Source organism: Odocoileus virginianus, chromosome 18 (assembly GCF_023699985.2).
Source record: "Odocoileus virginianus isolate 20LAN1187 ecotype Illinois chromosome 18, Ovbor_1.2, whole genome shotgun sequence".
Classification (NCBI taxonomy): Eukaryota; Metazoa; Chordata; class Mammalia; order Artiodactyla; family Cervidae; genus Odocoileus; species Odocoileus virginianus.
In genome coordinates, this window is record NC_069691.1 from 14347692 (window position 1) to 14419780 (window position 72089).

A 72089-nucleotide genomic window follows, 5' to 3' on the forward strand; every position below is an offset into this window, starting at 1 on the left:
AACCATAGCCTTGACTAGATGGACCTTTGTAGACAAAGTAATGTCTTTTCTTTTTAATATGCTGTCTAGGTTGGTCATAAATTGCCATCCAAGGAGTAAGCATCTTTTAATTTCATGGCTGCAGTCACCATCTGCAGTGATTTTGGAACTCCCCAAAATAAAGACAGCCACTGTTTCCACTGTTTCCCCATCTATTTGTCATGAAGTGATGGGACCAGATGCCACGATCTTAGGTTTCTGAATGTTGAGTTTTAAGCCAACTTTTTGACTCTCCTCTTTCACTTTCATCAAGAGGCTCTTTAGTTCTTCTTCACTTTCTGCCATAAGGGTGGTGTCATCTGCATATCTGAGGTTATTGATATTTCCCCCGGCAATCTTGATTCCAGCTTGTGCTTCATCCAACCCAGCATCTCATGATGTACTCTGCATATAAGTTGAATAAGCAGGGTGACAAAAGACAGCCTTGCCATACTCCTTTCCCTATTTGGAACCAGTCTGTAGTTTCATGTCCAGTTCTAACTGTTGCTTCCTGACCTGCATACAGATTTCTCAAGAGGCAGGTCAGGTGGTCCAGTATTCCCATCTCTTTCAGAATTTTCCACAGTTTGTTGTGATCTGCACAGTCAAAGGCTTTGGCATAGTCAAAACAGAAGTAGATGTTTTTCTGAAACTCTCTTGCTTTTTCAGTGATCCAGAGGATGTTGGCAATTTGATCTCTGGTTCTTCTGCCTTTTCTAAAACCAGCTTGAACATCTGGAAGTTCACGGTTCACATATTGCTGAAGCCTGGCTTGGAGAATTTTGAGCATTACTTTACTAGCATGTGAGATGAGTGCAATTATGCGGTAGTTTGAGCATTCTTTGGCATTTCCTTTCTTTGGGATTGGAATGAAAACTGACCTTTTCCAGTACTGTGGCCACTGCTGAGTTTTCCACATTTGCTGGCATATTGAGTGCAGCACTTTCACAGCATCGTCTTTCAGGATTTGAAATAGCTCAACTGGAATTCCATCATCTCCACTAGCTTTGTTCGTAGTGATGGTTCCCAAGGCCCACTTGACTTTACATTCCAGGATGTCTGTCTTTAGGTGAGTGATCACACCATCGTGATTATCTGGGTCATGAAGATCTTTTTTGTACAGTTCTTCTGTGTATTCTTGCCACCTCTTCTTAATATCTTCTGCTTCTGTTAGGTCCATATCATTTCTGTCCTTTATTGTGCCCATCTTTGCTTGAAATGTTCCCTTGGTATCTCTGATTTTCTTGAAGAGATCTCTAGTCTTTCCCATTCTATTGTTTTCCTCTGTTTCTTTGCCCTGATCACTGAGGAAGGCTTTCTTATCTCTCCTTGCTATTCTTTGGAACTCTGCATTCAAATGGGAATATCTTTCCTTTTCTCCTTTGCTTTTCACTTCTTTTCTTTTTACAGCTATTTGTAAGACCTCCTCAGACAGCCATTTTGCCTTTTTGCATTTCTTTTTCTTGGGGATGGTCTTGCTCTCTATCTCCTGTACAATGTCTCAAACCTCCATCCATAGTTCATCGGGCACTCTGTCTATCAGATCTAGTCCCTTAAATCTGTTTCTCATTTCCATTGTATAATCATAAGGTATGACTTAGGTCATTCCTGAGTGGTCTAGTGGTTTTCCCCACTTTCTTCGGGTTAAGTCTGAATTTGGCAATAAGGAGTTCATGTTCTCAGCCCCAGTCAGCTCCTCGTCTTGTTTTTGCTGACTGGATAGAGCCTGTCTGTCTTTGGCTGCAGAGAATATAATCAGTCTGATTTCGGTGTTGGTCATCTGGTGATGTCCATGTGTAGAGTCTTCTCTTGTGTAGTTGGAAGACGGTGTTTCAATGACCAGTGTGTTCTCTTGGCAAAACTCTATTAGCCTTTGCCCTGCTTGATTCTGTACTCCAAGGCCAAATTTACCTGAAGTGGAAAAGAAGGAGGAGGAAAGGAAATTTACTGGAAAGATACGGAATTGTCTACCATTTGGCCTCATAGAGGAGTAGTCCTTCATATAGAAATGCACAGGGAATGAAAACATTTATTTACTTGTTGCTATTTTCCCTCTCTCTGGACCCTCTCTACTTTTTTTTGTATGTATTTCTACTTTATCTTTATTGCTTCTCTTTATAGTCTGATTTTCTCCATTTGCTCATCATACTCATATCTTAAGCAAGACCACTTCAGCCCTGACTTTACATGTCTTACATATCCAACACTTAAATTTCAGAGAAAGAGAATCTGATTGGCCTAGGTTCGGTCCCATTTCCACTCTCGTCCAACTAGCAGTGCTCAAAGAAGCTTGCTATCTATTCAGCAAGAAGTGGGTTAACCAATGATCTGAGAGGATGATGTGGGCATTCTCTTAACAGTGAAGTGGGCAAAAAAGAAGAAATTACTGATTCGTATATATATTAATCTGGATAAAGGTGGTCATAATACTTATGCTCCAGACCTAGTTTATATACCATGGAGTTTGAACTGTAAAATTTCTCAGAATTCTGTTTCTACTTTTCTCTGATGTCAGTGTTTTAGTTACAGCTTTTAATGCTTGTAAAGGCCTCACTATGTATTTTTTTTTTGGTACCCAGAAGATATATATGGTTAACTCCCACATTAGTGTAAGGGCATGTTGTCTGGAGCCAGAAGAACCTTAGAAGCACATTAGCCACTCTGTAGTTGAGTGACTTGAGCCATAATTTCCTTATCAATAAAATTGGGATAATAGTGCATGTTCCACTTATCTTACAGGGTGTTTATAAAAATTGAATGAGATATTGGGAGTAAAACTGATAATACAGTTTCAAAGAAATGGTAACTAGAGCTGTGGTTTTCAACCCCAGTGTAGATATCTTGGAATCACAACATCATTTGTGAGGGATAAGTGATTTTTTTGCCTGTCATTTATTATTAATCATAAGGATCCAGTGTTTATGAAGCCCTTTTAAAATTTAAGAATATATTCAAAGTTATATTTATAATGATGTCACTCCTCTTCATTCATATTTCAACATTTTCCTTAGTGGCAGAGAATAGGTGGGGTTTGGGATAGCATAGTGAGAACTGCCCATCAATTTGAACCCATTTATGGCAGCGTGTCACGTGTGAGCTTCATCTACCACCTGTTATCATGGCAGAATGTGGTTGAGGGATTGAGAAATCATTAGATTATAACTGTGTAAGGTGGGATGTGCGTTTTCTCATTCACTGTATGCCCAGCATTAAGCACAGTTCTGTCACATAGTTTCTCAGTAAATATTGAAACAGCCGGAAGCTGACATTCTAAGGAACTATAGGTAGTTTTTCTATAGTAGGTAATAGAATTTCATTGTTGTACCAAGTGGGAAGGCATATGTCTTCCTTTCTCCTTCACATAGGAGAAAAGTATGATGTTCAGAGTATTTGTGGCTGATTTAAGTTAGTTCCTAAGTTGCTCCTTTTAGGTTCTAGAAGGAGTTGTGAACAGAACATTAACTTATGAGGCATTTTCTGATGGGTGCATCCTAAGCCATGAGGGATTTGTTGATGCATTAATGAAAATAGTTGAATGAAGTAATATAAAACCTTTGAGTAGAAGGTGATTCTGAGGGACAGAAGTTTAAATGGGTGCCCCCTCTTTGTTTTTTGGAAGGAAAATAAAATTACGTAAAATCTTCATCCTGTATGGGGGAGACTCTAGATAGGGAAGAAATTTGAACTTCCCTAAGAAAGAGTTATAGAAGATGCTGATAACCAGGAGATTAAGAAATGAGATAGAGGGCTACAATTGACGACTTTAGTCTTTAGATATTATTTCACTTTTAAAAAGTCAGTAACAAGTTGTTAAGTGATTTCCCATGGTGTTGGCAGAGTAGGTGTTGGGGAATAGAACAATTGCTCCTTTGAGGGAGCTTGTTGGGTGTTTGCCTCCTGTAGTTAGATTTTTCTATTTAAGAGAGCCATCTGCTTCATTAAACTTTCCAAGATCAGGCACTATCTGTAGGGAGTTCCACAATACCTTAAAACTGAGAGCTGCAGCAAAGTTTTAAGTTGCTGCCAGAAAACCAGATGTTAACCAGATTGTCAAGTTCTTTTTTCTTTCCAGAACCAAAGATTTCACGTGAGACTGAGTGAATGCAAATGTTGGACAATCCTTAGTTAGAATTGGGAGCCAGCACTGGCCTCCTTTGGCCTCTGTTCATGAAGCACCTCCAGACTCAGTCAAAGGGAACTCTATTTATGGTGGTTAAAAAAAGAGAGAGTGTAAAGGGAGAAATTCTGGCCTTTCACATTCTCTAATGCACATTCCTTACTGAGAAATTACACGTGCTAAATGCTGGGGAATTCAATAGATATTCCCAGGGCTGTTTCCTTAATCCAACATGCATTTCTCCAAGTTTTGGTTGGGTTTTCATTTCTAATTGTACCCTACAGACTGCCTACTGATCTCAAAAAGATTCATTGGAGGAAAAATATGTAATGGAAACTGAAAATGAAAACTGCTTCTTTCACGTCCCCCAAGAACTGACATTTAAATATCTGAATTATTTGGACTGTGTCTCTCAGTAGAGATTTGCAGGCATGAAAATAGGTATATGATTTCTAGAAACAAATACTGAGGGAGGGCTGTGTGGTTAAATACTCTGGTGGGTAGGAAGGCATCCATTTTTGTTTTGACAAGTGCTAATATATTTCCTGGCACTAGGGAGTTCAGAGGTTCTCCCTATACCAACCAAACAAGGTAACGTTCATGTGTTTTTAGGGATCCAAAACTTATTTGTATTTTCTCCTTTTAACCTCTTTTCAAATTAAACTAAGTCAAACACCAAGCAACTGAACAACAGCAAAGCAAAACAAAAACAGTCCTTCCTTGTTTCTAATTGTGGGTCTTATATTTTCAAAATGGAAAGAATGTTTTAGGTGAATACATTCTAATATTAACTATTATTTTCTCATTTCATTAGACAGAATCAAGAAAGAAAAACCTCAGTTCTGTTGACAGGTTTGATTTATCTAGCATGGCTTTTTAATTTAATATTTTACTATTTAAATAGGTCTTTATAATTATTGTTATTGAAGTATAGTTGCTGTACAATATTAAGTTATAAGTATAGAATATAGTGGTTCACAATTTTTAAAGATTATACTCCATTTATGAAATGGTTAATATGAAATATTGTTTATATTCTCTGTGTTATACAGTATATCCTTACAGCTCATTTTATACCTAGTGGTTTGTACCTTTCAATCCTTACCCCTGTATTGCCCCTCATCCTTTCTCTCTAACCACTGATTTGCACTTTCTATCTGTGAGTCTACTTCTTTTGTGTAATACTCATCAGCTTGTTGTGTTTTTTAAATTCTGCATATGTGATATTATATAGTATTTGTCTTTCTCTGTCTGACTTTATTTAATTTAGCATAATGCCTTCCAGGTCCATCCATGTTGCTGCAAATGGCAAAATTTCGTTCTTCTATTCTATTAAAATAATTTGTTTTAATTATTATTTATTTAACTGAAGTTGGCCATATTTATTTAACTGAATCCATAGCTATTAATGGGCTTACAGGTAGCTTAATAGGTAAAGAACCTGCCTGCCAGTGCAGGAGATGTAGGAAGTGCAGGTTTGATCCCTGGGCTGGGAAGATTCCCTTGGAGGAGGGCATGACAACCCACTCCAGTATTCTTGTCTGGAGAATCCCCATGGACAGAGGAGCCTGGTGGGCTATAGTCCATGGTGTCACAAAGAGTTGGACATGACTGAGCAACTGACACATACACACACAATTATTAATACTTACGAGAATCTTTTAATAGCACTAGGAGAATAAAAATACGTTGAATTCCTGGCATGCCAGATGTAAAGATCTTCCATACATATACCTGAATGTCCTGATTCTGTTTTTGACACACTGATATGTCTTACAGTCATTGCAAACAAAAAGACATTCTCCTCTGTGATAGGAGCATGGTTTTCTGTCATAATGTGCTGTCACATGATGAAAATGTCTTTAGACACACATACACGTATGCTTCTGTTATTTAAAGGTATTTCAATTAAATTGATCATTTCTATCACTGGAGTCTGCAAATATTTGGACTCAAATAGTATTGTCATAGTTGATTTCAATAATAGAAGGAAAAACTGGCTTAACACATCTGATAAGATGTGTTGTTGTTGTTGTTTAGTCTCTTAAGTCATGTCCAACTTTGCAGCCCCGTGAACTGTAGCACGCCAGGCTCCTCTGTCTTCCACTGCCTGTCAGGGTTTGGGCAAATTCATATTCATTAAGTCCGTGATGCTGTCTCACCATCTCATCCTCTGCCACCACCTTCTCTTTTTTGCCTTCAGTCTTTCCCAGCATCATGGTCTTTTCTAATGAGTTGGCTCTTTGAATCGGGTGGCCAGTGTTGGAGCTTCAGCTTCAGCATCAGTCCTTCCAATGAATATTCAGGATTGATTTCTTTATTTCCTTTAGGGTTAACTGGTTTGATCTCCTTGCAGTTCAAGGAGATGTGTAGGGTCAGGGATATTCCATTTCTTAATGTCCTTCATTCTTCACCTACATCAGAGGCCTACTTCAATTCAGCTTCCTTGAGGACCCTCAGGGAGAGTTGAATGAAACAAACTGTTCCATTGCTAAGGAAGGAAAAGCCTACATTTCCTACATTTCTGCCTTTACAGATAGAATTTTTTTGTTCACAGAAAGAAGATTCTTACCAATTTCAAAAGATATAAATTGCTATATCAACATCACCTCTCAACTCTGTAGGATTTTCCATAGCTGCTTTTGTGATCATTTATGATATTTTAAATCTTTCTGTTTTTAGCACATACTATCCAATCAAACCAATGTAGCCTTCTGAAGCACTAGTTTGCAGCTACATGAGAAGCATCCTGTTCCCTGTAATAACAGTAGTTTAAGGTTGCTGGCATCAATTTTTTAATTTACCACTGGCAAGCAGAAAGCTCATCATCATGGGTGCACTGATTTTTTCCAACTGTATTTCTTTCTCTCCAAGTAACAATGTATTATACTGTCACTCCCTAGAAAACCTTGGGTTTCTGCTACTAAACCGTAGAGCTGCTATAGACAGAACAGCTTTCTTATCAAATGAGCCATGGATTTTAAAACTGCCAATTCAGTAAGAATTAACATCAAGTTTCACTTAAAACATGAGAATATCATTCAAAGAACATTTGAAACCAAAAAAGCAGTCACTTCTTTAAAAAAATTTAATCATCGTAATCCCTTTTCAAGAATTCTCTTCACTCCTAGAATCTACAAATAATATGCCCCAGATTTTCGTTGCAAATCTGAGTAGTCTGCCTTTCAGTTTTCCATGTATGAGAAACTTCTTGGCTATTTGCCTGGGTTGTGTAGCTCCTACACTACCAAACCAAGTTTGAATCAATATTAGACCAATACTGATATAAAAAAAAGAGAAAGCCCTGCAGAGATTTCAGCAGTAGAAACAACTAAATTAGCTTTTGACCATTCTAACATTAGAACTAAATTGTGAGTTCCTTTTTGGCAGAGGCCATATCTCTTTCTTTCCATCTTCCCAATTCTGCCTATCACAGAACTGAGCATGTAGTAGGTACTCAATAAATTCTCCAAACAATGGTCTCTTTTTTTCTCCAGTTCAAAATGCACACTCATTAGACAGCTTTAAGAAAATGTAAGAAGAAGAAAAAATTCACTGAATGTCTTGCAAGCCAAATTTCAGCATAGTTGATTTAGTAAATGCATAGTTCGAAGAAAGGCCTCTATTGACTGTGCCTGCTGTCAGGTCATTTCCCCAAGCCCACTCTTTCTCATTCCCTGTAATCCCCAAAATAGTTCTTAAATACCTTTGCATATGAAAAATTCACATCTGCCATGATTACAGCTTGCTGAATGAGACATCACATTCATACTACTATGCCCCTGTTGTTGGGTTTAAGGGAATCCAGAACTTTACATATTGATAATTGTATCAGAGCCCTTGTATCTATCCAGTCACTTATGTGGTGAGTGCTCACTATGAACTGGGTCATTCTATGCTCTAAGAAAACAATAGTGAACAAAATAGACCTGTCTCTTTCATCCTAGAGTGTAACACCTGGTGAGAGAGAACAGAAATAAAACAAGTAAACTTTAGAGTAAGCATAGAATTCTGAGGAAATCAGGAAGCCAAGAGGAATAGGAGTTGCTTTTAAAAAAATTTTACTGTGGTATAGTTGATTTAAAATATTGTGTTAGTTTCAGGGGGGTAAAGTGATTTAGTTATACATATACATATATTTGTTCTTTTTCAGATTCTTTGCCCATATAAGTCATTACAGAATACTGAATAGAGTTCTCTGTGCTATGAAGTAGATCTTTGTTGGTTATCTGTGTTACATATACTAGTGTGGGTTTGTTAATCCCAAGCTCCTGATTTATCCCTCCGTCCCCACACTACATTTCCCCTGTGGTAATTGTAAAGTTTGTTTTCACTATCTGTAAGTCTGTTTCTGTTTATAAATAAATTCACTTGTGTCATTTCTAAAATTAGATTCTACACTTGAGTGATAGCCTATAATATTTGTCTTTCTCTGTTTGACTTCACTTAGTGTGATAATCTCTAGGTCCATCCATGTTGCTGCAAATGGCATTGTCCATTCTTTTTATGACTGAGTAATACTCCGTTCTATATATGTACCATAACTCCTTTATCCCTTCATCTGTTGATAGGCATTTAGGTTTCTTCTATCTCGTGGCTGTTGTAAACAGTGCTGCAGTGAACACTGAAGTGTTTGTGTCCTTCTGAACTGGTTTTCTCTGGATATATGCCCAGGGGTAGAATTGCTGGATCATATGGTAGTTCTATTTTCAGCTTTTTAAAGAACCTCCATACTCTTCTCCATAGTGGCAATAACCAGTTTACATTCCCACCAACAAAGTAGGAGGGGGTTCCCTTTTTTCCACACCATCTCCAATATTTAATGTTCATTTTGTTGAGACATTTGTTTTTCTGTTTATCAGGGATATTGACTTGTTTCTTCTCTTGTACTGTCCTTATCTAGCTTTTGTATCAGAGTGATTCTGACCTTTTAAATGATTTTGAAAGTGTTCCTTTCTCTTCAGTTTTTTGGAAGTGTTTGAGAATTGGTGTTAAGTCTTCTTAAAATATTTAGTAGAATTGATCAGTGAAACCATCTGATTCTGGGCTTTTGTTGTTGCTGTTGGGAGATTTTAGATACTGGTTAAGTCTCCTTATTTGTTGTTGATCTGTTCAGATTTTCTTTTTATTCATAATTCAGTTTGGTTGTTTGCAGGTTTCTAGGAAAGTCTCCATTTCTTCTAGGTTGTCTAATTTGTCGAAGCATAATTGTTCACAGTATTTCATGATCATATTGTATCTGTGAGGTATTAATTGTAATGGCTCCTATTTTGAGCCTTCTCTCTTTTTTGTTTGGTTAGTCCACCTAAGATTTGTTGATTTTGTTTCTCTTTTCAAAGAACTGAGTTTTATATTTGTTAATCTTTTCTATTTTTCTCTATGCTCTATTCCATTAATTTCTGCTCTAATCCTTATTTCCTTCTTGCTGCCAATTCTGGGCTTACTTTGTTCTTTCTTTTTATTTCCTTGAAGTATAATGTCAGACTTTATTTGAGATCTTTCTTTTTTATTGGTGTAAGTGTTCATTGCTATGGAGTTTCATCTTAGATTTGTTTTTGCTATATCCTATAAATTTTGATATGCTGTGTTCCACTTTTATTTGTCTTGCTGTCAAGATTTTTAAAATTTCCCTTTTGATTTCTTCTTTGATCTTTGGTTGTTCAAGAGTGTTGTTTAATTTTTATGTCTCTGTGTATTTTCCAACTTTCTTTTTGTTATTGATTTTTAGTTTCATATCCTGTGTCAAAACAGATACCGGAAATAAATTTTATCTTCTTGAATTTGTTTTTGTGGCCTAACATACGATCTATCCTAGAAAATATTTCACATGCTTGATCAGAGTGTATATTCTGTTGCTGTTAGATGTTTTTTTGTATGTCTGTTAGGCCCACTTGATATAATGTTGGTCAGATCTGCTGTTCCCTTATTGATTCTGTCTGGATAATTTGTCCATAGTTGAGAATAGAGTATCAAAATCTCCAATTATTATTGTATTGCTGTTTATTTCTCTTCTTAGTTGTTAGTATTTGTTTTATATATTTAGGCACTCTGATGTTGAGTGCATGCATATTTACAATTTTTATACCTTCATAAATTGATCCTTTAATCATTATATTATGACCTTTTGTCTCTTGTGGCCATTATTAACTTAAAGTATTCTTTTTTTTTTTTTTTTTTGCTGTAAGCACAGCCACCCTCTGCTGTGTTTTGATTACCATTTGCTTGAAATTTTTCCATCCCTTTACTCTCAACCTATATGTGTCCTTAATGCTTTTGTAGGCAGGAAATCATTGGATTTTGCTTTTTATTTTTAAAATTAAAAAAATCTATTCAGCCATTTTGTCTTTGAATAGAAAATTTAATTGATTTACATCTAAGGTAATTATTGATAGTAGGAACTTCCTATTGGCATTTTTATTGTTTTCTGATCCCTTATTCCTTGCTGCTTCTCTTACTGTCTTCCTTTGTCATTTGAATACTAGGGGTAGTATGCTTTGATTTTTTTTTTTTTTTTGGTCATAATCTTTTATTTATTTATTACAGATTTTTCCCTTATGGTTATCATGAAACATAAAATATTTTATACTTACAATATGCTGTTTTGAGTTGATAACTTTGATAGCATAGAGAAACTATTTTTTTTCTTCTCTCCCCTCTTACATTTAAGGTTTTGGTGTTACAATATTTCTTTTATTTATATTGTGTATCCAATACATAATTAATACATAGTTTTAAAAAAATGTTTATTTTTTACCTTTTGGGCCAGAATTGTGATTTATTCACCATTATTACAATATTAGGGAATGTGGCTTCACAATATATTTAGAATTTCCAGTGAGTTTTGCACATTATGTGTTTTTTACCATATTGATTACAGTAAGTCCCTTAGGTATGATCAAGTTCCATTCCTAGAGTGAATTTGTAAGACCAGTTTGTTCATTAAGTCCAACAAAGTTAGTTAGCCTAGGTACCCAACTAACACAATTAGTTATATAGTACTATATTGCTATAGATTTATAATACTTTTCACACAAATGATACGTAAGGAACAAATACCAAAAATTGAAAAGTGTTTTTAATCTTACAATATAGTACCTGAAAAGTACAGTAGTACCAGCTACATTACCACTGCTTTTATGCTTACTTCTGAATATCCTGGCCTTGAAATAAAGATAGTGTACTACTGTAATCTATATAGTACTGTACAGTAAAGTACACAAGAATACAACCATTTATACCATTTACAGAGGATAGTACCATTTATAGAGTACCATTTATGAAGGATGAATGCATGTGACAGTGTGCTCCTTAACTAGATGATACTGGGCTAAACTCCATGTTCAGACAGGGTCACAGGTCAAGGTCCTCAGCTGGACAGAGGCTCAGGCTGTATCTGTGATCAGGCAGGGCCACAGGCTGTGTTCCACAGTTGGGAAAGGTTGCTGGCTGGGCTGTCTGATTGGGTGGGGCCTCCACATGTGCCCTCTAGTTGGGTGGGGCTGGAGACTGCACTGTGGTCAGGCTAGGTCATTGTCTGGGCTCCCTGGTTGAGTGGGACTTCAGGCTATGCTCTGCAATTGGGTGAGTTCACTGGCTAGCCATAAGCTGTGCACAGAAATTAGGCCGACTGTACGGTCAGGTTTGTAGGCTGGACTCCAAGGCTGCTCAGCGTCACTGTTCAGGCTGGCTGACTGTGTGAGGCTAGAAGTCACCCCAACATTTGGGCAGGGCTGCTGGCTGCTGGGCGGCTCCATAGGTGGTGCAGCTCACCGGCTCGGGATCCGAGTCAGGCAGAACTGTCAGCCGAGCTCCCTGGCTAGATGGGGCCATCATTTCAGCTCTGCTCATGGGCAGTCTCTGGCTTAGAAATCTGCTTTGGCATTACTGTAAGCAGGAAGGTTGGCCATCATAATTTGATAGTTGCTATAAGCTCTGGCCCCTCCTCCATCTCTATTTGATCACCAGCGGTTGAGCTCCTCAGGTTCCCCTAGTGTTCCCTGTAAGGCCCTGAGTGGGCCTCCTAGGGAGGCATCCCACAATGTTGAGGAATCTGGTTGTCTACTTTGGGCTTACTTTCCCCGCTAGAGAGACCTTAGGCCAGGGTCAAGGTAGGCCTTTCTTCCTATGGCACTGTACTGGTTCAGGGCAGAGGTGGTACAGTCCAAGTGCTCTCCTCTTACCTTTCTGAGGCAGTCCTTCTTTGTCTGTGTGGTCCCGGGGGCTTCAGCCTCACCCTCAGATTCTCGGATTTTCACAGTGGTATTTTGTCTGTGAAGAGTTGTTCGTTGGTCTCTTGTGAGAGAGACTGAAGTCAGGAACAATGTCACCATTTTGATATCACTCCTCTTTTCATGATCTGCTGATTTCTGAAGTTTATCCTTGGACCTTATGCACATAGGAAGAATTAGAGCTATGCTGTGCATTTGAAGATAATTAATATCTTTACATAACGTGTAAGAGGAAACTATTTTACTCATGTTCTGTGACCTTGAAAGCATGACCTGAAAGAATCTAAAAGCAGAATAGCTTTATTTTCCTTAAACTGTGTGTGTGATAAAGGGCATTTCTAACAAGGGGTTGTTGTTCTTCAGTTGATCAGTCATGTCCAACTCTTTGCAACCCGATGGACTGCAGCACACCAGGCTTTCCTGTCCATCACCATCTCCTGGAGTTGCTCAAACTCATGTCCATTGAGTTGGTGATGCCATCCAACCATCTTGTTCGTTGTTGTCCCCTTCTCCTCCTGCCTTCAGTCTTTGCCAGCATCAGGGTCTTTTCCAATGAGTCAGCTCTTTGCATCAAGTGGCCAAATTACTGGAGCTTCAGCTTCAGCATCAGTCCTTCCAGTGAATATTCAGGACTGATTTCCTTAAGGATGGACTGATTGGATCTCCTTGCAGTCCAAGGGACTCTCAAGAGTCTTCTCCAACACCACAGTTCAAAAGCACCTATTATTCGGTGCTCAGCCTTCTTTATGATCCAATTCTCACATCCATAAATGACTACTGGAAAAACCATAGTTTTGACTATACAGACCTTTGTCAGCAAAACGATGTCTCTGCTTTTTAATATGCTGTCTAGGTCTGTCATAACTTTCCTTCCAAGGAGCAGGTGTCTTTTAATTTCATGGCTGTAGTCACCATCTGCAGTTATTTTGGAGGCCAAGAAAATAAAGTCTGTCACTGTTTCCATTGTTTTTCCATCTATTTGCCATGAAGTGATGGGACCAGATGCCATGATCTTCGTTTTCTGAATGTTGAATTTTAAGCCAGCTCTTTCACTTTCATCAAGAAACTCTTTAGTTCCTCTTCACTTTCTGCTGTAAGGGCGGTGTCACCTTCATATCTGAGGTTACTGATATTCTTCCTGGTAATCTTGATTCTGGCTTGTGCTTCACCCAGCCCAGCATTTTGCATGATGTACTCTGCATATAAGTTAAATAAGCAGGGTGAAAATATACAGCCTTGACATACTACTTTCCCAATTTTGAACCAGTCCATTGTTCCATGTCCAATTTTAACTGTTGCTTCTTGACCTGCATACAGGTTTCTCAGGAGGCAGTTAAGGTGGTCTGGTATTCCCATCTCTTTAATAATTTTCTAGTTTTTTGTGATCCACATAGTCAAAGGCTTTAGCATAGTCAGTGAAGCAGAAGTAGATATTTTTCTGGTATTCTCTTGTTTTTTCTATGATCCAATGGATGTGGGTAGTTAGCTAGCAACAGGTTGCAGTTTTCAAATGATTTGAATCAAAATTCATGAAGACTGCTGATTTGAATTTCAGTATACATGTATGAGTGTGAGAGTTTGACCATAAAGAAAGCTGAGTGCCGAAGAATTGATGCTTTTTAACTGTGGTGTTGGAGAAGACTCTTGAGAGTCCCTTGGACTACAAGGAGATCCAACCAGTCCATCCTAAAGGAGATCAGTCTGGGTGTTCAATGGAAGGACTGATTTTGAAGCTGAAACTCCAGTACTTTGGTCACCTGATATGAAGAGCTGACTCATTTGAAGAGACTGTGATGCTGGGAAAGATTGAAGGCAGGAGGAGAAGAGGACGACGAAGGATGAGATGGTTGGATGGCATCACTGACTCAATGGACATGAGTTTGGGTAAACTCCGGGAGTTAGTGATGGACAGGGAGGCCTAGCATGCTGCGGTTCATGGGTCACAAAGAGTCGGACACGACTGAGCAACTGAACTGAACTGAACTGATGCTTACTTATTAACAGTGAGACCATAAGCATGTTAAATGTCTCTGAACCTCAGTTTGCTCATCTGTAAGATGGGAAATTTTTCTGTTTTACAGCTTTCTTAAGGACATTAAATAAAATATTCTTTCTGGAACTTTATGTCCAAAGCCTGGCATTTAATAGACATGCAATGGATGTAAGCATTCTCATTCATTATGGATGATTGCAAGAACCTGTGCATTATTCAGTATCTGGAAGCTAAGAATAATTTGAAAGGCTCACTTTCAGTTCAAATACCACAGCAGTTCTTAAAAAAAAAAAGATGATAAATAGTCTTATAAAGTAAAAGCTTATACTTTAAAACCATTCAGATATGTAAATTGTACAGATCTGTGAAAATACAATAATAAATTCTAATAGCAATAACTATAAGAAAAACAAAAGTAATGATAGTAGCTATAATTAATTGTAAGTTTATTTTGCTCACAGAGAAGATGACCTTATTTAAGGTTTGCAAAACACTTGGATGTTTATTATTCACATTTTTTGGATGTGGAGTCATAGAAATTAAGTTAATTGCTCAAGATCATGTAACTAGTAAGCAGAATACCCAGAGCTGAGAACTATTCTGTCTTAATCTAAAGCCCAAGATCTGATGTGAGCAGTACCATTTTGGGTCCTAGGCCTATGGCCCCTTTCCTTGCATCCTACACATCAAAGGGTCTCTTCTGACCCTTGTTTGGTGTGTCCTTTTCTTAGAGGCCAGGGCCTGAGCAGCCAAGGGGACATGCTCACCCAGAGCCTGTGACCTCTTCTACACCACAACTTGGATACCCAAGGCCTTGAAATTCCCTGCATTCAGAGTCCCCAGCCAGCTTCCCAAACTTGCTTAGACTTATACCCAGTATATCCTCCTGAGCATGGGTCATCTCTGGTGTGCACACCCCAAGTGGACTTGTGAGCTGGTATGTACGCAAGTGGGCAGATGGGGCACCTTGAGGTGTGGGGTGAAATTCAGGGTGATAAGAAGGAGGTGGCTTGAATGCAACCAGGGTACTGTCATGTTCTCCTGGGGGCTGGCTGTTGCATTCTGGCCTGTAAATTTTAGGAGTTCAAGAACTCTAAATCTGAATTCGGTTTTTCAGGTCATGGTGAAGGCATTTTTCTCAAGAGAGGAGATACAACAAATTTTATTTGATAGTTTACTGTCTTGATTGATAACTTTTCGTTTTTGAGGATAGTTACAAGAGCTAATTTAAAAGAAAAACGCTTTCTGCTCATTCAGATATTTGGATTATTTGGAGGTCTGTCTTTGGTAATTACTTTTTCCTTGGATATGGGCCTTTGCGGGGGGGGGGCTGTGCTGGGTCTTCCTTGCTATATGGGCTTTTCTCTAGTTGCAGGGAGTGGGGGCTACTATCTAGGTGCAGTGCACAGGCTTCTCATTGTGGTGGCTCCTCTTGTCACAGAGCATGGGCTCTGGGGCACGTGGACCTCAGTAGCTGCAACACAGTTGTGACTCCAAGGCTTTGGAGCATGGGCTCTGTAGCTGTGCACAGGCTTAGTTGCTCCACGGCATGTGGGATCTTCAGGGATTGAACCCATGTCTCCTCAACTGGCAGGCAGATTCCTTATCACTGGGCTACCAGGGAAGCCCTGGGCTATACTTTTTGGATTTTTCATAATTCTAGTGATTATGGATTGTATTTATCACATTGTGATTGTATATTATAAAGACTACATTTTACTGTGTTTCTCTTCAGGGTGGTTTTGTTTGTTCTTTTTCCATTTTGTTCTAGGAGACAGCTAAATGACCTGAACTCATGCTTTAAACCCAACTTCTTCTTTGTGGGTAGAATCTAAGTCTCAGGTCAGCTTTTTTAACCTTAGCTGAGCTGTGTGGAGTCTTCCCAGATAATAAGAATGGGCAGAGTTTTTATATCAGATTTGGGGTTACGAGTTTTCTGGTTCTTCTTTCTGAAATTTCTCTCCTCCCTTTGCTGTTGCTATGGTTGCCTCGAAATCCTTCTCTTTAGTAAGCCAGTAGAACTGCAGGCTTCAATCAGCATGATGGTGAAAGGGACCTGCCCTTAAACTAAAGGCTTTAAACCTCAGGAAACTCATTTCTGTTGTCTTCTTTTAAGTGTCCACTCCTACTCTCTGCCCCAGAATCTGCCTTCTTTTAGTCACATGTAAACACGACTAATGAGTTCTTTACTAGTTATTCTCTTGGATATGAATATCACTCATTTTAGACAGCCAAACAGAATTTCATTTTATTTAAAATTTTCAGTATTATTATTTTTCAAAAGGAAAAATAATAATAATCAACCCTTGGCTTTTTGGGTTGATTAATTTTTTCCCTTGTGCTTATCTGCAAAATGATTATTTGGTCACCTACAAAATTATTTATCTTTGGACCTTTGAACTATGTATACATATATATGTATATAACTGATAGTCAAAGTTATTGTCAATATGTACATTTAAAGAAACAAATCTAATTTTTGTGAAAGTAAGTATCTGTTTGTTGAAGGCCAGACTGCATTGCCTAATTTCCTATTGTGAACTATGGCAGTGAATACATATTGTCCCTTGATGTTAATTGAGTCCCAGGCCCTATTTGCCTTACTACTCTAATCCGTTGAAAAATATGGCAGCAATATTATTAATATTTCCAGGTTGTAGAACTTCTGTGCTCTGGTTTACCAGTTGTGTTTTAAGTTAGAGGATGCTCTATTTGAGCTAAGTAATTGGAGCAGAGTGTACTAAAGACCAATAACAGAAATTCAGTACCCAAGGATTTTGCTAACAAAACATAATCCAAAGAGAGAGAAATCTAAGAAAGATAATGTTTCATTTATATGTGTTACTTTTAAATCTCTTAAGAAGGGTACTCATTTGAATAGATGGCTGAACACTTGTAAAAAATCTGGGAATTTTTCATTTCAAAGAGAGGTTTCAGATGCAGATGATTCTTTATACTGAAGTACACTGATACTGAATAATGAATGAAAGGGATTCAACTCTGGAGGCATTACTGCTGGTTTCTAATAAGCCCAAAAGACAGTCCTTTGACTGAAGAAGCAATGGGAGGGAGCATTTACTGTTACCCAAACAAAGTTACTGTGTAGAGAGGGCCTTCTCTGCACTGGGGTTAGAGATGATAAATGTTCCAGAGAATATGCTGAAATAAAGGTTTTTTTTTTTTGTTTTAATATGTGTATTAACATTACCATATGCCTCAGTTTGCTCTGCTTCCTATAACAAAAGTAATGATTCAGGATGACCAAAACAGACATTTTGTAAATATGAGGGTTTTTTTTCGGTCAGGACTACTATTTGTGTGATTTTTCTGCCCCCAAATATATTTTACTCATTAATACAAAATTCTGTATGTACCAATTTCTCTGTAATAGCAATGGTTAGAATCTAAGTTTCTCTGACAATAAATATCTTGACTAGTGGAACATATATGTTATGTTTGGTTCTTCTTCGATGATTCAGAAGATAACTCAATATCTCTTTGTACTTTGGAGCCATTACAATTATGTACATCATTTTCTATTAATATATTGACTCATATTAATTTTTCTAATACCCATTTGTTGAATCTGGAGGAGGAAATGGCAACTTATTCCTATATTCTTCCCTGGAAAATTCCATGGACAAAGGAGGCTGGTGGGCTACAGCCCATGGAATCACAGAGTTGAATATGACTGAATACATACACACACACACATACTTGAATGTTTTCAGTGTGTAAAATACCGTATTATACATATGGCTAGAAATAATGTTTAACAGTGTCATTTAATAAAATGACCTAAAATTAATAATTTATTACACTTTGCATAAGTTTTTGTATTTCCTAGATTATTTTGCTCCCATATCACAGAGGATGACCCTGATGAATCTAAAGAATACATGAACTATTTACTGTCAGAAATCTGATGGAAGCTGAAACATAAATATAGTTACCTAAAATTGGAAGGATAAGTTGCAGTTCTTTTTTTAAATCATAATTTTGTTTGTTTATTTTTAACAAGATGGACTCTCTCCTCAAAGGGAAATTTGTTGCTGTCACATAAAAGTTGATGTGTCCGATCTTGATGCCTTCATCTCTGACAGAAGGTTGATAATTTTGATTCCCCTCTTCTTAAACTGAGAAAGACTCCTCTCACTCCACCTATTTTTTTCCTTTGTCAATCATTATTTTAGCCCTTAATCTGTGAGTCAGAGACCTAACAGGAAACATATGGAGTAATTTAAGTAAATTAATAAAAGGAACAAGTGTGGCCAGGGCTTAAGGAAACCAGAAAGTGTCTTTAGCTTTCTTTGACTGAAGAAGCAATGGGAGGGATCATTTACCTGTTACCCAGACAAGTTACTATGTAGAGAGGGCCTTCTGATAGGAGCTGTGACCTCCTACAGGGACATATCAACCTGTCAGAGCTGGTCAGGGGGGACCCCTGACAAGAAACTCCCTGGCCCCACTTTCTTCCTAATTTTTTTGGTAGTTCTAATTAGCCAAGTCCAATGAGCAGTCAGAGAAAAAGGAACCTCCAAGGGCCTAAGGTAAGTATATAGGTGTGGACATTGAATCTGGGGACACAGATGGAAAATATTCAGCATGTGCTGCATCATATGTTATCAAGTCAGTATCCCGACTGCTTTCTTACAGATGCAAGGATCCACGTTTCCCAGGATCCCCTTTGCTGTGGGGTTCTTAATTTTGGTCTGACGATAAAACCCACTTGTGGGAGGTTAGAAGGATGAGGATGAGAAGGATGAGGATGAGTGAGAGACCTTTCTTTTCCCTACACAGTGGTGGACACGAGTGCCCAAGCAGTTCCAAACAGCTTCTAGGAGATTCCTTGAGAATCATCCACTTTGTGATGAAGACTGTAATAGCTGGTGGGAACATCGCAGAAGTTTTGGAGATTCCATAGCCACATTCCAACAAAAGGGCCATCAGTTGAGCTCATTGGTAGCAGCTTTCCTATGCCTTTGTTCTCTCAGCACTTTCAATGGCTATATATGTCTCTATTTCCAAATTTAGAAAATGTGGAATGGTTGCAGTTTTTCTGACTGATTTCTGATTGATACACAGAACATTTCCTGTCTTCTGAAGTGCTTGAAATGTTCATTTTATTTGAAGAGGGAATATTGGGATAAATGATCAGCTTGGCACTGATACAAGGCCACAGTGGGGAACCCTAAGGATGATGAGACACCAGAATGCTCTGGGAGTGTGTTAAGGTGAAGAAAGGAGAAGGAAAATGGAGTCATGCTGTTCTGCTGTGTTCCCTGGGATAGCTATGAAGAATTCCTTTGTAACTATGGAGTTGGATGGCACTGTCAAATACCTAGTAGATATGGGCCAGTTTTGGTTTTGTAAACAGTAGTCAGTTGATTCAAGTATATTATTATTATGATTTCAAGGCTATTAACCTCTTACAAAAGTGACATATACCCCTTTAGCACACAATTTAGCTCATGGAGTTGCTCTCTGAACAGCTTCAATCACAGCTTAACCCAGTGGTTTTCTACTTCAGTTGCATATTAGAATTATCTAGGAAGTTTTTTTTTCTTTAATCATACCAATTCCTTGGAATAACCCCAGATCAGTTAAGTAGAATCTCTAGGCATCAATGATTTTTTTTTTTTTTTTTGGAGCCTCACAGGTGATTATAATGGACAATCATATTGAGATGTGGTTCTGAAGCCTTGCTACTCAAACTCTGATCCCCTGATCACAGGATGGGCAGCCATCCATCTATCCACCCATCTGCCTTGATAGCAGCATGGGCAGCTCTATCCCAAGTCTTTTGAATCAGAACCTGCATTTTAAGAAGATCCCCAGGTGACTTGTGTGCACTGTTAAAAGACTGAGAAGCACTCGTTTGGCCACCCTAAGTAGGCAGCATTTACCATTGTTCCATCATATGATCCCATTAGCACTTGTCTGCTTTCAGAAAGTTTTGTTGAGGTGTAATTGTGCAGTTTGATGAACTTTCCACTGTAGAACCATGAGCACAATCAAGACAATGAACATATCCATCATCACCAGAAGATTCCTTCTGCCCTTTTCTATTACTTTTTTCACACTCCTCACCTCAGTACTTCCCCCCAGCCTTATCACCATGCAACCATTAATCAGCTTTCTGTCACTAGGATTAATGTATTATATACATGCAATGATATAATGCATGCTTTGTTAATCTGGCTTCTTTCACTTAGCATAATTATTTTGAGATTTATTTGTACTGTTGTATGCCATTCTTTTTTATTGCTAAGAGGTAGCCTATTGCATGATGTAATGCAATTTTTTTTATTCATCTGTTGATGGGCACTTGGGTTGTTTCTAGCTTTGGCTTTTACAGAAGAAGTTGCTATGAACTTTCATGTACAAATCTTTTATGGATATGTGTTTTCATCTTTTCTTGGATAAATACCTATAAGTGTAAAGACTAGGTTTTACAGTAGATGTGTGTTTAACTTTTCATAGAAATCTTTTTCATAACAATCCTCTAAGGTAGGTATTATTATTGATCTCATTTTTCAGTTGACAAAAAATGGCCCAGAGAGGTTAAGTGATTACATTGTCTATTGTGAGATATTTCCTACTCTTTATAGTGATAACTCAGTGATGACAAAATTTTCACAGTTCTTGGATATTTAATTATAGCCATTATTACAGTTTGGGGAGCAATCCTTGCTTCTAGGCCAAGTATGAGTCAAACTTTTGGTACAGGGAGGGTCCTTACATATTTAGAAAACTCCTTTTCCTTCTGGCCATCATATATTATGAATTAACAGATGATGCTGATTGAAGTCAAATCCCATGATGGCTGTTGAGAAATCTACTGGTAGACAAATTGCCATATTTTTTAGAAGATCTCTGTATCATTCAGGCATTACTGTGTAATAAACCTGAATGCTGAAATCTAAGAGCTTTCGTTAATTTTCACTCATCTGTGAATTGGCTGGGAGCCATAGGATCAAGGCTGAACTTGGCTGGGTAACTGTTTGAAGCTTTAGGTGTGATTGAGCTTGGCTTTTCATTGTGTGTTGGGCTCAGGTTAGATCCATTAGTCTTTGTTTGAAGGCCCAAATATTAATTATCAATGCAATTATTCTTTACGAGCCCAGCCTGTAAGCTAAATTTACTAAAGTCAAATTGCAAAGGATTGTGAGTAGAACTAATAGAATGGAACAATAGAAACAGCACAAGTAGGAGCAGAATGGGACAGAATACAGAAATTTCACAGAATTTTTTCTTACAAGTAGGATACCTTTAGCAGACTCTACAGTTACTGCTCACCATCAAACTGTGAAGAGGCTGATGTGTTTGCTTAAGCACTCTTGGATAAATTAAGGATTGAATAAATTCCATTTCAGTTCAGTTCAGTTGCTCAGGCATGTCCGACACTATGCGACCCTGTGAACTGCAGTATACCAGGCTTTCCTGTCCATCAACAACTCCTGGAGCTTACTCAAACTCATGTCCATCACATCAGTGATGCCATCCAACTCTCTTGTCCTCTGTCATCCCCTTCTCCTCCAGCCCTCAATCTTTCCCAGCATCAGGGTCTTTTTGAATGAGTCAGTTCTTCACATCAGGTGGCCAAAGTATTGTAGTTTCAGCTTCATCATCAGTCCTTCCAATGAATATTCAGGACTGATTTCCTTTAGGATGGACTGGTTGGATCTCCTTGCAGTCCAAAGGACTCTTAAGTGTCTTCTCCAACACCACAGTTCAAAAGCATCAATTCTTTGGCCTTCAGCTTTCTTTGTAGTCCAACTCTCATATCCATACATGACTACTGGAAAAACCATAGCTTTGACTAGATGGACCTTTGTTGGCAAAGTAATGTTTCTGCCTTTTAATGTGCTGTCTAGGTTGGTCATAACTTTTCTTCTCGGGATCAAGCATCTTTTAATTTCATGGCTGCAGTCACCATCTGTAGTCATTTTGGAGCCCCCAAAAATAGTCTCTCACTGTTTCCATTGTTTTACCATCTATTTGCCATGATGTGATGGGACCAGATGCCATTATCTTCTTTTTTTGAATGTTGAGTTTTAAGCCAACTTTTTCACCCTCCTCTTTCACTTTCAAGTGGCTCTTTAGTTCTTCGCTTTCTGTCTTAAGTGTGGTGTCATCTGCATATCTGAGATTATTGATATTTCTTCCAGCAATCTTGATTCCAGCTTGTGCTTCATCCAGCCCAGCATTTCTCATGATGTACTCTGCATATCAGTTAAATAAGCAAGGTGACAGTATGCAGCCTTGACGTAGTCCTTTTCCTATTTGAAACCAGTCTGTTGTTCCATGTCCAGTTCTAACTGTTGCTTCTTGAGCTGCCTACATATTTCTTAGGAGGCAGGTCAGGTAGTCTGGTATTCCCATCTCTTTCAGAATTTTCCACAGTTTGTTGTGATCCACACAAAGTCTTCGGCATAGTCAATAAAACAGAAGTAGATGTTTTTCTGGAACTCTCTCACTTTTTCAATGATCCAAAGGATGTTGGCAATTTGATCTCTGGTTCCTCTGCCTTTTCTAAAACCAGCTTGAACATCTGGAAGTTCATGGCTCAGGTATTGTTGAAGCCTGGCTTGAGAATTTTGAGCATTACTTTGCTAGTGTGTGAGATGAGTGCAATTGTTTGGTAGTTAGAACCTTCTTTGGGATTGCCTTTCTTTGGGATTGGAATGAAAACTGACCTTTTCCAGTCCTGTGGCCACTGCTGAGTTTTCCACATTTGCTGGCTTATTGAGTGCAGCACTTTCACAGCATCATCTTTGAGGACTTGAAATAGCTCAACTGGAATTCCTTCACTTCCACTAGCTTTGTTCGTAGTGATGCTTCCTGAGGCCCACTTGACTTCACATTCCAGGATGTCTGGCTTTAGTGAGTGATCACACCATCATGATTATCTGGGTCATGAAGATCTTTTTTGTATAGTTCTTCTGTGTATTCTTGCCACCTCTTCTTAATATCTTCTGCTTCTGTTAGGTCCATACCATTTCTGTCCTTTTTGAGCCCATCTTTGCATGAAATGTTCCCTTGGTATCTCTAATTTTCTTGAAGAGGTTTCTAGTCTTTCCCATTCTGTTGTTTTCCTCTATTTCTTTGCATTGATCGCTGAGGAAGGCTTTCTTATCTCTCCTTGCTATTCTTTGGAACTCTGCATTCAAATGGGAATATCTTTCCTTTTCTCCTTTGCTTTTTGCTTCTCTTCTTTTCACAGCTATTTGTAAGGCCTCCTCAGACAACCATTTTGCCTTTTTGCATTTCTTTTCCATGGGGATGGTCTCGATCCCTGTCTCCTGTACAATATCACGAACCTCCGTCCATAGTTCATCAGGCTCTCTGTCTATCAGATCTAATCCCTTAAATCTATTTCTCACTTCCACTGTATAATCATAAGGGATTTGATTTAGGTCATACCTGAATGGTCTAGTGGTTATCCCTACTCTCTTCAGTTTAAGTCTGAATTTGGCAATAAGGAGTTCATGATCTGAGCCACAGTCAGCTTCTGGTCTTGTTTTTGCTAACTGTATAGAGCTTCTCCACCTTTGGCTGCAAAGAATACAATCAATCTGATTTCGGGGTTGACCATCTGGTGATGTCCATGTGTAGAGCCTTCTTTTGTGTTGTTGGAAGATGGTGTTTTCAATGACCAGTGTGTTCTCTTGGCAAAACTCTATTAGCCTTTGCCCTGCTTCATTCTGTACTCCACGGCCAAATTTGCCTGTTACTCCAGGTGTTTCTTGACTTCCTACTTTTGCATTCCAGTCCCCTATAATGAAAAGGACATCTTTATTGGGTGTTAGTTCTAAAAGGTCTTGTAGGTCTTCATAGAACTGTTCAACTTCAGCTTCTTCAGCATTACTGGTTGGGGCATAGGCTTGGATTACCGTGATATTGAATGGTTTGCCTTGGAAACGAACAGAGATCATTCTGCCGTTTTTGAGATTGCATCCAAGTACTGCATTTCGGACTCTTTTGTTGACTATGATGGCTACTCCATTTCTTCTAAGGGATTCCTGCCCACAGTAGTAGATATAATGGTCATCTGAGTTAAATTCACCCATTCCAGTCCATTTTACTTCACTGATTCCTAGAATGTTGACATTCACTCTTGCCATCTCCTGTTTGACCACTTCCAATTTGCCTTGATTCATGGACCTAACATTCCAGGTTCCTATGCAATATTGCTCTTTACAGCATCGGACCTTGCTTCTATCACCAGTCCCATCCACAACTGGGTGTTGTTTTTGCTTTGGCTCCATCCCTTCATTCTTTCTGGAGTTATTTCTCCACTGATCTCCAGTAGCATATTGGGCACCTACCGACCTGGGGAGTTTCTCTTTCAGTATCCTTTTACCTTTTCATATTTTTCATGGGGTCCTCAAGGCAAGAATACTGAAGTGGTTTGCCATTCCGTTCTCCAGTGGACCACATTCTGTCAGACCTGTCCACCATAACCCACCGTCTTGGGTGGCCCCACATGGCATGGCTTAGTTTCACTGAGTTAGACACGACTGTGGTCCTGTGATCAGATTGGCTGGTTTCTGTGATTATGGTTTTAGTGTGTCTGCCCTCTGATGCCCTCTCACAATACCTACTGTCTTTCTTGGGTTTCTCTTACCTTGGACGTGGGGTATCTCTTCACAGCTGCTCCAGCAAAGCGCAGCCGCTGCTCCATACCTTGGATGAGGGGTATCTTCTCACGGTCGCCCCTGCTGACCTTGAACGTGGAGTAGCTCCTCTTGGCCCTCCTGCACCCGCGCAGCAGTGGCTCCTAGAGTACTGCATTCTACTCTGGTCCTTGAGCAAAGCCTAAAAACTACCTTGATAGCTTATAGAGAACTCTCAAAGTGATAAGCTCTAGTCTGCCCTTTCACTTAAAGTTTGACTGTTAACAGACTGATGATTTAGCAGTATGAATAAGTTTAGCATACTAGATTACAGTGAACTTTCTGGCATAATGTGTAAGGCACTGATTCAACTGACTTTGAATGAGATCATCAAGTTGGTGTTAACAGAGTGCAAATGAGTGAATGACTGGCAGATAAGAGCTTTATATTATTTTAAAATAATAACATTCTTAATCTGAGATAATCCATTAGCTACAAATGCCCTAAATGTTCTTAGACTAAATCAGACTCTGACTGAAATAACATTTCACCTTTTCCTCTGTAATTAGTGTTTGTGTATCTATTTGGGAGCAGATAAACATTTCCTCACTCATGTTATCTAAACACAAAATGAAAATAAAGATGTAATTAGTATAAATATTCAGTTCTTGGTGGGGTGTCACAGTCTAAATTAGAATTCATTAATTCTAATGTCAGAAATTCGTTGTCCTTATGACAGGTGAACTAAGAAGACTTGACTTGCAAATAATGGTACCACACCATCACCACCATTGGAACTAATTTGATGTGGCATCATGCAGATGAAACATGGACATGGTTTCCTAGGAAGAAATGCTTTTGGAGATAGGCAAAACATTGGCAAATGATCTCTACCTGCCAGCAGTGGAATAGGTGATAGTCTGGCCAAGAACATTGACATCTCTTGAATCTTTTGTTAACATAGAGGTGCTCTTCACTGACAGGTTAAAAAATGAGTCATTTCAATTTTATATGTTGTTATAATATTCAGCTTACCCTTTCATTCTTACTAATATCTTAATACTAGTTGGGATACAGAATTCATAGAAGATGGAGTTTTTAAAAAGTAATTTTATTCATTTGTTTATTTTTGGCTGTTCTGAGTCTTCATTGCTGTGTGTGTGGTCTTTTCTCTAGTTGTGACGAGTCGGGGCTACTCTTCATTGCAGTGCGGGGCTTCTCATTGTGGTGGCTTCTCTTGTTGCAGAGCATGGGCCCTTGGTGTGCGGGCTTCAGTTGCACCCCATGGCCTCAGTAGTTATGGTTCCTCTAGAGCACAGGCTCAATAGCTGTGCAGGGGCTTAGTTACTCCACAGTATGTGGCATCTTCTTGGACCAAGGGTTGAACCCGTGTCTCCTGAATTGGTAGGCAGATTCTTTACCCCAGAGCCAGCAGGGAAGTTAGAAGCTGGAGTTTTAATTAAGGTTATATTGAGGACTCCCATGATATTTCAATGGTAAAGCAATGTAAGACACAACCAGTCTTCCAAATTCAAGTTCGTGTCCCTAAACTAATGTTGCTTTAACTTTTGTCTGTGACATACTATGCATGCATTAGAGAAAATTATTTTTCCCTCATATCATTGGTTCTCTAACTTGAATGATAATAAGTATATTCAGGACTGCTTATTAAAACTGTAGATTCCTAGGGCCTACCCGAGAGTTTTTGATTCAATATATCTTGAATGAAATGGGAAATCAGCATTTAAAATAAATCCCCCAGGGATTTTGAAGGTGGCCATGAGCTCATGCCTTGATGTAGATGCCACTAGACCTTTGTGATAAGGAGCAGAGCCGTCTCATGGAGACAGAGGGTGACGTGTCCTATCATCTTGGCGTCCAGATATACCCCTGTGTGACCTCTTCTGCTCTATTACACAAGACTTGCAGTGGAAATGCCTTAAGGTAAGCATAGATTTTAAAACGACATAAGCAACCAAACAATATAAAGCAAGAAAGATTTAAAAACAATTTGAATAAGTAGTCAAGATTGAGAGAAAAGAGTACAAATAAGAAGGTATAAGGTCTTGATTATTGTTTGTAACTAAGCTAATAACAACTTGGTTCACATTCTCTGGGCAGCCAAAACAATAAGAAGCTACAGTTAGTTCTCCAGTCAGTTTTCTGTCCCCAAAATGAGGAATAAATACCCCTGATTTAGCAGAATTTGCTGAGTGCTGGGGCAAGCCATGTCCTCAGCTGCTTTATTCATTGATAGGAAGGGTGACCTATTCCCCCTCCTCTGTTGTTTCCCTACTCACGAAAGATGAGGTATGTGTTACTATAATCTAGGTGCAGAAGGCATCCATCTGGCCCCAGATTTCCAGATCTTCTTCTGTTTATTTCCTTTAAAAGCTGAAGATTGGCATGAAAAGTATTTCTCCCTAACTCTCACACCTTTCTTCATTCATCCCTTCATTGATAATATTTACAACAATCTTCTGTCTTGCAGCAGAATCATGTTCTTCCATCTAGCAGAGTCCTGCACAAGTGCTACCTTCTCTTGGAGACCTTTAGCTGCATGATGGTTACTCCCTGTCTTATTAAACTCTATCTAAGGGGGACTGCAGAATACAGAGTTTTTATAGTTGAAAACATGATAGTAGCCAGAGTGATACCACCTTTCCCATCGTTTTCAGATCCCACTCAGCTTTTAGGTCTGGACAGGAAGGAATAGGACTGACATAGGCTCCTGACTGTTTCTTGCTACTGAATTTAGTAGGATGAGAAAAAAATCTTGAAAGCTGCTTTTTAGATTTTGTCTGGAAGCCTGCTTGCATCTTGAAATCATTGCTACACTTATGTGGAGGTGAAATCTAGATGATGAAATTTGAAAGGCAAAAACAAAGATTTTCAAGTAATATGTAGTTTAGATTTGAAATTCCACCATTGCCAATTCATTCCTTTGTGTTTAAAACTTTCAACATTGGTTGTATCATGAAATATACAGGATGATTCAATATGAGTACATTCATCAACTTCACTTTGTAGCAGAAGGACCAGGATTAATTGAGAATGCTGAGATGCTAGAAGCAGAAATCACTTACAGAAGGAACATAGGTGTACAAGGGAAGCAAGAGTTAAAGATATTTATCTATATCATAATTTTATCATGATCATGGCATCCAGTCCCTTCACTTCATGGCAAATAGGTGGGGAAACAGTGGAAACAGTGGCTGTCTTTATTTTTTTGGGCTCTAAAATCACTGTAGATGATGGCTGCAGCCATGAAATTAAAAGATGCTTACTCTTTGGAAGGAAAGTTTTGACCAACCTAGACAGCATATTAAAAAGCAGAGACATTACTTTGCCAACAAAGGTCCATCTAGTTAAGGCTATAGTTTTTCCAGTAGTCATGTATGGATGTGAGAGTTGGACTATAAAGAAAGCTGAGCACCAAGGAATTGATGCTTTTGAACTGTGGTGTTGGAAAAGACTCTTGACAGTCCCTTGGACTGCAAGGAGATCCAACCAGTCCATCCTAAAGGAGATCAGTCCTGGGTGTTCATTGGAAGGACTGATGATGAAGCTTAAACTCCAATACTTTGGCCACCTCATGTGAAGAACTGACTCATTTTAAGAGACCCTGATGCTGGGAAAGATTGAGGGTAGAAGGAGAAGGGGACAACAGAGGATGAGATGGTTGGATGGCATCACCGACTCAATGGAGGTGGGTTTGGTTGAACCCCGGGAGTTGGTGATGGACAGGGAGGCCTGGCGTGTGTTCATGGGGTCACAAAGAGTCAGACACAACTGAGTGACTGAACTGAACTGAACTGATTCTTGCCTATCACACTGAGATAGAATGAAATTGTCTATTTTCTTTGGGAGGTGCCATGTCATCTGCTCGTGAAAGATGTAATCTAAAAAGAAAGGAAAGCTTTTAATGTTAGGGGTGCTTTTTCACTAAAATTGGCACATGTAGCACTGATATATTTATAATATAAGGGGCCAGAGAAGATCATAATTGGCAACTGAAGCCATGAATAGGGGAGTGAAGGACTGTGCAGGTCACAGCAGATGCCACTGAGAAACTTAAATGATTTTTTCCCCAGACACTACTTATATTCTTTATAAGTTGTTGCTTTGGTGGCTAAGTTGTGTCTGACTCCGTGATCCCATGGACTGTAGCCCACCAGGCTCCTCTGTCCATGGGATTTCCCAGGCAAGAATACTGGAGTAGGTTTCCATTTCCTTCTCCAGGGGATCTTTCTGACCCAGGGATCGAACTCACATCTCCTGCATTAGCAGGAGCCACTGGAAATGAGTGGCTCATTACCACTGAGCCACCTGGAAAGCCTATATTGTTTGTGGATAGTGAGACTTGATTCCACTGAGAGAAGTCACAGATCTGGAGTGGATTTTATCCAGAACATTCGGGAGGGGACATTGTTAGAGAACCTTCTAGTCACTGTTTCCTACTTAATATGGCAAAGTTTGTGTTAATAACTCCTAATGACCCGATGTCTAATAATCTTGTAAAATCTGGGCAAAATGTAAGGGTTACTCCATTTGAAAATGGACAGTCATATGGTCTCTTTGTTTCATAAAGCATATCTCAAAAGTACAGTATGGTGTAATGGTCATTGCATGTGAAAATAAGCCAAGCTTTCCCAAGATTAATCTGAGGGAATGGTCTTAAATGTAAAAGGAAACTGTTCAGTGAAGTGACTGGTCTTGAGAGCATTTTAGTTACACATTATAAAGGAAAATTACATTAGCTCTTCATGAAAGGAAAATGGGAGAAACTAATTTTCTTTTCTTATCTTTTTTTTTTAACATTCCCCAGTGATATATTTTTAGAAGCTATTTTGAAAGTAGGGTATCTTTTTGCTTAACACAAACATCTTCCAAACTTATCTGTAGGCTAAAGCCCAATTTTTCTATATGAATTAAAAATATATATTTAATTCAAAGCAAATTATTATTGTCATATTGGCTATTGGCACCTACTGGGTAGAAGCCAGGAATGTTGTTGAAAATTGTACAATACACAGACAGTCCCTACAGCAATGAACGATCTGAACTAAAATGTCAACATTCAGGAAACTAAGATCATGGCATCCAGTCCCATCACTTCATGACAAATAGATGGGGAAACAGTGGCTGATTTTATTTTTTGGAGCTCCAAAATCACTGCAGATGGTGATTGCAGCCATGAAATTATAAGATGCTTACTCCTTGGAAGGAAAGTTATGACCAACCTAGACAGCATATTAAAGAGCAGAGACATTGCTTTGCTGACAAAGATCTGTATAGCCAAAGCTATGGTTTTTCCAGTAGTCGTGGATGGATGTGAGAGTTGGACCATAAAGAAGGCTGAGCGCTAAAGAATTGATGCTTCTGAACTGTGGTGTTGGAGAAGACTCTTGAGAGTCCCTTGGACTGCAAGATCCACCCAGTCCATCCTAAAGGAAATCAGTCCTGGGTGTTCATTGGAAGGACTGATGTTGAAGCTGAAACTCCAATATTTTGGCCACCTGATGTGAAGAGCTGACTCACTGAAAAGACCCTGATGGTGGAAAAGATTGATGGCAGGAGGAGAAGGGGATGACAGAGGATGAGATAGTTAGATGGCATCACCAACTCAATGGACATGAGTTAGTAGGGTAAACTCCGGGAATTGGTGATGAACAAGAAGGCCTGGCGTGCTGTGATTCATGGGGTCACAAAGAGTCAGACATGACTGAGTGACTGAATTGAACTGAAAATGTCAATAGTGCAAAGCTTTATAAAGGATTTATGAAAGGTTTTATTAATTGATCATATACTCTAATGTGAGAATCTTAAATAAGGCTTAGTCAACAACAAAGTCAGAGACATAAGTACTATAAAATATCCTGACACTTACATGAACAAAACATGGAAACAAGTGAGAAATAAACATGATAATACTGTTATTTCTCTACATTCTGTAGGGTATAGTTCGATTTCACAGGTTGTTCTTCATTATTAGAGTCTTTTCTTTATTATTATTTTTTTATTATTAGAGTCTTGTAACAACCAAGCCAAGTGCGAATGGGAAGCAATCCTATAAATATGAAAACTAAAGCTCAGAGAGCTCTAAATTTTGTCCCCATCATACATCATGGGTATTCAAACCCAGGATTTTTGTCTCCAACAACAACATTCTCTCTAAACTTCTATGTTGTCTGTACAACATATAGGTATACATATTTTTAAAATGTGTAGTCTAGAACATGAACGTTCTTAATGTCTTATATGTTTTGGAGGTATGTGCAAAGAGAACTAGTCTTATTTTTCACTGGGAACCAGAAACGAACATAGTAATAATATTTTATAGGAGCTTCTCTCCCTAAAAGTGGATTAATTTAAAAATCACAACTTGTCTAAAGTTTCTCTTCGTAGGATCCTTAGAACTGTGTTAAGATAAGGTGGAGAAAGTCATGACTGGAATCCATTGAAGGGTCCAGATAAATGTCACACCTGTTGCTCTCAGTTAATTTCTCATGCACTTTTTACATGATTCCTTTGCTCACTGACTTCAGCAGAGTTATGGGGATGGGGTAAATGTGATAGGACTTTATTATGATCTCTTGGAATCAAAAGACCACAATCATCAAGAATGTCAACTCTGATACTTTGGAAAAGAAATCTTTATTTTCAGTTTCTGAGTTTCTATCCTTTCTGAAAAATTTTAAAAGGAGCAGCATCTTCAAGTGAATATTCAGTAATAGTCAGTGACATCTGATGTTAATAAGGTATTTCTGGTGGGTTCTAGATTTTGCTGTATTGCTTTAAACTTGCAAGGAAATAATGTCTTCTATTTCAAAGAGTTGATAATTAAGAATTTCTTTAATTCTGAACCTTTTAATACAGGCATTTTTACAACATGTAAACCCTGGCTTATACACTAAGAGCAAAACTGAAATAAAAAGATTTTTACGGGAATTTATTTTGCACTTAGCCAGAATGTGGAGAAGTGATGGGAATCTATTTTAATACTGTTTCATTTGGTTTTCTTCAACCCAAATCTAAGTATCTTTTCTGTAGGCTATTTCTCACTGGCCTCCAAGGTAAGACAATTCATTCTCATGTTTTTCGCCCATCATTTTAATCTTTTAACCTCTCCCATGGCAGAAATGAAGGCTTTTTAAAAATTTCTTTAAAAAAAATTTTTTTTTGTTGTGGTTTTTGCCATACATTGACATGAATCAGCCATGGATGTACATGTGTTCCCCATCCTGATCCCCCCTCCCGCCTCCCTCTCCGCCCCATCCCTCTGGATCTTCCCAGTGTACCAGCCCTGAGCACTTGTCTCATGCATCCAACCTGGGCTGGTGATCTGTTTCACCCTTGATAGTATACTTGTTTCAATGCTATTCTCTCTGAACATCCCACCTTCACCTTCTCCCACAGAGTCTAAAAGTCTATTCTGTACATCTGTGTCTCTTTTTCTGTCTTGCATATAGGGTTATCGTTACCATCTTTCTAAATTCCATATGTATGTGTTAGTGTACTGTATTGGTCTTTATCTTTCTGGCTTACTTCACTCTGTATAATGGGCTCCAGTTTCATCCATCTCATTAGAACTGATTCAAATGAATTCTTTTGAATGGCTGAGGAATATTCCATGGTGTATATGTACCACAGCTTCCTTACCCATTCATCTGCTGATGGGCATCTAGGTTGCTTCCATGTCCTGGCTATTATAAACAGTGCTGCGATGAACATTGGGGTGCACGTGTCTCTTTCAGATCTGGTTTCCTCGGTGTGTATGCCCAGGAGTGGGATTGCTGGGTCATATGGCAGTTCTATTTCCAGTTTTTTAAGGAATCTCCACACTGTTCTCCATAGTGGCTGTACTAGTTTGCATTCCCACCAACAGTGTAAGAGGGTTCCCTTTTCTCCACACCCTCTCCAGCATTTATTGCTTCTAGACTTTTGGATAGCAGCCATCCTGACTGGCGTGTAATGGTACCTCATTGAGGCTTTGATTTGCATTTCTCTGATAATGAGTGATGTTGAGCATCTTTTCATGTGTTTTTTAGCCATCTGTATGTCTTATTTGGAGAAATGTCTGTTTAAATCTTTGGCCCATTTTTTGATTGGGTCATTTATTTTTCTGGAATTGAGCTGCAGGAGTTGCTTGTATATTTTTGAGATTAATCCTTTGTCTGTTGCTTCATTTGCTATTATTTTCTCCCAATCTGAAGGCTCTCTTTTCACCTTGCTTATAGTTTCCTTTGTTGTGCAAAAGCTTTTAAGTTTAAATGAGGGCATTTTTATTCTCTTTCACTTCCTCTCAACTCTGTTTCCATTTTGTACCCAACAACTAAGGTGAAGCAAATTTCTTCTTTGAAAGTAACATTTTCCTGGATGTTGTAGGGAAGATGATATTCATTCATACCTGACTGGTCCTTGGTATTCCATGGCTCAGAGGCAGAAGGCAGGCTTGGTCTGGATTAGGTGTCATAGAATATTTTGAGCTTTAAACATCACCTCATGCATGTGTTCACTCTTAGGAAGACTGCCTGTGGAAAGGTACTGTAGCAAAGGGGTCTGGGAGTAGAGGAAGGAAGGGTTTGAGCAGCCATCCTGGGAGCCCCATGGGAAGGTATCACAAAGCAGGACAGAACAGTTAGAAATGCAAGAAAGTACTCAAACTATTTCAGGATATTGTCCTGGGAGGCCTCTGCCCACAGCAGCAAATTCAGCTGCCAGTATTCCATGTATTCGTAACTTCGCATATTCTTAATTAATTCACTTAGGCATTGGTTAAATCAAACATTTATTGTTGATTATACACAGTTCCCAGCACCACAGTCTCAGGAAATTAGCTGCCCAGTGTTCTCAGGAAAGAGTCCCTTTGTACATGAATATGCCCATGACATGAATTCTTCAAGAGTAGAAGGGTAGGGCTATGTTGTTATTACTTTTAGCACTTGTGAATAGTACTTGAACTGAGATATCGTAGGGCTGCCTGTTTGGGGAAGCATACTCACAAATACATGCATACATGCACAATCCATAGAAACTAATGGAAACATGACTTACTTGGAGGATATTGCTATACAAAGACATAGATGTATGTACTTAGGAGCTGTGACCCTGAAATATTGAGACTGACTTTACAGTTAAGCATAAAACTAATTTTTATCATTTTAGAGTTATGATTTTGCATTGAAATATGATGCAGTAGCAGGAAGGGTCAGAATCTAAGAGTCAACAAGTTGTGAAAAAGAGATACATCTGAAAATTCCAGAGGTAGGTAAGTCAGTGCATATTTAAGGACCAAGGGTATTATTTTATGGAATTAGCATTTTTTCAAGCTCTTCCAAAAATGGTATATTGATAATATTTTTGCTTCTGCATGTTATGGATAAAAGTAGATAGATATAAAGAAGTAAAAAGCTTGTGTCCATATTCTCCCAATCCTCTATCCCACTGAAGAAATGAGTATCAATCTTTTCTTCTGCAAGAGTGACTACTTTATCATAACATGAATAAAATAGATCAGAAAGAATTAATACCTGGGAGAAGTAACTGAATAAATAAATGGAAAAGAACTTGAGAGAGATTTATTTTTGTGTTTTGTGGACTGTAATATTAGATCTGGGCAGCTTAGTGTTGATAGACGGTGCTGTGGTGTTTTTATCTTCAGATCATTCCAACAGAGCCATCTTTGTATTTATTGAGAATGTGGATTGCAGGGTGGTACAGTGAAACTCCAAATTTATCACAGCAAGCCTCAACAGGGGAAAAATACATGTGTAGGAACCATCAGGAGAAGTCCATTTAGCAAGAGGAAGCTAATTGCTTCATTTTTATTCCATGGCAAAATCAAAACCAGGTGGCTGGCAGGCAGCCCACATGTGAAGATGTTTCTCAGAGTTTCTCAGTCATGGGTCGTGGATGCTGTCAGATGAAGTTGGAAGGCTGAAACAGCCATCTGGTGGCCGGTCATGTTGTTGAACTCAGTGGCCTTGGCTCCATCATGGAGCTTTCTAGCTTAATCACCTCCTGGTGGTCTGCACATCCTTTATTAAGAATCAGCAGAGCTGCAAATGCTGGCCAGACAAAGCTGCGCACACCTAATTAGCTCACTTTAAGGTTGATTGATACTCCATTCTTTATAAAAGTAGAACTCAGTAAGCAGTGTTTTTTAGACTTGATAATGAATGAGGATCGCCTGGGGCGGGGGTTTAACATATAGAATTCTGAGTCTTCCCCAGAGTTTCTGATCTGGTAGGTATGAAGTAGGTCCTGAGAATCTGCATTTCTATCAAGTTCCCTGGTGGTGCCCTTGCTCTGGTTCACCATCGTGACAGGAGCCATTCGTTACATTAGGTATAAATAAAGAAAGAAGTGAGTGAAATTTTTTCCCTTCACATTTGACTCAAAATTCCCAAACTTTTATTCCTGGCAAAGTTATAAAGCAGGGTTGCCTGTATTAACCTTTTTATAAAAGTTCCTCCGGATCTTTGCTTTTAGGTGATACACCTGTCTCCACCCTGTCACCCTGATAAGTACAAATAAATGAGTGTTCCTATTTAGAGTGACTCTACTTGGTTAGAAAACAAATTCACATCCACTGTGGGCTGACCTTAGCTCTAGTTTATTAAAAAGAAAAACAAAACCAGTGTTCTTGCCTGGAAAATCCCATGGACGGAGAAACCTGGTAGGCTACAGTCCATGGGGTCGCAAAGAGTCGGACACGACTGAGAGACTTCACTTTCTTTCTTAAGGTTTCTTTTTCTTTGATTCTCTTCTTGGAGAACTAATTGACCTATACCTGGTATACTGTCTAGTGAATGTTTTTCAGAGATTGCAATGATAGAGAAGTATAGAGCAGTGACTGGCTACAGAAAGCTGGTAGGGTTAAAAAAGGTGCTTTAGAAACGTATCCAGAAATGAATATTTTTTGTTAAAAGTGATGACTTAGGTTCTGAATATATAACTTTGATTGACTAAAATAGAAGTTGGTTAGGTGCATTAGAGGAAAGAAAAACTTTTTTATAAGTCTTGAAAAATAGGGACCCAATCAGCATAGGTGAAATGGAGACATGATGGTTTAGAAGAGGCAGTGTTTTTCTACATTTTTATTGAGATATAATTGATGTATAATATTGCATTAGTTTCATGTATACAACATAATGATTTGATACTTGTATACATTGTGAAATGATTACAATAAGTCTAGTTACTGTCTGTCACTGTACGAAGTTTTATTTTTTTGTCTTGAGAACTTTTAAGATTTACTCTCTTAGCAGCTTTCAGATATGCAATATAATCTTACTGATTATAGTTGCCATCCTATACATTACTTCCCCATGGTGTATTTATTTTATGACTGAAAGTTTGTGTCTCTTGACCCTCTTTACCCATTTTGCCCACCCTCCCTATCCATCTCTGGCAACCTCCAGTCTGGTCTCTGTATCTGTGAGTTTTGTTTTGTTTATCAGGTTGCACATATAAGGGGAATTATACAGTATTTGTTTTTCATTGTTTGACCTATTTCACTTATCATAATGACCTTGAGGTCCATCCATGTTATCACAAATGGCAAGATTTCCATCTTTTTTTTTATGGCTAGTATTCCATTATGTATAATGCATATACATTGTTATACATTATATATATACACACACACACACACACACACACACACACACACACATCTTTATATAGATCGACCTCAACTTATGATGAGGTTACATGGAAAGTTGAAAATATTGTAAACTGAAATGTGTTTAATACAACTACCCCAATGATCATCATAGCTTAGCTTGGCCTAACTTAAATGTGCTCAGAATACTTGCATTAGCCTATATAGTTGGGTGAAATCATCTCACACAAAGCCTGTGTTTATAATAGGGTTGAATATCTCAGTAAATTATTGAATATTGTACTGAATGTTGGAGAAGTCAGTGGCACCCACTCCAGTACTCTTGCCTGGAAAATCCCATGGATGGAGGAGCCTGGTAGACTGCAGTCCATGGGGTCGCTAGGAGTCGGACATGACTGAACAACTTCACTTTCACTTTTCACTTTCTTGCATTGGAGAAGGAAATGGCAACCCACTCCAGTGTTCTTGCTTGGAGAATCCCAGGGATGGGATAGCCTGGTGGACTGCCATCTATCAGGTCGCACAGAGTTGGGCACGACTGAAGTGACTTAGCAGCAGTACTGAATGTAAAAGAATGGTTGTATGAACTCACAATGGTTGTAAATGAATCAGTTGTTACCCTTTTGATGTCATGGCTAACTGGGAGCTGTAGCTTATTTCCTCTGCCCAGCATCACCAGAGAATATCATACCACAAATGGCTAGCTAGAGTAAAGATCAAAATTCAAAATTTGAAGTATTGTTTCTGCTGAATGAATATTGCTTTCACATTAGCATAAAGATGAAAAATTGTAGGTTGAACCATTGTAAGTTGGGGGCAGCTATATATTTTGGATATTAGCACCTTATCAAATATATGATTTGCAAATATTTTCTCCCATTCAGTAGGTACACTTTTCATTTTTTTCAGATTTCCTTTGCTGTGTAGGAGCTTTTTAGTTTTTTATGTAGTCTCAGGTATTTATTTTTGCATTTGTTGCCTTTTCTTTTAGAGTCAGAAAAACCATTGCCAAGACCTATGTCAAGGAGTTTATTGCCTATGCTTTCTTCTGCAAGTTTATGGTTTCAGGTCTGTCTTACATACAAGTCTTTTATTTTCAGTTAATTTTTTGTGAATGATGTAAGATAGTGGTCTAGTTTCACTGTTTCCTGTATATGGATGTTTAGTTTTCCCAAAACCGTTTATTGAAGAGACTATCATTTTCCTATTGTATATTCTTGGCTCCTTTGTCATAAATTAATTGACCATAAATGTATGGATTTATTTCTGAGCTCTCCATTCTGTTCCATTGATCTGCATGTCCATTTTTATACCAAAAGCATACTCTTTTCATTGCAATAGCTTTGTAATTAAATATATTTGAAATAAAGGAACATAGATGGAGATGGAGATCTTTGTTCTTCTTTCACAAGATTGCTTTGGCTATTCAGGGTATTTTGTGGTTCCATACAAATCTTAGAATTGTTTGTTTTGTGTTTCTGAAAGATGCACTTGGAATTTTGATGGGGATTGCATAATCTACAGATTGGGCAATATGGACACTTTAACAATATTAATAATTCTTCCAGTTTGTAAACACAGAATATCTTCCCATTTATTTGTATCATCTTCAATTATATTCTTCATTTATGCATAGTTTTCAGAGTACCAGCCTTTCACTTCCTTGGTTAAATTTATTTCTAGGTATCTTATTCATTTTGATATAATTTTAAATGGAATTTTAAAAAATTTCATTTTCAGGTAGTTTATTATTAATTGTATAGGAATCTGACAAGTTTTTGTAAATTGATTTTCTGTTGTGAAACTACTGAAATTGTTCATTATTTCAAAAATGTTTTGGTGGAATCTTTCTAGTTTTCTGTATCTAAAATGATGTCACCTGCAAGTAGTGATAGTTTTACTTCTTCTTTTACAATTTGGATGATTTTACTTTTTCTTGTCTAATTGCTCTGACAGGACTTCCAGTGCTATGGTGAATGAAAGTGGATACCCTTGTCTTGTTCCTGATCTTAGAAGAAAAGCTTTCATCTTTTCATTATTGACTATGATGATAGCTGTGACTGTGTCTTATAGAGTCTTTAATTGTGTTAAGGCATGTTTATTCTGTACCCACTTTTTGAGAATTTTTATCATAAATGGCTGTTGAATTTTGTTAAATGTTTTTCCTGCACCTATTGAGGTGATCGTATGGCTTTTGTCTTTCATTTTGATAATGTGATGTATCAAACTGATTGATGTGCAGACACTGAAACATCTTTGCATCTCTGGAATAAACCCCACTTGATCATATTCTACTGTTGTTCAATCCCTTAGTCATGTCCGACTCTGCGACCCCATGGACTGCAGCATGCCAGGCTTCCTTGTCCTTTACCATCTCTAGGAGCTTGCTCAAACTCATGTCCATTGAAGTTGGGGGGCCATTCAACTATCTTGTCCTCTGTCATCCCCTTCTCCTCCTGCCTTTGATCTTTCCCAGCATCAGGGTCTTTTCTAGTGAGTCATCTCTTCATATCTGGTGGCCGAAGTATCGGAGTTTCAGCTTCAGTATCAATCCTTCCAGTAAATATTCAGGATTGATTTCCTTTAGGATTGACTGGTTTGATCTCCTTGCAGTCCAAGGGACTCTCAAGAGTCTTCTCCAACACAACAGTTCAAAAGCATCCATTTTTTTGGTGCTCAGCCTTCTTTATGGTCCACCTCTCACATCCATAAATGACTACTGGAAAAACCATAGCCTTGGCTATACAGACCTTTGTCAGCAAAGTAATGTCTCTGCTTTTTAATATGCTGTCTAGGTTTGTCATAACTTTTCCTCCAAGGAGCAAGTATCTTTTAATTTCATGTTTTGCTTGACCTGGAAATTTCCTCATCTTGTCCTAGGTGCCTCCCTAGACGCCTCTGTCCTTTAATTTCATTTGCTGCTATATTTTGATAGGTTTAAATAAATGTAGCTTACAGTGGATGGAGCTGTGTGTTCAACATTCAGGGGAACTGAACATTCAAGATGAAGACTGTCTACCCTTGCAGCTGATGAACTATAGCATGTACCCCAAAGTCAGGCAGTCTTATCAGTGGAGACTTGACAATGGCAGTCTTGTCAGTGACAGTCAGGGATCTATCAGTGGTGCAGTTACTACATCCAAACAGCTATGGCTGTTATACTGGTTCATTCAGTGATTTAAAGTACGATTACTAAATTTAATGATTTGCATCATGAGCATGCTTGTTGATTACTTTGTTGATCTGGAAGTCCTGAGGAGCAGTAGCATGGCCATAGCTTGGGTGAGTCTGTCTTTGAGGTCTGCTGAGACCTTCACAGCACTGATGATGGAGGAGGGAAGGAATTGATGAGTGAGCAGGACTGGAGACAATGCCTTGACTCCTGACTGTAGCATTGACCAACAGACAATGCTGTTGGTCAGTGCGCTGGAAATAAAACTTTAAATTCTTACCAAAAACTGAATCTCAGGAGGTAGGACCCACTTCACCGTCTGCTGCCTGTGAAAACCTGTTAAGCCAAAATTCCCAGAGTAATATTGGAACATTAATAATAGTTAAATTTTAAGATGATTGTGAGGATTAAGTGAAAAGTGTCAAGTGTTTAGCACAATGCTCTCAGTAACTATTAACTTCATTAATTACCTATGTCCCCAAACACAAGCTACTCACAGGCTTCTTTCCATATTTTTTATGGAAAGTGGAAGATCCTCTATTCAGATGTTCTCAAAGTGTATCTTCAAACTAAAATCACTGGCATCTTGCTCAAAATGCAGCTCCTCAAGCTCTTCTCAGACACACTATGTCCAAAACACTCAGGGTGGGGCCCAGTAATCTGTGTGTTTCACAAGCATTCCAGGTGATTTTGATGCACTTCCAAGTTTAGAACTACAGCTCTAGTGGGACAGAATGGAGTCATTTAAAAACAAGGGTGTGATGATCATAGCTGATGAGTGAAGCACTGTGGTTCCAGGGATTGGCAACTATAGCATAGGCTTCTTGCCATCAGCCAGAGGTATTGGGGATGGGGTCTCAACTTTTAGGAAAGGAGACTGAGTCAAGAGGTTGACAGCATAGCAGACTTAACTCTATCTTTCCTTTCCTCATCCCCATCCATATCGACTGACTGGGGACAGAGTTCTTGTCCTTTGAGGGAACAGGAATGCTAATTATGCCAGAATCCCATCATAAATTAAGGCAAAGTTAAAAGAGTGTAAAGGAAATTTACTATTCTGTGAATATATATGTAACCAGGTTTCACTTCCTGGAAGTGAAGTTTGGAAGAGCCAAACTTATTCTTGATCAGATATGAATTAAGTTGGAACTAATGCTGAATATAAAAAAGTCTTCATCCTTCTCGCTGAATAGAGCTTGGTAGGGCAGGGGCTGAGATGCTGGTTGGATTAATACAAACTCTTTGGTAAAGCATAAGTAACTTTAGTGCATATCTTGGACTCTCTGCTCTGTAGGCCTGTTCTGTGCTCTTGGCCGACGTATTCACAGGCATTTTGGAAAAATACTTTTTACTTTGTTTTAGCATTTTCTTTGAAAGGCCAGCAACAGGCTGTGGCCACGCTATTTGTGTCTAGTGCTAACTGCATGAAGCCCCTGGGATTGCCCACTTAACTATAGACTGTGTCTCAATGTCCTGGGCTGGAAATTCAAAATGTATGTTTGTGATTATCCTTGACTGAAGATGATGCTTTCTACAAGTGCTCTTTGTGGAAGCCTCATGGTAGGAAATCATAGAATGATATAATTTAGAGGACCTCTGAGAAATCATTTGGCTTTGTCTCCCATGGAGAGACCAGGACAGAGGAAAGGAAAAGGAAAGGAAAGGAAAGGAAAAGAAAAACTAAAAACAGATTATTGATTCTCTTCCCTCTTGCTGACACTATATAATGTCAGTGCTTTCTCCCCATACCAACAGAGGAAGTTAGGATCCGGGAGCCACTTGGATTTTTTCCCCTGCCACCTATCATTTGAGCTTTCACAGTGTGATACTCAACAGCTTGGAAATATTAGCACTAATATGTAAGATATGGATGGAAATTCAGCCTCACAATTATGATGAGAAACAAAATCAAGTTGAGCTGATGAGTGTCACATTGTTATTAAATAGAAATTAAAACCTAAAAATGTGAATGAGTTCAGTAAATATTTGAGGTCCCATTAGGGAGGTCATCAAATATCAAATGGAAATAGCACCTGAAATCTTATGTAAAGTGTTTTCAGGACCCACCCCCAGAATGTCTAATTCATTGGATTAGGAATGAGGCCCAGAAATCTATATGTTTAACAGTTGTCCCCAGGCATTGCTAATGCTAATGCTGTACAGAACATACACTGTGTAGCACTGTTTGGGGAAAAGGACACCTACTTTGTGAATAGTTACTATGTTCTGACCCTAGACTGTAAGCTTTCCACCAGCTGAAACTCTTCATTTGCCACCATATTGTTCAGTCTTGTGGCTTTAAATACCATTTATATGCCTACAACTCTAAATCTGTATTTTCAGCCCAGATACAGCTCCTAACTTCAGACTCATATATCCACTCAGCACCTCCATACAGATGTCTAAGGGACATCTCAAACTTAACATGTTGAAATTGACCTTTTATTTTCTTTTTTTTTTCTTTTTTTTTTCTTTTTTTTTCCATATCTTTCCCTAAACCAACTCTGCTTATAGTATTTCCATCTCAACTAATGCCAAACACGTATTTTCATTCAGCCACCATCCTGATTCAGCACACTCTGTCTAATCTCTCCTGCATGTGTGTGTGTGTTTGCTCAGTTGCTCAGCTGAGTTTGACTCTTTGACACTGTGGACTCCTCCCTGTGGGGCCCTCCAGGCTCCTCTGTCCATGGGGTTTTTCAGGCAAGGATACTGGAGTGGGTCGCCATTTCCTTTTTCAGGGGATTTCTCCAATCCAGGGATAGAAAACTAGTGTCTCTTGAGTCTCCTGCATTGGCAGGCAGGTTCTTTTACTACTGAGCCACCTGGGAAGCCCTCCTGTAATCCAGCTTCTTTGTTTAGTTGCTAAGTCATGTCAGACTCTGAGACACCATGAACTGTAGCCCACCAGCCACTTGTCTCATGTCCATGCTTTCATGCTTGCCCCCCATAGTCTATTTTCAACATAGAAGTCAAAGGAATCCTACTAAAATACAAAGCAGGACATGTGACTCTTTGGTTCAGCACTTGCTATTTTGAATAAAAACCACAGTTCTTACAATGGACTGCAAAGCTCTGTTTAAGAAGTGACTTCTTGTTGCCTCTCTGACTTTATGTCTTGTTCTTGCTTTGCCACATCCACACAGTCTCCTGATTCTTCCTGCAGTGTCCTCTTCATGTTTGCACATAGGCCTTTATGTTGGCTTTTTGTTCACTTTGCCTGGAAACTAATGTCTCCATGTATCCACATAGCTCACCTTCTCTCACCTTCTTCATGCCTTTGCGTCTTTGCTCAAATTTGTTGTTTTTACCTTCTCAGTAAGGTCTATCTTGACTTCCCTATTTAGTGTTATAATGACTTCCACCCATACCTAGCATTTCTGAACTCCTTCTCCCCTCCTCTGTGCTGTTTTTCTGTGACATTTATCACCATTTAACATACTATGAAATTTACTGATTCATTATGTTTATTGTCTTTTCTCCCACTAGAATGTAAGCATCACAAGTGTGGAGATCTTTGTTTTGTTCAATGGTGCCTCTCAGACACCTACAGCAGTGCCTGCCATGTGGTAGGTACTTTGTTAATTTGTTTAACAAGTTAATTATGCATGATAAATTCTCAATATTTATTAAATGAGAAAGCATTTAAAAATATTACTTCATTTAACTCATAGCAACCCTTTCATCCCCACTTTATAAATGAGAAAACCAAGGTTGACATATTAAGTAACATGATCAAGGTCAAATATCCAAATATGCCTGACTCTGAAATTCCTTTACTTTCTACTTTTCAATTACTTATATGATGCCTCAGGCAATATGCTAACTATTTAGAGGATATGAATGGAAGAGGCACATTTCCTTCTCTAAGGATCTCCTTCTCTAAGGCTCTTTGTTAAACAAGACAGATATACAGGAAAAAATAACTATCCTACAGGGAACTTACAGTCAATTACTATAGCAAATGTATAGATAATTAACTATACTGCAAAGCAGAGTGTGGCATATATTATAAAAAATGCATAGGAGAGAGAATTAGTCTTCCATGGATTAACAAGAAATTGAACTTGGAGGAGGAGGAAATAATCATCATTGAAAGTGCAAATAGCCACTGAATGATGGATGGGATTTAGCAGCTAGAGATGTAAAGGCAAGTATTTCAGCATGAGAAAAGGAAATAAGTAGGGAAGTGAAGATTAGGTATGGGGAACATAGTATTTTCTAGAAACAATCAGTGTATGAGGAGACATAAAAGCAATAGCCTGGGTAAATCTATTGGATCTTCCCTCTGAATGTACTAAAATGTTTTGGTTGATGAAAAAGCTGTATTCTGGGAGAGCTAGTCTGGCAGCATGCGTTCATTTGTGTACCATTATTTATTAAGTGCCTGCTATGTGTTTGATGAATAGTTTAAAATGGAGAGATGGAAGATGCCTCTGTTCTTCTGTAACCTGGTGGAGATGACAGCTAACTTAAACAAGAAAATACAACTCGATGAAATATTTACAATGGAAGGAGACACAGAACCTGTGACAGAAGAGTAACCCAGTCTGAAGTCAGGGAAAATATTAGAGACTTATCAGAGGAAGTTACATTTCAGCTGAGAATTGAGGGATGTGTAGGCATTACCAGGACAAATATGAGGACAAAGAGTGTTGTACGTAAGGGAATGACAGGTACAGACAACCAGAAGTGACCATAACATTCATTGAGCCTGCCAGGACTCAGAAAACATTCAGTATAGTTGGAATTTCAAATAAAAAGAGAGAAAGTGGAAAGAAGTAATGTGGAGGAGTAAGCATAAGCACATTATAGGCGTGTTAAATTTTTTAACTTTACCAAAAGGCAAAAGGGGTATCATTATGGGTTTCAAGCAGAGAAATTGTTATGATCAGATTTACATTTTAAAAGCAGAATGAATTGGAAGGGACTAAAAAGAAGTAAAGAGATCTGTTCAGGGGCTGTTAAAATAATCCAATCTGGTGGGATTAAAGCAGATGGATGATATTACCAGGATTTGGAAATTGATAGAATATATGAGATGAAGATAAGGGAGAGGTTAGAGGTGACTTGCAAGTTTCTCAATTGTGCAGATGGTTCCTGGGTAGAGGCGATTACTGAAATATGACTGGATAGAAAGGATGTGTGTAAGTGGGTATGTATATGTAGATGTAATCAGTTAGTGAATTATTGTAATAGACCAGACAAGAGATTAACAGTGGTAATGGTAAAATGGAAATCAGGCAAATAATCTCTCATCAAATTTTTAAATATTTAAAAGTTACCAGTAAGAATCCATGTCAACTTAGGAAGTCATGATGGCACAATTTTTATAATCCTTTTATAGTTTTCTAGATCATTTTATTTGATCTAGAAACAGTAAAAGCAGGTAAACAATAGCCTGTTTACCTACTGTGTTGTTGAGTCAATACTCCATTTATTTAGTCAGTGCTCACATAGGTAGGTATCTTAAACCATCTTTTAAGATCAAAATTTATTATTAAACACGTTAAAAATATCCATCATTATCATTTAATTATTTCAAATATCTGAGGTAAAGAATAAGTACACTGTTTAAACAAAGCATTAATTTATTAGCTACAGAACAACAGGAGCTTCTTGCTAGACCTGAGAATTCTTTTTCAAGAAACACAGTAATTTGCGAGTTGTCTGATTATATAGGTTTAAAAAGTAAATAGAGGCAATAACAAGCTACATATGGCTCATCTATATAAAGGATGCCTGGAAGTTCAACTTAGCCTGATTCTTCAGGGAGTGATTTTATTCAAACACCTAGCTGAATTCAGATATAATGTTCATCCAAGTGGCTCAGTACATCTGCCGCAAAAGCCTCATTCTGGGCTTATGAGAATTCTTTTGAAATGGTAAACTTAAGCATTACTTTTGAAAGCACCAGTACAGAACATGAGTCTTCAAAATATTCATTTAAGGCAATCATCAGTAAGATGGTAATCTTCCTTGGGCTAAGAATGATGGGTGGCCAGTGCTCAGAAGCTGACTTAACTGTTTACCCTAATGGAGATTGGGATAGTAGCAATAATCCAGCATATAAGAAAATTAGTCTCGTCAACCAAATGGACTTGGTAAGATTCTCCTTCTTTCTACTGTTTTGAGTAAAAAGATGGTCTCTGTAGTTCATATAATTCTCAGAAGTGTGATCTGCTTTTATTACATATCTCCTTTTCAGAAAATATATAAAGAATTCCAACCCTCCATCAGGGACTTTGTCAGGTGCTGGGGATACAAGATATAGGTGCTGGTTTTAAGAAGCTTATGGATTGGCAGTGGGTACCTTCTCTTCATTCCATTCCTAGTAATTAAGTGACTAGCATGTTGGTCTGCTCATGGCAGGTATTCAATAAATGAATAAATGTAATAATAAATAATTCATAATTTATAGTCCGAACGGCCTGACTTGACTTCCCTGATTCCCTGTAGAGACCCCTGCACTTGAGTGGTTCTTTTTTTCATGCAATAGCAAATATTTTGAATAGGAAAATTTTTATGAATACTTACTGCAAAGCCTTTGAATTTGCTAAAATAGATTTTTCTCAATGATTATTGTTCTGTAACACTAAACTTCTAATACCAAGATTATTCCTTGCTAAATTATATTCTATAAAGTAATAACACATTTCTGCCCTAGCAACCAAAAAATCAAAAATTGGATACACACAGCTGAATGGAAGACAGTTTCCTCACTTAGCCACACATGTTGGAGGAGGATGATCAGCAGGTGTATGGTGACTTGAAGGGCCTTCAGTTTATTGTTTCTCATAGTAGTTCTCTCCTCCACAATTCTGTCTTCTTCTTTGGATCTCTAATGTCATTCACTTTTCACAATCTGCTCTCAGGAAAGCGCTCATAACTTTGTAGAAGACAAAAATTTATTCTCCCAGTGGCTCTTACAAAAGCCTAAGTTTCATTGTAAAAACAAAAGTATGTAACCAGACAAAGGTATCGTATCTTTTAGGGTCCAGGTGAGGGATCATGAGAGGAAGGATAGGGGATCTTTCTCAGTATCCTTATATAGCAGCAAGTTGCTCTCAATAAACATTCACATAAATTAATTCATTCTTTCCTTCAATAAGTGAATGGCTAATAAGACACAAAGTTTTTGGTACTTTTGAGACAAGATGGAGTTATGAAGTGACAGAAGTTATGACTCAGAAGTAAAAAGTATACAGTAAATAAAATGGAAATAATGAAGTCAGACCATGAGATAAACAGAGCAGACCTAGGAAAACATACGTACTACCAAAGAGAGTAGCTGGCTTCAAATGCCTTAAAAGGACTGAGGTCAAGGCCACACTTGACTTACATGCCGTTGGAAAAGCATCTGTGTGTGTGTGCTCAGTCATGTCTGACTTTTTGTGACCCTATGGACTGTAGCTTTCCAGTCTCCTTTGTCCATGGGATTGCCCTGGCAAGAAATACTAGAGTGGGTTACCATTTCTTTCTCCAGGTGAATTCTTTACCACTGAGCCACCTGGGAAACCCTTAAAAAAGCATATTGGAAAGTACTGTAAAACTTCAAGTAGAATGGAAGTAAGAAGTTAGGAACCAAGAAGATAAGCTGTATACTCTTTCCTTTATTCCTGGTAATTCTAGCTCTACTTCTTCTCTTCATGACATTAAAAAAAAATTGGCTTATCTTCAAATAACTTAATCTGTTCCCCATTTCCAGAATTCAAATTGTATGAGAATAAGATAGGCCCAGCTCGTCTGTGCGGAGAAGGTGATGGCAACCCACTCCAGTACTCTTGCCTGGAAAATCCCATGGACGGAGGAGCCTGGTGGGCTGCAGTCCATGGGGTCGCTGGGAGTCGGACACGACTGAGCAACTTCACTTTCACTTTTCACTTTCATGCATTGGAGAAGGAAATGGCAACCCACTCCAGTGTTCTTGCCTGGAGAATCCCGGGGACGGGGGAGCCTGGTGGGCTGCCGTCTATGGGGTCACACAGAGTTGGACACGACTGAAGCGACTTAGCAGCAGCAGCTCATCTGTGCACAACAGACTTGATATATTTATGTCAAGTGTCTTTATCCTTGTCTAATCCATCATCCATCAGTGGCTTCCCAAAGCTGGAGCCATGAGTAAGTAAGACTGTGCCCTTTATAAGGGATTTGGGACACCACAGGCATGAGACTAAAAAAGTCTAGAGTAGAAATGAGTTACTAGAATATAAGAAGTGGTAACTTCTCTAAGTTTTTACCATATGCTACATTGTACTTTATACAGTTTAAATTTAACCTTTGTAACAATCCTTTCAGCATGTAGCATCATGATACTTTTTATGTGAGGAAACTGAGGTACTGAGATATATTCAGTAACTTGTCAAAGCTGATTCATCAAGTGGCAGAGTTGAAAATTGAACTTAAGCAGCCTGGTTCCCAAACCTATGTTCACAATTATGTCCTACTGAGTAGAACATAAAATTCCAATTTTTCACTTACTGTTAGTTACGTGTTTCTAGGCAAGTGATACAACTCCTTTAAACTCTTAATTTTTCCATCCTCCCAATGAAGATAATGGTCTTCCCAGGTGGTGCTAGTGGTAAAGAATCTGCCTGCCAGTGCAGGAAACTCAAGAGATGTGTGTTTGATCCTGGGGAGATCCCCTGGAGTAGGAAGTATTCTTGTCTCCTAAAATTCCATGGACAGAGGAGCCTGGTGGGCTACAGTCCATGTGACAGCAAAGGATCTGATGTGACTGAGCACACAGTGAAGATAATAACCTGCTCATATACCACGTAAGAATGTTCTCGGGATTAAGAAAGAATGTATTTGAGAATTTTTTAAACTGTAGAGCAAGGTATTGCAATTTAAGATAGAAACATTGTCAGTTTCAATAAGAATAATAAAAGTACAGAGAAGTTTTGTTAAATAGGTAGATTTCTGATATAGTTGCTTTAAAAATTCATGTTCCCATTACAAAATAGCTGTCATCACCTTTTACTTTTCAATGCAGTAATCTTTTGGGGGATTTTTTTTTTTCTTGAAGCTAATAAAATTTCTGCTGTGTGATCCAATAAATGGTAATATTATGGGAAAGGGGCAAATGTTCTGGATCTACATCTATTTTTCTCTTTTTTTTTCTACTCCTATCCATGATTATTTGTGGGATAGATAAATTTATAACATACTTTAAAAGCTTCAGATAAAAGGTGTTATAGGCAATTTAAAATCAGTATGTTCTGTTACTTTTTTTTTCTTGAGACTTTCAGCAACAAACTGCATAATGGAAAGTTCTTTTATCTTAACTGCTTACCTGTTTAGTTATGTATCTCTTTTATTTTAGCATGCTCAGATTTGCACAGCATACATCTAAATAAATGCTATAAAAAGGAATCATTAAATTTTTTCTCTTATCTATGAACCTTTCTTTTTAACACAGTTCTTCAGATGAAGTAGGAATACCAATGCATTTAAAAGGGAATAATTGGGAATTGAGGCAGATTTTCTCCTTCCAGGTTTCTCTGTTGCAGTAGTAGGCACATTAAATGCCAAAACAGTGTTAGCCCCAAGAACGTATTAGCTTTCTATGCGATACTTAGAGCTCCATGGTAACAATTATTTGCAGAATTCACAAGATACACTTTTGAAATTAAAAGGTGCTTATCTCATTTCAGGAAGCATTAACATACACAGGTGAAGGAAAATAGGAGAAAGTTTAAACAAAATTGTTGTTTCAAGAACAGTCTTTATCCATATTAATCTTTTCCTGTGATTATAGTTATGTTTTTTCACTTTCCCTTCGTGTATTTCTCATCTTCTTTCACACTGAAAAAGGATAAGCTTGGGCTTGTAGTTTTCTGGGGATTGTATATGGTTATGAGATTGGGAAGATGTTGCATTTCATCTCATAAAGTTGATTATGTCCTCAGTATTCATAAAAAGGAAATTTCCTTAATTTGTTTGCTCTTGGAGTAAGAGTCTCAGATAAACTACTTGTTTTCATTTTACCTGGGTTGATGGCCATATCCTCTTCCTATCCTTCATAGCACTCCTGTTACATTTTTGTCTCTGGGGCAACAACCTGTATTCATAAACACAGAGATAAAAGAGTTGGGGTAATCCTCTGCAAACATGGTAAACATGATAAAAAGTTCAGCTATTATTCAGTGGCCCTGGCAGAAATTATGTTACTAAGGTCATAGATGAAAGAGATCCTTTGGAGTTTGGAAGATGTGAAATCAATACTATTATCAGTTTCTCCTGGCCACAGAGGCAGTGAAAGCAATAAACTCTGTCAAAATCATTGCTAATTATAACTTCTCTCTCACCTCAGATTGTGGCCCTAAAATTCTTCTCCCACCTAAATATAAAAATGTAATCCATAGCTGAATCAGTTCGCATTTAAGATTGCATTTTAATTTCTAAATGTCAAGATTGAGGACCTAATAGATATTTATAGAACATTGCATCCAAAAGCAGCAGAATATACATTCTTGTTAAGTGTGCAAGAAAAATTTTCTAAGAGATTGTGTATGAGGCCATAAAACAAGTCTAAGTAAATTTAAAAGGATTTAAATTATAGCACACGTCTTTCCAACCATAGTGGTATTGAACTAAATATTAATTACATGAAAAAACTGAAAAATGCACAGATACGTGGAGATGAAAAAATTTGCTACTAAATAACCAATGAGTTAGAGAAGACATCAAAGGAGAAATTAAAAAATACCTATCACAAGTGAAAATAAAACTGAAATACATCAAAATTTATGGGATCCAGCAAAACCAGTTCTAAGAGGGGAGTTCAGAGTATAGAACTCAAGAAATGTAACACCTAACTCAAGAAACAAGGAAAATGTCAATCTAATTTTACACCTCAAGGAACTAGAGAAAGAAAACATATGAAACTCAAGTTAGTAGAAGGAAATAAATAAACAGCAGAGCAGAAATAAATTGAGATTGAAAAGATCAATTAAACTGAAAAAGAGCTGGTTCTTTGAAAAGATAAAATCAACAAATCTGTAGCTAAACTTATAAAGGAAAAAAGGGAGAGAATTCCAATTAAATCAGAAATGAAAGAGGAGATATTACAACAGAGATCAAAGAAATACAAAGGATCATGAGACAGCTATAAACAAATACTAACAAATGGACAACCGAAAGAAGTAGATACATTTCTAGAAACATAAAGCCTACTAAAACTGATTCATGATGAAAAAGAATGTCTGAACAAGTCAATTACTAAGTATAGAGATTGAATCAGTAATCAAAAATCTCTCAAAAATTGAGTAATTAGGAGTCTACCACTTCACTGTTGAATTCTACCAAATATTCAAAGAAGATTTATTACACTTAAAAAAAAAATAGACCTAGATGGAACACTTTCAAACTCATTTTATGAGGCCAGTATTACCAGATCCCAAAAACAAACAAACAAAAAAAGACAAAGAAAATTACAGGCAATATCCTTGATGAACATAGATGCAAAAAACAAAATACCTGTAATCTATTAAAAGATCATGCACCATGACCAAATAGGATTATTCCAGAGATGCAAGAACGGTTCAGCATTCACAAATCAGTCTATGTGATAAGCCACATTAACAAAATGAAGGATAAAAATTATTTCATTATCTCATGGACTGTAGACTGCCAGGCTCCTGTGTCTATGGGGATTCTCCAGGCAAGGATACTGGAGTGGGTTGCCCTCCTCCAGGGGATCTTCCCAATGCAGGGATCAAACCCAAGTCTTCCACGTTGCAGGCAGATTCTTTTGCCGTCTGAGCCGCCAGGGAAGCCCATTATCTCAAAAGATGCATAAAAAGAACATTTGACAAGGTTTAACACTCATTTATGATATAAACTCTCAGTAAAATGGATATAGGTGAACATATCTTAACATAATAAAGGCCAGATATGACAAGCCTACAGTAACATCATATTCAGTGGTGAAAGGCTAAAAGCTTTTCTTCTAACATCAGGAACAAGACAAGGATGCTTACTTTTGCCACTTTTATTCAGCATAATATTGAAAGTCCTAATGAGGCCAGTTAGGCAATATAAAGAAATAAAAGTCATCCAGATTGGAAAGGAAGAGTAAAATTTCCTTTTTATGAATGACATGATATTAGATATAGAAAACTCAGGTGACTCCATTAAAAAAAAAAAAACTGTTAGAACTAATAAATGAATTCAGTAAAATTGCATAAAATTTGTTTCATTTCTATAAACTTATAAACTATCTGAAAAAAGAAATTAAGAAAGCATTCCATTTACAGTTATATTAAAAAGAATAAAATACCTAGGAATAAGTTTAACCAAAGAGATAAAAGACCTGTATATTGGAAGCTTTAAGATGTTAATGAAAGAAATTGAAGAAGACACAAATAAATGGAAAGTTATTCTATGCTCATAAATTAGATAACCAATATTGTTAAAATTTCCATACTATTAAAAGAAATCTACAGATTTAATGTAATCCTTACCAAAATTCCAATGACATTTTTTACAGAAATAGAACAAATAAGACTAACATTTCTCTGGAACTCTAAAGACCCTGAATAGCCAACAGTCTTGAGAAAGAACAGTGGGAGGCATCATGCTCTCTGACTTCAAACTATATTACAAAGCTACTATGATTAAAGCAGTGTGGTCATGGTGTAAAAACAGATGCATAGGTCAATGGAGGGCCCAGAAATAAGCCCACTCATATAGGGTCAATTCATTTGGCACAAAGAGGCCAAGAATATACCATGAGGAAAATATATTCCCTTCAGTAAACAGTGTTGGGTGTGCTCCAAGATGGTGGAGGGAAGGTGAATCAGTGAACTAAAATGAACTGGAATGGGCAAATTTAACTCAAATTTAACTCTACTACTGTGGGCAAGAATCCCTTAGAGGAAATGAAGTAGTCCTCATAGTCAACAAAAGAGTCCAGAATGCAGTTCTTGGGTGCAGGCTCAAAAATGACAGAATGATCTGTTTGTTTCCAAGACAAGCCATTCAGTAGCACATAATCCAAGTCTATGCCCCAACCAGTAATGCTGACAAAGCTGAAGTTGAATGGTTCTGTGAAGACCTACTAGACCTTCTACAGCTAACACCCCAAAAAGATGTCCTTTTCATCATAGGGGGCTGGAATGCAAAAGTAGGAAGTCAGGAGATACCTGGAGTAGCAGGCAAATTTGGCCTTGGAGTACAAAATGAAGCAGAGCAAAGGCTAACAGAGTTTTGCCAAGAGAATGCACTGGTCATAGCAAACACCCTCTTCCAACAACACAAGAGAAGACTCTACACATGGAAATCACCAGATGGTCAATATGGAAATCAGGTTGATTATATTCTTTGCAGCCAAAGATGGAGAAGCTCTATACAGTCAGCAAAAACAAGATTGGGACCTGACTGTGACTGAGATCATGAACTCTTTATTGCCAAATTCAGACTTAAATTGAAGAAAGTTGGGAAAATCACCAGACCATTCAGGTATGACCTAAATCAAATCCCTTACGATTATACAGTGAAAGTGAGAAATAGATTCAAGGGATTAGATCTGATAGACAGAGTGCCTGAAGAACTATGGATGGAGGTTCATGACTGTACAGGAGACAGGGAACAAGACCATCCCCAAGGAAAAAAAAATGCAAAAAGGCAAAATGGTTGCCTGAGATGGCTTTACAAATAGCTGAGAAAAGAAGAGAAGTGAAAGGCAAAGGAGAAAAGGAAAAGATATACCCATAAAAATGGAGATATGAGAAAGCCTTCCTTAGTGGTCAGTGGAAAGAAATAGAAGAAAACAAAAGAATGGGAAAGACAAGAGTTCCCTTCAAGAAAATTAGAGATACTGAGGAAAAGATGGGCAAAGATGGGCACAATAAAGGACAGGAACAGTATGTACCTAACAGAAGCAGGAGATATTAAGAAGAGGTGGCAAGAATACACAGAACTGTACAAAAAAGATCTTCATGACCCAGATAATCATGATAGTGTGCTCACTCACCTAGAGCCAGACATCCTGGAATGTGAAGTCAAGTGGGCCTTAGGAAGCATCACTATGAGCAAAGGTAGTGGAGTTGATGGAATTCCAGTCGAGCTATTTCAAATCCTAAAAGATGATGCTGTGGAAGTACTGCACTCAATATGTCAACAAATTTGAAAAACTCAGCAGTAGCCACAGGACTAGGAAAGGTCAGTTTTCATTCCAGTCCCAAAGAAAGGCAATGCCAAAGAATGTTTAAACTACCACACAATTGCACTCATCTCACATGCTAGAAAAGTAATGCCCAAAATTATCTAACCCAGGCCTCAACAGTACGTGAACCATGAAATTCCACATGTTCAGGCTGGATTTAGAAAAGGCAGAGGAATTAGAGGTCAAATTGCCAGCTTCCGTTGGGTCGTCGAGAAAGCAAGAGAGTTCCAGAAAAGCATCTGCTTCTGCTTTATTGACTACACCAAAGCCTTTGACTGTGTGGATCACAACAAACTGTGGAAAATTCTTAAAGAGATGAGAATACCAGACCACCTGACCTGCCTCTTGAGAAATCTGTATGCAGGTCAAGAAGCAACAGTTAGAACTGGACATGGAACAACAGACTAGTTCCAAATTGGGAAAGGAGTGCATCAAGGCTGTATATTGTCACCCTGCTTATTTAACTTCTGTGCAGAGTACATCATGCAAAATGCTGGTCTGGGTGAAGCATAAGCTGGAATCAAGATTTCTGGGAGAAATATCAGTAACCTTAGATACGCAGATGACACTACCCTTATGGCAGAAATAGAGGAAGAACTAAGGAGTCTCTTGATGAAAGTGAAAGAGGAGAGTGAAAAAGTTGGCTTAAATCTCAACATTCAGAAAACTAAGATCATGGCATCTGGTCCCAACACTTCATAGTAAATAGATGGGGGAACAATGGAAACAGTGACAGACTTTTGGGGGGCTCCAAAATCACTGCAGGTGATGACTGCAGCCATGAATTTAAAAGGTGCTTGCTCCTTGGAAGAAAAGTTATGACCAACCTAGACAGCATATTAAAAAGCAGAGACGTTACTTTGCCAACAAAGGTCCATCTAGTCAAAGCTGTGGTTTTTCCAATAGTCATGTATGGATGTGAGATTTGGATTGTCTCTGAGAAACAAAGAATTGATGCTTTTGAACAGTGGTGTTGGAGAAGACTGTTGAGAGTCCCTTGAACAGCAAGGAGATCTAACCAGTCCATCCTAAAGGAAATCAGTCCTGAATATTCATTGGGAGGACTGATACTGAAGTTGAGACTCCAATACTTTGGCCACCTGATGTGAAGAACTGACTCATTCGAAAAGACCCTGATGTTGGGAAAGATTGAAGTCAGGAGAAGAAGGGGATGACAGATGATGAGATGGCTGGATGGCATCACCGACTCAATGGGCATGAGTTTGGGCAAGCTCTGGGAGTTGGTGATAGACAGGATGGCCTGGCATACACAGTCCATGGGGTTGAAAAGTGTTGGACATGACTGAATGACTGAACTGACTGAAACAGTGTTGGGAAATTGGATAGCCACATGCAGAAGAATGATACTGGACCACTATGTTACATCACATATGAACATTAAATCAAAATGGGTTAAAGACTAAACATAAGACCTGAAACCGTAAAACTCCTAGAAGAAAACAGAGGTTAGAAACTCACTGACATGGTCTTGGTGATGACTTTTTGAATCTGATACAGAAAGCAAAGACAGCAAAAGCAAAAATAAACAAGTGGGACTACATTAAACTAAAAACCTTTTATATAGCAAAGTAAACCATCCATGAAATGAAAATGCAACCTACTAAATGAGAAAAAATATCAGTACTTGCAAATCATATATCTGATAAGGGGCAAATATGCAAAATACATAAAGAACTCATACAACTCAATCACAAAAACTAAACTATCTGATTTAAAAATGGGCAGAAGATGTAAATAGCCATTTTTTTCTAAAGAAGACATACATGACTGACAGGTATATGAAAATATGCTTTACATCATTAATTATCAGGGAAATGCAGGTCAAAACTACAGTTAACTCTGACTTCATACCTGTTAGAAGAGCTGTTATCAAAAATATTAGAAATATCACATGTTGATAGGGTGGTAGAGAAAAGGAAGCACATGTGCATGTTGGTAGAAACGTAAGTTCATGCAGGCACTATGGAAAACAGTATGGAGTTTCCTCAAAAAATAGAAGTACCGTATGATCCAGCAATTCCAACTCTGGTATTTAGCCAAAGAAAACAACACACTAACTCGAAATGATATCTGCACCCAGAATGTTCATGCAGTATTATTTACAGTAGCCAAGATATGGAAACAACATAAGTGTCCATCAATGGATAAATGAATAAAGAAGAAAAGATGTGCATGTGTATATAATGGAATATTATTCAGCCATAAAAAGAATGATAGCTTGCCATTTGTGAGAAAGTGAATGGACCTTGAGAGCATTATGCTAAGTGGAATAAATGAGAAAAAGACAAATACTGTGTGATCTTTCTTATGTCAAATTTATATGTTATATATTTAATATCTATTATATATATAGTGTCTCTCTGTACATATATATTTAATTATATATATAATATATATATAAATATAAATAAAATCAAGCTTCGTAGATACAGAGAACAGATTGGTGGGTGCCAGAGGCAGAGGGTGCAGGGGTGGGTTAAATGGCTGAACTTATTTTGTTTTTTAATTTAAAATAAATTTGAAAAATAATTTTAAAAATGTAGGCTACAGTCCATGGGATCACAAAGAGTCGGACACGAATGAATGACTACACTTCACTAATTCACACCTGGAATAGCTTATGAGACTCAATTTTAATTTCTACATGCTAGGGTTGAGGACTGAATTTTGAATGAGTTAGTGTTTTGTGGTTGTCTATTTAGTGTGAACGAGTAATCTCCTCCCTTGACTAGAAAGAGCACCTAAAATTATACTCTCAGAAGACAGTTCACTTAGGTGTTGCTTTATTTTCAGTTCTTGAGGTTTCCTTATTAAAATGAAGATTTTCGGTAATGAAGAGTCATTATTTCTTTCTTGACTAATAGGAACTGAAACACTAAGTTTATCCAGATGAAGAAAATTTTTACTCTATTAGTGAACAGCTAGCTATATGCAGATCTCAAAAAGTAACAGTGGGCTTCCATTCTGGACCAAGATAGAGTAGATATATTTTTCCCCATTCCTCCCACTAAGTACAGCTAAAATCCTGAACCTTAAATATAAGAGAAACATAAGGCTCTGAGAGTGGAGAGATCAGTTCCCTATGGTCCTGGAGACCTGACGAACCACATGGGTTATCTTTTTGCCTGTGTATCTCAGACTGAGTGCTGGAGAAGCAGACAATCTGGAAATGTCACTGTGAGCAGACAAAAAAGCCCCAAAGAAAGCTTCCTGTTTCTAACCAAAGGGCCAGAAGAAGGGCATCCTACTGAGAAAGAAAACTTTTGAGACAACGGCCACTCTACTACCAGGTCACCATGGGAAAATTATAATCCCGTAATAATCCCACCTCCCCTCTTACTAGCAAAGGCTCAGCAGAGGCTGAGTGGGGAGCCTAGATCTCCAACTTCATCCAGTGATAATGAGGTTCCTCTCATCCCTTCACCCATGAAAGACTAATCAGGAGTCAAGATTTCATCCATGACTAGGGGAACTTGAACTTCACTCCCACTTGAGAGTAGTGAGTTAAAGCCCCTGTTCCCGAACCTGTGTTGTTAGAGGAGGCCTGCTAAAACAAATTTATATAATATTCATATAACACACAATTGATATACAACTATGCAATCAAAAAACACATCATACCAAGAAAAAGGACAATCACAATTTGAATGAGAAAAGGCAATCAACAGGAAGAAACTTCAATATAACATGCTGCTGCTGCTGCTAAGTCGCTTCAGTCGTGTCAGACTCTGTGCGACCCCATAGATGGCAGCCTGCCAGGCTCCTCCGTCCCTGGGATTCTCCAGGCAAGAACGTTGGAGTGGGTTGCCATTTCCTTCTCCAATGCATGAAAGTGAAAAGTGAAAGTGAAGTTGCTCAGTCGTGTCCGACTCTTAGTGACCCCATGGACTGCAGCCTGCCAGGCTCCTCCGTCCATGGGATTTTCCAGGAAGAGTACTGGAGTGGGTTACCATTGCCTTCTCCCAATATGACATAGGTGCTCAAATTATCTGTCAAGGCACATATTATAAAAATGCTTCAACGAGTAATTATGAGCATTCTTGAAACAAATGAAAAAAAGACTTTACTTGGTTATTCTCTTTTGGCTCTAACATTTCCATTGGTTCCTATTTATATCTTCTATTCCTCAGCCAGGCTAATGGTAGTCCTCATACTTCCAGTATAGTATATTATATTCCCACAATTAATTTCTCTTATTTTTTTTTTTATCTCAATGTCTTCCGAGTTCATACCTGCTGACTTCTGACACCTTTGTTGTAACAAGGATAATAAAAACAGTTTCTTGTGTTCTGTTTCAAGAACTGTCCCTTATCTATCCTTCCGCAAAGTCAGGATGCATCTCCTATTTTGTGACTTTGTTTCCCACTTGAGTATGTCTTTGATGTTTACTAGCATCCTTTGTGATTTTTTTTTTTTCAGTTAAAAGACTTTAAAAAATAAGCATGTACTTGCTAAGTACAACATATGTGCAAAGTAGAGTAAATTTGAAGATTAGACTATTAAACAATATATTTGAGAGAATAAAAGAATAAGAGATGTTGTATCACATATTTTTAAACTTTTTTTTAGTACTTTTAGACCATTACAAGAGATTAAACTAGAAATATTAACTAAAATAACCTCAACAAACAGAGAGGCTAATTATAGTTAAACAAGACAGAAGGTGGGATCTCTTGCTGACAAAAAGGAAAAAATAAAAGCAATGATTAAGATAGTGGGAAGGATTGAAGTGAAAAATAAGTCCATTTATAAATAAACAGCCCTTCCTTCACAAAAATAAACAAAGTTTAAGTTAATTATCATTCCCTTATATGAAGATAGAATATATAAGAAATATAATAATAACCTTTAGATTTAATTATATTCAATAAATATCCATTTGTTATGATGAATGACAAATGCTTTCTGGATTTCTGCATCTTTGAGTGACTTGGAAGATTGATACTTCTGAGGTGGAGCAAGTAGGCATGAAGATTAAAAAAATATTAAGTTTAATGGATTTGCATTGTATTATTTTTAATAAGTAAATAAAACTGGGATGTGATAGGAGTTGCCTATCATAACCAGATTGAGTGGTTTATCTATCAAGAACTCCTTGAATATATAAACAAGATACCTAGTGCATGTCCCCAAACTCAAAAAGATGACTTAGGAAAGGAATTTAAGTTTTTATGATTCCATTTATCAAGGGCAAACTGAGAGTGTTTATAGTTAGATCTTGGAACTTAACCTATCCAGCATAAAAGCAATATTTGTTGTACTACGTCTTTATCTAGCAGAGTATAATGATCTGTTTCAGAATGAAGAAGCACAGAAAACAGTACAATTCAGGAGTCCTGGCCTTTGCTAGAGAGATAAGGAACTTGGGCCAATTATCCTGCACATTCTCCCTTTCCCTCTACTTTGATATCAGAATGCTGGAAACAAAAATCCAGCTAAAACTAATTTAAAACCATGAAAAGAAGTGAAAAACTAATGATGTGCACATTGGCTTGATTGTGGTAGAGGTAAGGAAATTGTGGGCTGAAATATAATAAGAGCCCTCAGTTATTTTAAAAAATAATCATTGGTGGGTAGAGCTGCCACCTCCCCACCAACTGCCTCCATGACTCACAGCCCGCTCCCCATCAACCCTGGGGAGCAGTGACGGGGGTGGCTGGGTGACAGACCTTATGTAGTATTCAGTTGTTAGCTGAAAAGTTTGGCTAGAAATCCAGCTGGTGGGAAGTGCTTCCCGAAGCACTGAAATGCTTAATGATGTCATCTTGGATTAGGCTAAAACCAAACAGCAGGTAAAGTAGTAGCTGCTGCTGAGTCGCTTCAGTCGTGTCCGACTCTGTGCGACCCCACAGACGGCAGCCCACCAGGCTCCCCCGTCCCCGGGATTCTCCAGGCAAGAACACTGGAGTGGGTGCCATTTCCTTCTCCAATGCATGAAAGTGAGAAGTGAAAGTGAAGTCGCTCAGTCGTGTCCGACTCTTAGTGACCCCATGGACTGCAGCCCACCAGGCTCCTCCGTCCATGGGATTTTCCAGGCAAGAGTACTGGAGTGGGGTGCCATTGCCTTCTCCTAAAGTAGTAGAACCTTATACAAATAAATGTATTATTGACATTATCATTCACAACCTCTAGCACCATCACCCGAAGAAGGCAATGCCGTTGCCTTCTCCTAAAGTAGTAGAACCTTATACAAATAAATGTATTATTGACATTATCATTCACAACCTCTAGCACCATCACCCAGAGAAGGACATGGCACCCCACTCCAGTACTCTTGCCTGGAAAATCCCATGGACGGAGGAGCCTGGTGGGCTGCAGTCCATGGGGTCACTAAGAGTCGGACACGACTGAGCAACTTCACTTTCACCTTTCACTTTCATGCATTGGAGAAGGAAATGGCAACCCACTCCAACGTTCTTGCCTGGAGAATCCCGGGAACGGGGGAGCCTGGTGGGCTGCCGTCTATGGGTTTGCACAGAGTTGGACACGACTGAAGCGACTTAGCAGCAGCAGCAGCAGCAGCAGCATCACCATTATTTTACTAGAAATGAGAAATCAAGAATTGGGTGGCTTTTCTCCATTAAATAGATTGCCAGCATTTGCCTTAAGGCAGTTTAAATATGCGTATTTATATCTGTTACTACTATTTGCCTTTCAGCTCTCACAGGGCTATTTGGGGAAATCTGAAATTGATTGTGTAAGTAAAAAGGGAAACGATATACAAGTGCCAAAGATTTTAAAATGTGCATTTGTCATATTTCCTCTAGTTTATTCTGATGATAACTTTATCAGTGATAGCATTAATGAATGTGATGAATAATTCAAATTTTGAGGTATAAAAAGTTAGCTGTGACTTTTCCATTCATCACATAACATAAAGGTTATTTTTATTAAAATAAAACTTAAGTATGAATATATACTGACAAGAATAGAGTTTTCAAAGATACTTTTAATAAGAAAGATCCCCCTCACCCCTTGTATTTCCAAAAGAAATAGTAAGCTCAGTGATTATTTTCAGGAGTATGTCTTACATACTGGATATGTTTAACAATTTTATTTTTTTGGTATTGAAGTTGGCATCAATAAGGTATTTTTCAGTTGTTGAGGATATTTATGTTAAAAGAATAAAACATTTTTTCACAAAATGTAGGTTCAGTTTTTTAGACAGAAAGATTTTTAAAACTTTTTGTTTAGAAATAGTTATAACTTTTTAGGAAGTTGCAAGGAAATGTATAAGGAAGTCCCTTGTACTCTTTCCCCAGTCTTCTGATGTTAACATCTTATACTATTGTATAATATCAAGATCAAAACATTGACATTGGTACAATCCATACCATTTCACTAGTTATACATGCATTCATTTGCTACTTATTTCTTAATCTCTAAGATGTAAATTCCTAACTACCGCTTTAAAACAGTAAGAAACAGGTAATCATTATACAGTAAGGAAATGTAGGATGATGGCTTAAAATGAAACTTCTGGAATCAGACTGCCTAGGGTTTGAATCCTAGCTGTGTCATTTATTTGATATATGGCCAAGGGCAAGTTACTTGACCTCTCTTGCTTAGCAAGCTAATAGAGGTAACATTTGGAGCAGTGTCTGGCACATAATAACTGCTCTGTTATAATTAACTTTATTTTTTATATATTGTAGTCATTAAAGAGTCATAATCCATAGTAAATCACAAATAAACATTAGTCATAGCTTGTTATATATTTCACTGAGAGAAGGATCTCCTTGGCTGGAAGTATGTTAAGAAACATACTTGGACAAGGTTATTATCTTTATTAGAGAAAGTCACAGAATTGTGATTGTTTTATGTTGTCCTTTAGTTTACATGGAGCTTCTCCTGTGTTCAGTATAGCATAAACTCATCCTTTACAGGCTAAGTTGCTAAAGTGAAACAGCTATACAGAATAAGCTCAGCTTAAGAATGTCTACTGAACAAGGTAAGTGCCATGTAACACTAAAATCTGACAATTTTGTATAAAACTTAAGCAAAGATAACACTTCCCAAAGAGTGAGGTTTAGTATGAAAAATAAAAAGTGAGTGAGCTGATAACCATAGGAACTATGTACAGTTATATTTTAACACTCTCAATGTGATTCCATCCTATTTTCCTCTTTCCTGAAGCAGGAAACTGCAGATCCTAATGGGTAGAACTTGGGTCATTCCAGTGAGGAATTAGAGCACTTATTTTTCTACCTACACATATGCATTGTGGAGCAACCCTCAGGGCCTGCATGTTTTGACATGCGAAGCCAGAGAAAGAGCCTGACAAATGTGACAGAAGGAGTGATTTTGCCAGATCCCTGCTTGAAATTTCCTGATGCTCAATGTTGCGGTAGCTCTCTTGGGCTTAGGTCCTTTTCTGTCAACATTTTATCCTCCTTTAAGGAGGATAAAGTTGCAAAACCCATTTTAGATGCAAGGTGCAGAGAGCAGTGTTGTCACTATCAAGTGCTTGTGATTTCTATTGTATTTTGAGTTATTAACTTAGAAAAGGAGGCTTTAGATCTTATGTATTCCAATTATATGGGTTTTTTTTAGGCCACAAATAAAAAACAGGTGATTTCTTGCCAAAATAAAGGAAATATTTTTAAGTGGAAAAGAGTTTATTTATGGAAAAGAGAATAATGTCAGTGAAATGATTCTGTTCTCTATCATAAGTAATTATTATAAAATTGAAGAATAATAGTAGGTATCATTTAACTGCTTTTTACACGCTAGGCAGGGTACTCTGTGTTTTGTGATTGCTACAACATTCCTGCTGGATTGGTGTTATTAGGCCTGTATTACACCACGCTCTGCTCTAAGGACACTGTGGGTCAAATAATAAATAAGATTCTTGCTTCAGATTGCGTAAATAAAGGCTGGAGTACGAACTCAGACCTGTCTGATCCCCAAATCTTTCTCTTTAGGCTAAATCTTTTATTTTCCATAAAACATTACCTTTTCAAAGATGAAACTAACATAAAGGTCAAACTTGTCTTGGCCTCTCTTGAGTCCAAGATTTAGCTACAAGTGTATGTGTGGTAGTCGCTCAGTTGTGTCTGACACTTTGTGACCCCATGAATTGTAACCCTCCAGTCGCTCACTTGTGTCTGACTCTTTGTGACCCCATGAACTGTAACCCTCCAGGCTCCCCTGTCCACGGGATTTTCCAGGCAAGAATACTGAAGCAGGTAGCCATTCCCTTCTCCAAGGGATCTTACTGACCCAGGGATCGAACCTGTCTCCTGCGTTGCAGGCAGATTCTTTACTGTCTGAACCACCAGGGAAGCCCCTAGCTACAAGTAAAGGCATGTTTTCCTTGATTAAAGAATTTGATAGTCAAGGGAAGGATCACCTAGGAAACTTTTGTCATTCACGAAAGGTAAACTTACAAAGAAAAACTCCTGCAGTGCCAGTTTACCTAATGCTATTCTCGTGGTGGGAGTTTTCCTCAGAAACTTTCTACATTTAAGGGATGATTATAAATATACAGTTTTCAACAGAGATTGCTGATTTCTTAAAAAAAAAAAAAAGTACAAACTACCCTCTATCATCTTTTGTAGCTCGAAGAAAAAAAAAGCTTTATAATTCCAGGCATTTTGTTCAGGAGAGAAGAGGTAATGAGTACCATATGGCATGTCTGCTGTGAGAAGTGATACATTATTTTATCATCCAGAGAACAGCATTGGGTAACAAGACCAGGCTTTGTATCATGGGATCATGGAGCCAGGAATACTCAGGGAATAGTTTGCCAGCCTCTTATAATCTGTCACCACCTGTAACTCTCAAGTTACCACTTTCTCTAAAGACAGGGAAATTCTGGAGCATCCCCAAGTGTGAGAGGCCAGACAGCAAGGAAAAGCAGAACTTAAGGGTCTCACAACTTCCTATGCCAGTTCAGAGGGGGTGATGGGTCTATTTTGATAAAACCCTAGAATATACCTGAAGAGTCAGGAATTTTGGAAGCTTCTTTGGTTCTGGTTTCCCCATGGATTGTTCTAATCTGGTTTCAAAGCTCATTGTTGGTCTCAAAACATTATAAGCCTTTACGAAAGGAGAGATGGGTTGAAAGTGGATAGGATATGATAACTGATTTTGAATGGTATGTATCATGCATTGCCCACTTTTAGGGTTGGGACATGAATACACACACACACACATGATTCTTTCTAACAGTAAAGAATCTTTCCTCTGCTAATAGCATTCTTCCTGTCTTTAAGAGTTGTATATAAAGGTTCAGCTGTAAACACCTATAGGCAGATTTCCTAGGGTGAAATGAATTAAATACACTTAGGAAAAATAAGGGAAATAGTAAAAGAAATGATAGGCTTTCAAAAAGAAATTTTATAATTTTTAAAAAGAAAGTAAAAGACGCTAGTTTGGGGGCTATTTACAAATGTTAAAAATGGAAAAGGAAATAGCTCTCTGAGACAAAATCACAGGTGTAATAAAAATATAAAGGAATGGACGGGGAGGCTTAAATACTTTTTTTTCCTCCAAGGTAATAAACACTGTGCCTGAGTTAATGCTCATTTAGTCACTGAAAAATGCATTGGTACAGTTAGTACAAAGTCCTTTGTAAACAGTGAAAGTCTCAACAGTGCCTCTACACTTAGAAATAATCATTCATTCTGTCAAATTAATAAGAAATTAATGGAGGGAGATGCTACTGAGAAAGAATAAGTAAATATTTGATAGCTAGTGTGAAAAACAGCATTAAATAACACTGTGTACCTATATTTTTAAAAAGATAGGCAGAGGCATAAAATAAGGATTCAGAATATTTTGAATTTTGAGTTACTTCATTCCAAAAATGGATGAGTGAGTCCAATGGTGTTATAAATGATTAGGAAGAATGAGAACAGGAGCCCAAAGTAAAAGTCAAATTCTGTAACTCTTACATAAGATGTTCATGGAGTTGATCATTTGGATGCCTAATTAAATAAATTCAGGCCATTAATGAATCCTTCTGACATTTTGGGAGAATTTGGAATGCTTAAGATTAAACCTCAAACCTAGGTCCTTGTGTACTGAATAAAAAAGAATAATAAAATAGAACAAAGTTTTTCATGATATGGCAGTAACTGTGGAAGAGTGGAATCATACTGTTGTTTGACTTGACTTAATGTGAAATATTAGATAAAAAGTCTCCAGTTCTCATGGGCCTCCTTGTAATTTCTGTCTCCATGACACCTGTAGGCATTTATTGTGAGAATTCTTTAGGTCTGCCAACTGGTATATGAACGAACTCCTAAGGGCCAAAGACTGAAACTGCTTTACTTTTCTCAAATTACATTGTGCAAAACTGGGAGTCATCCCCCAGGATGTAGGCAAATTCCTTCACTCAGTGTCTAGAAATGATTGTTTTGAATCACCTCTCAAATAAATCTCTTAAAGCAGATTCTTTAGCATGGGTCATGGACCTCCTTAAATTGTGTGCAAACATCTGGGAGTATATAGCCATGCTTCTCTTCAGGGAAGAGGACATATAGCCTCCCGAAGGTTTCTGAATTATTAACCCACCCCCTACCCCCCAACCATCATGCTTGAAAACTGTACTTGGATGTTTTTATTTGGTGTTTTTTTGAAGTTAGTCACAGTTGCTGAGGTGTTATTTTATGGTGTTGTATATTTCTAAAACTGTTGTCAAGTAAGGTAACGACTAGCTGTATATGGCTATTGAGTACTTGAAATATGGCTAATCTGAATTGAGTTATGATGTAAATGTAGAGTACACACTGCATTTCAAAGGCTTAATACAAGAAAATGTAAAATATCTCATTAATTTTTGTATTGATTACATGTTGCATGCGTGCGTGTTAAGTCGCTTCAGTCATGTCTGACTCTTTGTGACCCTGTGGACTATAGCCCACCAGGCTCTTCTGTCCATGGGATTCTCCAGGCAAGAATACTGGAGTGGGTTGCCATGTCCTTCTCCAGGGGATCTTCCTGACACAGAGGTCAAGCCTGCATCTCCTGTGGCTTCTGTATTGCAGGCAGATTCTTTACCTCTGAGCCACAGGGGAAGCCTTCATTACATGTTATAATAAAAATATTTTGGATATGTTGAGTTAAATAACATTAACATTAATTTCATCTGTGAATACTAAAATATTTAATATTACATGTGAAATTTGAATTATATTTCTAGTAAATAGTGCTGACCTAGAGTGTACAGCTCTACTTATCCAGAGCTACAGAAAAAAATAAATAATTTTTCAGTTACTATTAAAAACATCTTCTCTTACAGGGAAGGGAAGAGAATTAAGAAAGTGAGCAAGATGCTTTACTCATATTAATTCACAGAATTCTTTCAGCTCCCCTGTGAGAGAAATAATATTGGCTGGGAGAATCCCCAAGAAAACAGACAATCTCATCACTATTCCCCCTGACTCTAATTCCTGAACCAACTATGACAATCCATTATTTTAATAGCAACAGTTATGCTTTAAATGTTAAACTAGTTTAACAGTATTGTGGTAAAAATGGTTGAATACACTAAAGTAAAGTGTAATGGTTACATCCCCAGACTTGAGAGTCAGACACGTCAGAATTGTATTTGGGATACCACCACTACCTGTGTGTTTTGGGAAAGTTGCTAAGGCTCTCCAGACAGCAATTTCTTACTTTTTAATACAGAGGAGAGGATGAATTGAAATGGGTGTGTGCTCAGCTGTGTTTGCACTGGGCCTGGTTGCATAGGAAATACTCCATAAATATTATTGTTTATTATTCTGATTATTGCTGTTACTCTAAAGAGGTCAGGCTAACTGGTGGTTAATCTCAAATTCTGACACTTAAATATTGAATAATTTGGGCCATGTTATTCTTGTTCTGTGTAAGTCTCTGTTTTTCTCACTTGCAAAATGAGAATAATATTTCCTACTTACTAGAGTTACTAGGATTAGTGATCTCACTCACACTTAGTACAGTGCTTGGCACCTTTGTGCCACTCTTACACAGTCCCTATCAGACTGCTATGATTATTTCCTTCTTATAGTGACACCGTAGAAAAGGGCATGGTCTTTGGAGCCAGACTTCCTGGGTTTCAAGTCTAGGGTCTGCCACTCTCTTGTCCTATAACTTTAAGCAATTTCTTTAGCCTCTTTTGCCTGAGTTTCCTCATCTGTAAAATGGAGTCACTGTGAGAATTAAATTAATCCACAGAGAGGAATGAAGCCCGGTATGTAATAAGTGCTTAATTAATGTTAACCATTTTAATACCATTGTTATTAGTTTTTAGTTTCTCATATTCTACTTTTCCTTTTGTACTTTCATTGTTTTTCTTTCTCCTTTGTATTCTTTTCAACATATTTGAACTTTCAGGGATACTCTTGAATATTCTGAATAAATTATTGACACTTGGAACTAAAATTACTGCTGTGATCTTAACCAGTATGTTTATTTTACCTCATAAAGTAATTTGGAAAGAATGTGATTTTGACAAATACATAGATTTCTCATGTTACCCATTACCTTCAAGTTGTTTCATCACAGGTATGGTCAAGAAGTTGAGATTCTGAGAACATTTTAAAAAAATAATCTCAGAAATTGTTAGATCTGAAACCCAGCTGGCCAAACCATATCACTGTTGCAGATCTGGCTAGAAACTTTCAACCAACTTGCAGAGTTGTTCACACAGGTGCATGAATTGTAGCACCCAACAGAATCTTTTTCAGTGAATATGGTGGAAATAATGAATAGGAACACTTCATGTGTTTGCCATGGTTCCACGTTAGGTCTGGTTGAAAAATACTGGTGAAAGTGAAAGTTGCTCAGTCATGTCTGACTCTTTGTGACCCCATGAACTGTATAGTTCATGGAATTCTCCAGGCCAGAATACTGGAGTGGGTAGTCTATCCCTTCTCCAGGGGAATCTTCCCGACCCAGGAATCGAACTGGGGTCTCCTGTATTGCAGGCGGATTCTTTACCAACTGAGGTATCAGGGAAGCCCGAAAAATACTGATAAAAAGTAAGAAATAAAGCTAACTAACCAGTCAATGAATACTAAGGCAAAATGTTGTTAGAGATCTTAAAAATCACTTAAATTTTCGCCTTTAGGTAAAAGAAACATTTGTCAATAAAGTCCTATAAAAAAGAAGAGATTAGAGGACTATGACTTTCCCATTTGCATTATCATTTTGGTTAAGTTTTTATTTTAACTAGCTTGGCATTGCTTTATATCTTATTGTAGTTTCTGTAGTATATCTTATTGTAGTACACTGATAAGTTTTATTTCCATGCCAGTAAACTGGACATATAGCTTCTTACACTGTTACAACATAGTTCATAACTTTCAGCCAATCAGATCAGCTTTCTTTTTGGCTAAATGATTAGCATAACTCTACATAATTTGGTATATATATTTCCTTTAATCCTATTTAATACAAACCATCTTTTCATCTCAAGTGCTATAGTAGGCTTTGGAATTTCCACTGAACGTCTCAAGACCCCGTTCACCAGGCACAGATGCAATGAAATATATTGTGTTAATGACAATAGCTTGTCTCATTTTGTAGCATCTTGTTGGGTTTGTTTTGTGGAAGTCAAAAGAGAATATGAATCATTTGAGAGTTTTAGTTCATTGAGCCTCTGCCTTCAGCCTCTTCTCAAGTCGCCAAAATGATTTTACATGAGTTGGAGGAAATGAACTTTGAAATACATCAAAGATGAAAAGGTAATTAAGATGCTGTTTCATATTTAACTAATTGCTTTCGATTCATTCACCTTTGTACTTTGGAGGGGAAAATGCACAAATGTGTTCTGTTTTGAGTGGTGAAAAATGCTTAGTAGGATTCCAGTTAATGTGCTCAGATTAAAAATCACACTAAATAAATCTTTTCCAGTGTGAACAGAATTTGTGACTTTAAGAAATATGGTAATTTTGCTTGGTAACTTATATGTTCTCTTTTCACTCTGTTTTGTATCGAAGCAAATGACATTACTATTTGTTCTTATGCAGAAAAGGACAAAATTGCACAAAAATATCCAAATGGACATTTTAAAATTTCAGTTTCAAAAGCCATTTCATGCACTTACATTTAGGAAACTAAATGTGTCTTAAGTGCTGGACCTAGCTGCTTAGGACACTACTGTATATTTTTCTTGACTGTGTGGTGCTGTGAGAAATTTATACCTTCTTAAAGTTAAGAAAGAAAAAGTAAAGGCTTCCCCTAGTGATTAGACCCTGTTTGTTTTAAGATGACCTTTGATGTTCTCCTGTTCTTTATACTGTACAAAGAAATAGCTGGACTTTAGCAGAAATGATTGCCTTCTGTTCTAATGTTCTAAATCCGAAGCAGGAAGGAAACAATAGTTTCCCTTTAGAAAGCTCCAAGCGCTGCATCCTGCATCCTGCACCTCACCTTGCCACACCTGTGCTGTGTATCCCTGTCTCCCAGTCTCTTGGAGTTCTTGCTACACACCTAAAAAAATCTTGACCTTAAAAGGTGATAATGAGTGATAAAATTTTAAGAATTACTCATCAAGGAAGGAGTGGCATTTTTAAAGAAGCAAAAGTAGTGAAAGTTTCAGGTATCCGTGATTAGGGAAAAGCAGTTTGAGAAAACATGTATCCCTTGTACACGAGTAGGAACCAGTTTCTTTGACTGCTAACAAGAGCAGTTCCTCCTGGGGATAGCAGAACCTTCTATCAGTTGAAAAGTCAGTCAAGCTTAAACAGCTTATTTTAGCTTAAAGTAGATTATATTTATTTACTATATTTGATGTAAGGATAATGTCTTTTCTTGGAGTATGTTACTAGTTATTATGACTAGTATCTCTTTACATAGACCACATCCATCCTGTAGGATCTAATTTCCAATTAATTTCTATTTCTTTAAAAGAGACATCTTAATAACTATAGAGCAATTTGATGTAAGTGAACTTTTTAATTTTTTCTACTGTATTATTTTTATAGTTGTCTATACTACATTATTCATATTGCTTCATCCACAGTTTTGCAGGTAACTGGTTTATTCCTCCTTGTTACTGTATACTGTTCCATAACTTACATATCCATATTTATGCTGATGGGCATGTAGGTAGTTTCTAGTTTGGGATTTTCACAAATAGTGCTGCTGTAAATATTTTTTCAGTTTTTTATTGATTGCATGCATCCATTTTTGTTGGCTATACACCTTGGAGTAGAATTTCAGGGTCATGCTATGCATACCATCAGCTTTAGTAGACAGTGAGAAATAGTTTTTCAAAATGGTTGTACCAGTATACTCCCACCAGCAGTGTGAGTGTTCCAATAGCTCCACACACATTCTTGCCAACCCTTGGTATTTTTCATCTGCTTAAATTTTCTGTCTACAGAATTTTGGCCATTCTGATGGAAGTGTTATATTAATACTTCAAAATTTTAAACATTATTTTACAATAGGTAAGAATTTAGTTCACTTACATGACGCTTCCTTTTCTGTTCTTTCTTCCTTTTTTCATTCTCTCTCCCTTTTACCCCGATTTTAATTGTTAAATTATTTTCAATTCTATTAATTTATTTTTATACTTCTTATACAACTTTAGTCATGATCTCTTAATTTTAAAATAAAATTTTAGAAAGCTGTGTATATAGAAAGAGGCAAAGTTGTTTTATATATATATGTATATATAAATTTATGCAAATACATGAATGAAAAATAGAGGGTTTATCCTAAAAATTCCTCCCAAGTCATAATGTTTTTAAAGAGTAGAAAGCCTGTGCAGTTGGAAGGATTTGTTTGTTCTATGCTGAGAGTATGGTCTAGACAAAAACTAAAAATAGGAAGGAAGGAAGGGAGGGTGGTGAGAGTGGGAGAGAGAGGGGAGAAAGAAGAAAGGAAAAAGGGAGAGGAAGGAAGGAAAAGAAGGAAGAAAGAAAGAAGAAAAGAAACAGTATAGATAACACAGGTTCTCTGACCTTCAGTGACTTCTACACCAAAGGACTTGATGGGGTGTGTACTCACTGTGTCAGCAGGTGTTTCAGGAAAGATATCACGTTGTTTTCATATCAATTTCAGGAAAGATATGGCATTGTTTTCATTGTTTCATATCAGTGTTTTCAGTTCTGTGGGATCTTTACCGCTTTACCGCTCCTTGTCTTTATTAATAGTCATCGGGCTTTGGGAGAATTTTGTTGCTTGAGTTGCAGGAATAATTGTGTCAGTTATCGCATCTTTTTTTGGCTTTTGTGAGAATCAGCTCTCATTTACTGAAGGGAATCTAATCATCACTAAACACATTGTATCTCCTGCTTCATGGGCATTGACTAAGCCCTCTTTGCTCTGACTCTAGTGATAGTGATTAAGTTTTTAGTGAATTCACAAAACAGTTGGCCCCAAATTCATTTCACACTCACCATTTTCAAAATTCTTAGTTTTCTAGAATGCCAGTTCTGACTTTGTACCTCCATCTGTGTGAGGACATGATGAAAGGAATCAGACATTGTTTAGCTTAAGAGAAGATAAACATTAGGGAGCTTGTTAAGGCCATCTTCAAGAACTTGATGACTATCATGAGGAAGAGAACATATGTTAAATTGGAGTGACTCTAGAATTTGGAATAAAGGTAGAAGGCATGGGTTTCAGCTTAGTTTATAAGGTTGAGCTTCCTAATGCTTAAAATTGTTTAGTAAAGAAATGTCCTGCTTATAATAAAGAAGGTGTCTAATGCTACAGACTGAATGTGTAGATAGAGGGTAAATGATAGCTTGTTGGGTTTCTAAGGTTAGACCTCTAAGCGTCTATTTCATTCTGAGCCTCTATGATTCAATAGAAGGTATTATACTGAATCTGAGATACCATCTATTATAAAAAGCCATCCTGATTTCAGAGAGGTTAAAAATGTGAAAAATTGAAGGTGCTAAAATTGATGAAATATGCTTCATATTCTCTTATTTTGTGAGGAAAACTTGTGAATCAAGCATAGCTTTGTAATTTTCATCACTTTCTCTATGTTTAATCTCCCCTCTCACACTTAGCTTGATCTAGTTAGTCCCAGGGCATGCCTGTCTGTTTACACATACTAGAAATAACTAAAGGAAAAAATATTTAGTATTCACACTTGTGCAATACAGTGCATGGCCTTGTGACCCAGAGCAAACAGGATATGGAGAGTTTCTTCTGATTATAGACTCATAATA